Source organism: Sturnira hondurensis, unplaced genomic scaffold, assembly GCF_014824575.4.
Source record: "Sturnira hondurensis isolate 20B ecotype Veracruz unplaced genomic scaffold, ASM1482457v3 Scaffold0022566, whole genome shotgun sequence".
Taxonomy (NCBI): Eukaryota; Metazoa; Chordata; class Mammalia; order Chiroptera; family Phyllostomidae; genus Sturnira; species Sturnira hondurensis.
In genome coordinates this window covers 19327759-19399847 of record NW_028095197.1, presented here as the reverse complement: position 1 = coordinate 19399847, position 72089 = coordinate 19327759, and the positions used below count along the sequence as shown (strand labels likewise).

At 41.5% G+C, this 72089-nt stretch overlaps 1 protein-coding gene and 1 non-coding gene across 2 annotated transcripts; one reads left to right on the top strand and one right to left on the bottom strand.

Moving 5' to 3' along the window:
* Positions 1 to 11625: 11625 nt before the first annotated feature.
* On the bottom strand, positions 11626 to 46916 carry UGCG (UDP-glucose ceramide glucosyltransferase). The gene is made up of 9 exons (XM_037035720.1): positions 46413 to 46916; positions 25947 to 26088; positions 18197 to 18299; positions 17375 to 17476; positions 15748 to 15860; positions 14263 to 14441; positions 13084 to 13170; positions 12441 to 12630; positions 11626 to 11957 (listed from the first exon to the last, which is right to left on the bottom strand). Exons 1-9 carry the CDS (start codon positions 46508 to 46510, stop codon positions 11787 to 11789), a joined length of 1185 nt encoding a protein of 394 aa, XP_036891615.1. The 5' UTR covers positions 46511 to 46916; the 3' UTR covers positions 11626 to 11786.
* On the top strand, positions 13632 to 13747 carry LOC118979925 (small nucleolar RNA SNORA61). The gene has a single exon (XR_005065018.1). It is a non-coding gene; the product is annotated as a small nucleolar RNA SNORA61 (small nucleolar RNA).
* Positions 46917 to 72089: the final 25173 nt, after the last annotated feature.

Here is a 72089-nt window from a genome sequence, read left to right as displayed (position 1 = left end):
AAGCAATTTCAGGTGTTTGTCGCGCGCTGAGGGCTGGCACTGCGGCCCCTCCCTATGACTCACCAACCTCAACAAAGCCGGAAACCACCTTTATTTCCCCATTCCTGTCCCATCCCGGCTCCTAGGCGTTGAGATAACTTAGCCATTCTGTCAAGGCTATTAAAATTTCCCCCGCAATAAGTCTTATCGGATTCAAGAATTCTCTTTATTCCACCATCCATTTTGATCATGACTAACAAACGCAAGGTTCATCCTCTGCCACTGTTTTCTCATATTCTTCATCTTCTCCCATGCAGAAATTTTTGTTTGGGGTTGTTTTCGTGAGTACTTTCTTTATATTTCTCCAAGACTGCGTGGGTGGTATGCTTTATGAGGCTACATGCCCAACAATGCCTTCTTTTGGCCTTCATATAATACATGTTTTGACTGGATGTGAGATTTTGAGAGCATAATCCATTTTCTCCCCAGTCACCTAAAATATCACTCCTTAATCTCCCCAGAGGCTCCTAGTATTGCTGAGAGTCTTTTGATGGCCTGGTTTTCTTCCCTCTGTTGATACGTTGTTCCTTCTGAGCATTAAATTCATCCTGGAAGCTCAGCAATTTCACCAGGACACTGTTTGTGTGAGTGGGAGTCCTTTCATTATGTCCACCTGGGACAAGGGAGTCCTTTAGACCAGAATCATAGTCTCTCTCTCCCTGGGTTTCCCTCATTCTCCTTTCTCCTTCCGGAACTTTTAAGACTCCACCTAATTGGTTCACTATGTCTTGTATCTGTGCATTTTTCTTCATATTTAGTATGTTATGTTTTGTTTCGTTTTGCTCTGAGTTAGTAGGACTCCCCCTACAAACACTAATTTGTTTTCAGAAGTAATCATTCTCCGTAATTTCTACACCGAATTTCTAAATTTAGGAAGTCATGGTTTTTAGTTCCATAATTTCATTTTCTATGCTCGAATTTTGTCTTCTTAAAAGTTCTCATTATGTTTTTCCCCCTCCTTATATTTTAATGGAATTTCTCTTTTGTGCCTCCCATTAATTCTGCCTCACCTTGTCCACATCTTCTGGCCATTCGGTTGGGTCTCTTTCCTGAAAAGGACATGTTCCCTCTGTTCCTTCGTTCGTAATCTCTTCTGCCTGGTGATTGGGCATCAGCTGTTGGTGTCCCTCAAGCAGCAGTGGACTGACTGCTGCTGTCATATGGGCCAGCTGTAACTGGGACAGGCAGCAGGGGCTTTTCTGCTGAGGCTTTTGGGGGCAAGGTCTCTGTTCTCAGGCGCAAGAAAGCAAAACCTTCTTTCTGGTGCTGCTAGCCCCAGTGGAGTGGTGTCGGTTTCCCCGGAGACTGTCTCGGCAAAAAGTAAAGCAGCCAGATTTGAGCCCCGACCCTCTGTCTGGGCTCTTCCTTCAGTGGTTGAATTGTCCAAGCTGGGAGGGACTGAGATCTGAAGTGACTCTGCGGGTTGTGCTGTTCGCAGAATTCCCTGAGGCTGGGCAGTGCAGGTCCGCTGGCCTGAATCAGTGGGGAGGGAGACCGAGACTGCTCCCGACACTCCCTGGGCAGTTTGGGTTCAATCTCTTTAGACACAGCGATGTCCTTCTCTACCCATTTCCCCACTGGGCCTCTCTCATGAAAACAAAGTAAAAATTTTTGGTTCCAGTTCCCCTCCCTGGTGACAAAGTTCCATGTGGCAGTTTCTAAGAAAAAGAAATTGAAAAAGAAACTGTTAACTTTTCAACAGCTAATTCTCTGCTTCCATTTCCTCTGTGGCTGGAACTCCTGTGTGCCAACCAACATCTGTCGTTCCACGTGGCCTGCTCTGCAGATTCCTGTGTGTTGTCGCAACCTCCGGCGATGACACTTCTCTTGGAACACTATTTGGTTCCTGGTCAAAATTCCAGCATGTGAAAGAGGCTTCCCTTCATGCCACCAAGCAATGCTCAAGACACCTGCTGGGTGTCCAAGGATTCAACTCATTTCCGACACCATCTACCTGGAGACAGTGTCAGAACCTGCAAGTTCAAGGCTCAGTTCTGGAAGACTGGTCCCCTCCCCCACCTGCAGAAGTCAATCACAAGTCTAGGTTGTCTCCTGCACTTTTGACTGCCTGGTGACAGATTGGAGTTCCTCGTTTATTCTACACTAGCTCACAGAACTCAGAGAAACATTTTACTTATTAGATGATTGGCTTATTACAAACGGATGGAACTCAGGAACAGCCAGATGGAAGAAATGCATAGGGCAAAGTATAAGGAAAGGATTGCGGAGCTTCCACACCCTCTTCAGATGCACCATTCTTCCCAAACCTCCACGTGCTGACCAACCTGGAAGCTCTCTGAACCCATCCATTTAGGTTTTTGTGCAGGCTCATGAATTCAACATCCTGATGCCCTTCTCCTGCCCCCAGAGGTCAGGGGCTCCCCCTCTCTAACCACAGCCTACAGTTCTCCTTGCAATTAGCCTCTATCTTAGATGAAGCCCAAAGGTCAGCTCATTAACATAACAAAAGACATCTATGCAGCTCTCAGCATTGGGGAAATTCTAAGGGTTTTTGGAGCTCTGTGACAAAAAAGGACATGAAATATGGTTTTTTTTAAAATCATAAACCACATCATCACAGCCGTTGGCTCCCCCATCCTTGACTTGTGCCAAGTGTGGTTTCCTCAAGGAGTACTAGAAAGTATTTGCATCAGAATCTTAGGGAAGCTTATAAAGGGTTAGAATTCTTGGTCTGACCATAGTAGTGGGGCACTGCTGTGTTGGCATTGAAAATAAAAGCTACAAAGCCACACAGAAGAAAACTCCCTTTCAGGTGGCCAGTTCTAAAGACTTCAGCCCTGCCATGCTCACTACTGTCCATGCCCAGAGTCAGAGAACAGCTCAGGAACTATATTTGAATCGTGTAGAACCAGCTGTTCATTAAAAGAATAATAGTGGGACACATTCCAGACAGGTAGATTCTTTGAATGTTGCTCATGCCATGGGTGCATCTCATCCCACGTGTGTGTGCAATGCTTTGCTGTGACCCCAGGTTTGCTCAGCCTTCGGATTCTGTGGACTGTTCTTCCAGGAATGCAGGCCTGAACAATGAAGTCTTGCAACTCCCTGCTAGGCCTTGCAACTCAGTGCATTGGCTGTGACATTCTAGGCAGCATTATACAGGGGATAATAGCACCATGTATAATCAGATTGATTTTTCTCCTTGAAAACTAGAATATTTACTCTGAAGAACCAAGGGATGAGGATCAGTTGCCCTAGAAAAGATCATGCAACCCTCTCCACCAGACGAACAATTCTTTTCTTCAGGCCCTGAAGTAAGAAAGGTGACTTTGTCTAGGGAGTAACCAAGCTTTCATTTTCACTTAGGGGGCCACAGCCTAGTCCTTGAGATCCTTAGTAGTAGAACACAAAGCTTTTATTGAGAATGTGGCTTTTCATGTGAATTTGTTCCTTTAATTCTCACATCAAGCATCACAAGTAGGTAACACAGGTATCCACCGAGGCACAAGGAGGTACAGGAAGCAAATGTTGAGCAAATATTGATAAATGGCAAGCGCACCCAAGTGGTCTGGCTCTGCGGCCTGCACTCCTAACCATTACATGATTAGCTGTGGGTATAAGATTAGTGATAATGGAGGCCTATCTTTGTTCGTTCTTTGTTTCATTCAGGAGAATGGACTTTGTGCCAGGTCCTAAGCTACACGCTTGGGACACAAAGTCAAGTGCTACTGACCTCTCTGCCCTTGACATTCCCAATCTAATAATGAACAATGCAAGGGGAAATTAAAATAATTAGTGTTAAGTGCTAGGTCAGAAGTGAGGCAGGCCGTGGAGACAGACACGGGGGTACATAGCTCCTGGGAAGACAAGTCACAGAGGAGCTGACATTTGAGTGGTCTCAAGGGTGTCAAGGGGTTTGCAGTTTGGGGTGCTCTATTCAGAAAGAAGATGTGGTTGTTGTAAGGTAGTTTTATTTGCAATAGTTGCAGTAAACAAAGGAGACACGGGATTCACATCCAAAGCTCTGTCTCCTGGAAGGGAGGCTTAGCTATTGCTTAGGTACATTATTTGGTCAATTACATGTTGATTTCTTCCTGGCAGCTGGCTTCATTTATCAGACTGTGTTCCTCTTAGGCTCATTTTACTTGAGCTGGTCTGCAAAATACTGTGCTACATTTTAACACATTTGGCAACAGCAGCATTTAGTATCAGTGGCTCAGACCTTGAGACCCTTGTCCTATCTGACACAACTCTGCTCACAGATCAGAGGCCCAACCAAGTGTCGTTGGTGTCAGGGTTGCAAACCTCCTGCCCAACAATGTATGTGGCCAGGAAGTTTATAGAGTTAGGAAAATGCTATGTGCTTCTCTATGGTGTAAATGCCTAAAACTGAATTAAAAAGATGTGGAAAATATGTGATGATTATTACCAATGAAATAAATAAAAATGTTATCGAAATACCAGGCTGCTGAAGGTTTATGGATAAATTCTTTCAAACTTTCAAGAATCAGAAAATCCCTAGCTACATAAAATTTTTCTAGAGCATAGATCAAAAAGAAACAAAAAGAGCCCAGTTAGCATACCCTCACTCTAAAGCCTAAAAATTTTAAATAAAATACTAGCAAATAAAGTTCAGAAACATTGAAAACCAGTACCCAAAGGCCAACTTTTATTTCAGAAGGTAAATATATACAGACTCCGAAAATGTGTTACTTCAAAGCTGAAAATGGTTTTGTGCTAAGAGGAAGGGAAATAACACTTGGGAAAACAGACTTTTGATGTAGACACCCGTGTGGGCCATTTGTGCAAACAAATATCGATCGATTATTCTCATGCCTACCCTGTCTTGCCTTGGGGAAATATTATCCTAAATGCAAAGATATTAACAGTATTCTGTTTATCATGTAAATTGTTTTACTTGGTTAAAAAGTAAAGAGATGTACAATAAGTAATAAGAAAGCACCAACCCTCATTTAAAGAAGATTAAGAAATAGAAGACATTCCATTGGCTAAAAATCATAACTATACAAAATAAACACTCAATTTTATGAGTCATCACAAACAATTTACATGTTTAAGCAGTGAAGCACGATACTGTCATCTGTCAAATTTAGGAAGATCTGGAAGACAGCAATTCTGTGTCCCAGCAAAGATGCCAAGTCGAGAACAGTTACACACTCTCCCTGGAAAGCATCTTAGTAACGTGTGTTAGAGCCCTGGAAGGAAATGACACATTGCCAGTGATTTTTATTTTCCCTTTATTTAAAATTGAGATATAATTCACCTTTTAAAGTGTACAATTCAGTGGTTTTCAGGATGTCCATGAGGTTGAGCAACCGTTACTACTATTTCATTGCCAAACACTTTCACCACTCAAGAATAAATAAATAAATAAAACAAAACCCCACCGTGTGTCTGTTAGGAGTCCCCCCCCAGCCCCCGCCCCCGCCATCTTCAGCCACTGGCAACCGCCAGTCTCCCTCCGGGCCATGCGGCTGGGCCTATTCCAGACATTCTGTACAAACGCAACCCTCCACCGGCAATAAAAAAAAAGTCTATTGAGTCACTAATATGGGAAAGCACTGGAGGGCAGGGGAAGGGGGTGAAAAGAGAAAAGGACTGAAGAACGACTACGAAGACAGACCTTAAAAAGCTGGAAATAACTTGCAGACCCAGAGTAGAATGCCAGGCCAAACAAAGCAGATGATCCTTTAAGCACATGGTGCTCTGGAGAAATCCTGGACTGAATGTGAGCTGAGGGTTTAAGGACAGAGGATCCTACCAGGCAGAGGAAGTGACCACAGAGGGAGGGACAGGAACTGTCAGGCCAGGGAAAGCAAGCAAGGAAGGAGGCTCTGGTTCATTCTGGAGAACAGAGGTCTGGGGACAGTGAGGCACAGGGGTCAGCGTGGTGTGGAGGGACAAAGACCGAATGCAATGAGAAAGAGAGTACCTTTCACTGGGCTTTGAACAATGCTAAGGAACATGGGTCCAGAAAGAGAAGACCATCAGAGGTTAAGCTCCAGGTCAATACAGAGACAGCAGGAAGCAAAGTGAGTGAAGTATGCACACAACAAAAAGGTGCAGACTGCAGGCAGCGTTGGGGAGCCCCAGGCTCCATAAGGAATGCCGACTATCGTGTAGGGACATCAAGAGACCCAAGAGGAAGCTATCCTATCACAGGTACAAGGTTCATGAGCTCAAGGCATCAAAAAATATATATTAAAAAGGCCAATATTCAATAGTCAGTGGGTTTTTAAAAACTGAATTTATTGGGGCAACACTGGTTAACAACACTCCACAGGTTTCAGGTGCACAATTCTGCACCAAGTCATCTTCAACAGGCCCATTTTGGAGCAAGGAAGGTTTATCGACAGAGAAGACCTAGCCTGAGAAGATGGGAGAACAAATTCTCAAATCCTTCCCAACTTGAATTTCTGAGACGTTCTTTGTAGCCTAGAAGGACTGGGACGTTGGGTGGAAAACGCATCCTGTCGCAGTTTCTAAACATCTGTATCCGAAGCCTTCACGTCTTCTTCACGTGCCCCTTAAAACCCAGAGTCTGGTTTCTGCCCCTCCCCTCTACCGACCTGGCTTCCTAGGAGCAGCCATTCTGAAAACTTTTTCTTGGCACACGAGCCAGACGGCCACTCTCAGGGCCAGCAGCAGTTCCTGGCTCTACAGGCACGTCCCACTCCTTTCTCTTTCCCTGAAAATACAGTATAATGAAAAACAAGACAGATCATCCATAAAGGGGCTGCTTCACCTCTCACTGTGGGACAACTCACCATGGACTGAGGTCCAGCAACACCAAGGTCACCGTGGGGATCAGGTCTGCTCCTGAATCCACCCGGCTTTCTCACTCTTTATTGCCCCTGACAGCACTCTTGACCATTTCCTTCTTGATATTTCTTGCCAAAGCACCTGTGGAACTTTTTGCTCCTTCTTTCTGCTTTGAGAGGGGAAAGGAAGTACATAACCATCTCTATGATCTACATACATCACCTCCCCATTCCACATGGTAACTGGCAGGCTCAGAGGGTTAAGCAGGGAACCCGGAGTCCCAGAAGGCTGGCTGACCCCCCGTGTGGCAGGCTCTTTTTCTGGATGTTTTTCTCCCACTGTGATCTCTGCACAGGTCCCCCGGAATCTGTTCCTGGCCCTCATCAGTTTACGCTGCCTTTGGCGATCACGTTTACCTAATCACCTGTGTGGCAATTACTCCCAAGTCCTCACATCTGAACCTGCTCCTTTCTGTACTCCAGGGCTGCATGGACCTAGTCTGCTGGACTTCTCCAGCCTCCTGCCCGTGCTCCCTCGGCTGGCCTGGTGTTGGTCAGTCATGAGGGGAGAGGGAAGAAGTTCTCTGGCAGATGACAAGGGTAAGGAAATGAGGTAGACCCCCAATGACAATGGGGACCCAGATGACAATGGGGACCCAAATGACAACGGGAGGTTTGGAGGCAGCAGGGGAGGGCAGTAGATACTTGCAGTCCTAATGGGAAGAAACAATATCCTTCTATTGTTTCGATAATTTCAACTCCACTCTGAGCATGGAGGTCTTGATGACTAATAGTTTAAACAGCCTAATCCCCGAAACCACCCCAGACACACCTGCACCTCCAATCTCTCCCAGGGCTGGGGAGGGGCCACACACAGGGTTTAGCACATTTTGGTTCTCAGACAAGCAGCTGCTGAAGATACTGCTAAAGATATGTATTTTTATTTGTTTTAAAAATATGTGGTTTTAGTAATTTTAAATTGTCTTGCGGGTATTTTTTTAAGGCAAAGGACCCAATGAAAAGAATATTCGTGCAGCTCCGTAGAGATTACTCTTCGCCATTTCTTCTTTCCAACAAAATGAAATTGACCAACTAGAACGTGAAGGGGTAAACAATAACTCGAACAATCTACCCTCGTCAACTTCAGAAGGAAATGTGTGAACTACTTTCATCCATGTCTCGTGGCTCGTACTAACCTTCTCTATCAAACGGTGCATGTTAAGCATGTCGCCTTAAACTAGCTTTGTATAGTTTACATCCTTGTTCTGCAGGTTTGAATCTGGTTTCCTAGAACAATTTTGAAGAGGTGGGGCATAGGTGGTTATTAAAAATACAGATTTTAAAGCGTGTCAGGGTTTATAAAACAAGTGGCAAAGCTGCAGGAGGTGGAGCTTCACACGTGGTCCTGTGGTGTGACGCTGGACACCAGGACGGACGCACAGACAGGGGCCACTCCCAGCTCTGCAGGCAGCTGTGTACCTCCCCCTTGAGATCACAACTCTCACTGTGGTCCTCTCAGTTTCTTTGCTTTTAGGGGCGAGGGCTCCTACACTCAAGTTCCTGTTAATCATTTCTTAACTGTCAGGGTTAGAAGTATATTTTACAAACTAGAAGAATGAGCTCAATGACTGGGTCAAGGTGGTTGAGTGGAACCATGGCCAGACCTCTGTCAGAGTCTCCCCACAACCCTTCCATGAGACTGGTTCTCCAGTTAAGAGTATTCTCTTTATTAAAAAGAAAGAATATTTATTTATTTTTAGAGAAAGGGGAAAGGAAAAGAGAGGGAGAGAAACATCATTGTGAGAGATACATTAATCAGTTGCCTCTCTTGTGCCCCCAGTTGGGGACCTGCCCTGAACCCCAGGCATACGCCGACTGGGAATCAAATCGGCGACCTTTTGGTTTGCAGGCCAGCACTCGATCCACTGAGCTACACCAGCCAGGGCAAGGGTACTCTTCTTTCATGGGCTGCTGGTAAAGCAGGCCTGGGAGTGCCTCTGGCTCTGGAGGAGTCTGGTGCTGGTCAGCGTGTGGTGTGCAGCTCAGTCCATCCCACCTCTGGGTCTTCAGCAGGAACACTGTTCCGCTCTTCTCCTTGGGTCTCTGCCTTTCCCAGCTATTGGAGCTGAGTCCAGGACGTGACCCTGGTGAAGCGCAGCTGAAGGGACCAATGGGTCTTTTCCAAATGTCTTATGGGTTAGTGCTGCTCAGGTCTGTCTGCACAGCAAACAATGGGCGGAGCTCAGGCCCCAGCCCAGAGTAATTAAACCAGAATCTCCGTGGGCAGGCCTCCGGCACCTATCTTAAAAAAAAAAAGTTGTCTGGGTAATTCTAACATGCAAGCAACGTCAGAAAGCCCAACTTCGCCGTGAGTCTACCTGCGGCACAGGTAAAAGGGAAGATTTCAAAAATCAACACTTCACAGAATCGTTCTAATAATTCTGATGCACACAGTGGAACACATAAGATGATTTTTTAAAATGGAAAATAAAAGACAGGAGACAAAAATACATTATTGCTAATGTTTCGATTGTATTCAAATTTTTATTTTTTGAACAAAAAACTTAAGGACAATGATTTTAAATAATAAAACATGATATATTCGGATACTTTTTAAAAGACAGTTGACTAAATTTTGGACTTCTACAGTTCTGTTGTGATGCTTTCTTCAACATTTATATTATTCCTTGCCATTTTATCAGCATTCTAAACTTGCTAAACAAACAAACAAAAAAATCACTCTGTCTGCTTCAGTGAAGCTTCACTTTAAGGAAATACTCCACTACCACATAAACACACATACAGAACAGTCATTTTTTTTTACTCTAGTTACAAAACACGAGAAGTCTGTCCAGCCATTTCAGTCCTGTCGTTCCCTTGCCCGTACTGCGCTTAGCAAAAAGCTAAGAAATAAGCAAGATTCACTTCAGCAGTGCAAAGGATGGCATCAACCAAACTTCATGAAACAAACCAACACGTTACAAACACGGTCAGCAAAACACAACCGGTGTTGATAGTGATGTAAAAACGGAAACGCGGAGTGGGTCACAACTAGACTGGTTTTCACTGTGCAGCTCTCCTTGGGGAACAACACTACCCATTTCACACAGGAAGGACTACGCATCGAAGCCTTGTTCATGGAGAAGATGCCCTTCAAACAAATTCATCATAAGGCAAAGGAAAAAAAAAAAAAGAGAGAGTGAAGCAGTTTGGCCCAGAGAAAAGCTTATTGTATGATGTGTATACACCGTATATACACATTTATAGGTATATTACAATTTAACCCATGTAAATAGTCATTCAACAGTTCAATGAATTGGCTCGTTGGCTCAGTGCAGTGAAAAAGTGTTCGTTTTCTATAAATATGTAGTTATTGCTAATATGCTACACACCATGGTTGGACACGGACACGGTCAGAACTCAGAATGATTCAGCCCGCAGCAGGCGTTCATGTGGACAACATGCCAACCGATCCTAGAGGGAAAGCAAAGGTGCCACTACTACAGAAAGAGGAAAAAAAAAAAAAAACAAAAAAGAAAAAGAAAGGCTTACGCACTGTCCCTTACATATTTACCTACTTTTTTAAAAACAAAAAACAAGTCCAGTTCACCACAAGCTAAGCACATCCTGACGAGCAAGCCCAGCGGCCCGCGACGGGGAGAGAAAAACGAAACACAGCATGCATGTACAAGCAGCGCCGATCTAGTCTATTTTGTCATACAAACTGGAATACAAAACCCCAATTTAAATAAGACTAGACGAAACGTAATTGTAAAAAACAAAAACAAAAACACCAACCAAAAGGACAAACAAACAAAAAAAAAACCCCCACACAGTAGACTTAGGTTGATACCAATTATTTTTTAGGAGTAAAACTCCTCCCGTCCCCTCTTCATACCTGACTGCAATTTATTTGTTGGTGGCTAGAATATGTACTTACTTTAAAAAGATATTAAATACCTGTATCATGAAATTACATTCTTTTTAACAATAAGACATACTGTGTAAGAAAATAGCTCATGTGTGAAATGTGTCTGAAATGCATTTTTCTTCACAACTATCAAAACATCCACTCACACTAAAACAAAACCACCCCCCCCGCCCCCCTCAAAAAAAAAAAAGTTAAGGAAAGACGGGGTGGGTCAGGCGAGGAGCAGGGAAGGAAAGGTTTACCAGCACAGTGATTAACAATGGTTCAAGACAGAACCGACAAGAGTTGGTCAAGAAGATGCCTCTGATACATGGCTGTGATTAAAAACCAAACTCAACCCCTTTGGGTTTGTTGCAGCGAGACCAAAACAATCTCTCTCACAGATTCACAGAAACACTAGACTCCGGCTCTTTTGTTATTATTATTATTTTTAAAGTTTTTCTGTTTGTTTTTGCAAGGCTTAGATACCTTGTTACAATTTATATCTGCTCTGCAACAACTACGAGAGGTAGGCATAAAGCATGAAAAAGTTTCCCCGTTAGTACCTCACCAGGGATTGTCCACTGCGTACCACCGCTCACTTTAGATGGAACAGCGACTGCCGTCTAGTCTTTCCCGCACCCTCAGACGAAGCTGCCGCCATCCCATAAATGTCCTCAAAGAGTGTACTCACACATAAGAAACTTTCTCTACTGAAGGATACTGTCAGTGTTTGTTGCAGAGCGCGTATATACATATATATACAGATATATGTATATATGCATATACACATATACATATATTTATTTTAAAAAACAACAACAAAAACCAAACCCAGGTTCCTAGAACCAAGTCTTTTGATTCTCTACTTCCACAAAATAAAGTATACCATTTGGCCAAGACTACAGATGGGTGTTTCGGGTTTTTTCCCCCCTCTTTTCACAGATGCAAGCGCCATGCAAAATAAATTAAAGAACAGATGCCAACAACATACACGTGATAAAACTACCGAAGGCAGGTCTTTAAAAGCATTTCTATAAACGTGATTCCTAACACTTGTCCTGCTCCCTGTGTGCACAGTCACAAAGCTGTCGTCATACGTCCAGGATCTCCTCGGCTGTGCCTCCGCAGCGCAGCCTATAGCGCCCAGTTCTCCAGCTTATCGTGGGGTCCCATAATGCCGACAGAAAAATGTATATTGTCATGGATTCACGGATGAACCAAGCCACTGCATAATCAAGTTTTGAAAAACACAGTGTGCCACCCTAGGAATTAAAAAAAAAAGAAAAAAAAAGAAAAGAATTGATTTACTATTAGGCTGAAGACACAGTTGAGAAATAATTTTTTTATTCACTCTTTTAAGTACACTACATAAAATCAAGTCTGTTTCTTTAGATAATTTAAGTATCATGCTATATTATACTGGTAAAGAAAATGTTCATTATGAGTAGATAAAAAGCATTAAAAATTGCTAGCCTAATATATGCTGAGTTTGAATACTTGTGGATTTGCTTACCACCGTTTTTTTTTGGAGTCTTAATAAAAGTGACTGGATAACCAACTCAAAGTTGAAAATCAAGTTAGGTTTTGTGTCCACATTCCGCTAACCAAAGGAATGTTTAAACCTGATATTAACCTTCAATGGGAAGCTAAGGAATGGCTCCGATAGATTTTCTTTCGACCTTTGAGAAATTAAAAGTTTTAGTTCCACCAAATGACTGCCAACCTTTTCATGTCTAGCCACATACCTGGACACCCCTGAGTTGAATGTAGTCAAATATAAACCATGCCAGGCAATGACACATGAAAAACACCATAATATCCCATCTGAACACATGGTGGGCTGCCCATCCAATAATTAAACTGGCAACAAAGCATTCCGAAATTGGCTCACAAATGATTGTAGCAGGAAGCATGTTGATTCGTAATTTGGTCCACCTTAAAAAAAGAGTATTTTCTTTAAACAACAGCCTGGTTATAAGAACTAACCAATTGTTCCCCAAAATGAGCAGTTCTTTACCCTGTTATATAAAGACTCATCTCTTTAAAGAGTATTTAAAAGGCCTCTCTCTTTTATATTTATTCAGAATGTCAAGGAAAAAAGTCTAGAGATTTCATTTGTACGGTCGATGCGCTGATGAATAAAGACTATAAAATTCAAAGTGTAGAAGTGAGAAAACAGAGATGAGCATTTAAAAAAAAATCAAAGTCTCACCATCGCTTTTTTGAATGCTTTCACTGTTTATAAAGAAGCTAAACTTTCTTTCTGGGAACTGAACAACATCTGACTTTTCAGATTCTTTTTCTTAGGCCAAGTTATACCACATAAAAAGTACTTCCTTTCCCTTTTCTTTTTAACGAAGTATGGAAAGAAGCAAGCTGCTGACTCACCTGATCATTCTGGACTGAAACTGAGAAATTGAGTACGAGCCAGAGTTCTGCATGGCGACTTGCGTGGACATCGCAAACCTCCAACCTCTGAAAATGAAGACATGATAAAATGAGCTGCGGTGATGCACCCATGCAAGGGTGACCAGTTACGCAGTCACTCATCACTGTGAAGAGCAATCAGCGTGGGCCTCGTCCTCAGGGTGAGCAACCTACTTACGGTACATCATACTTATGGAGGCTTCAGCAACTACGGAGGCCGCTGACAGTGCCATTTAAGAGAGGTGGGAAGAAACCACAACCCCTCGGTTTACCATTTAAAGAACTTAAAATACAGGTGTTCTCAAAGACCTCAAGGGAATGGGTTCTGTATTTGGTTGTTTAGTTTCTGTCACTAACCAGAAAAAAGAGGCAGCGCAATATGCATGAGTATTCGACAAGAAATGTAGTAACAAACAGTGACATGATGTATATCTTGTCCCTGCAGAAACACTGTGAAACCATAAACTGCATGAACACCATTCACGAGAGTGTTTTAAAAACACACTTCAACCCCCCGGTTCCCTTTCCCATCGGATCTGAACACCGGTCTTGGGGGTCGTAAAAGGAAGGAAAGTAACAAGCTGGCTTCCCAGCTCTGTAGCCTGTGGGCTAGTTTCAAACAAGGTAAAAAAACAAAAAAAAACCCTTCAATTTTCAAGATCACATCTTTAGTAAATTATCACACAAGGCAAGCGAACACTATGATTTTGTGGTAGAGAAATGTTAAGTCAACAGTGTGAACCGTTAGGTGGCTTCCTAGCAATAATCTGAAGATTCCAAATAACCCCCAATAATCTGAAGATTCCAAAATTTGGAATTCTATACTTTAACTTTTCAGCTACTGGCTTATTTACACCCATAACAAACATTCACAATCACAGAGACACTGCCTTTTCATCACTTCAAACCACACTGATCTGATGAGTGTGGATGAAGCGACACATTTCTTTGCTTCATTAGCATAACGTGATCTATGGACAATTAATCGAAATTACTTTCTAAAAATAGGAACCTATCCTGTATTCACTGGCAAAAAAATAAAATGAGAAAGCCCTTAACTCATGGGTTTAACAAACAGAATAAACCAATCAAAGTTAGGTACTAGATACACGGTAGCCTAATGCAATTTAGTTTTCTTACCGGTCAGCTATCGCTTTGGCCATAAAGTAATCTTCAGCAATGTATTGAGCAAAAGCTATAAGCCCTCCTGCTTGATCTAACACATCCTTTCTCATTAAACAAGACATCCCTGTCACGCATTTGAAACCGGTTACATTGGCAGAGATATAGGATCTCGGATGAGAAGTTCCGAAATATACCTGCCAAAAAACAAAAAATAAAACCCCCAAACATATGTATTATACAGTGAGAATTTTAGGTCTGATCTATACAGCAAGAGTTCAGGTGTTTATAAACTCTTATTGCTAATGAATTTAAGAATGACTGAGTGGAAATCTTATTCATCTTACATAAACGGCCTGAATAAAAATTGCAACGCAATAGTGTTTACATGCACCAGGCGGTCAGTGATCCATTTGGTTGACTACTCTTATTATTCTATTATTACTTCCAGGGAAAAGAATATTTGATTTTTAAACAAATATTATCTTCCCTAAAACGGCAAGATTCAAAGATTTATCTAAATAAAACTTAACTTAGATATAAGACAGGTAAAATAGCACTCATTGTCACACAGAATATTAACAAATATTTAACATCCTGCTTTCATAATATTCCTGTGTATGTGTGTATACACATACGTGCATGCATACATATACAAACACCACCTACAGCTTTGTCAACCTAAAGTACAATCATATTTCTTAAGTCCTTTTCTTGCATCCTTTCATAGCTGGCTATTTCCTGGCCCTGATCACTGGGCTTTTTCTCAGTTGGCATTGCGTCTCCCATTTTACTGCCCTTCTGCTAGATATGCTTTGAAGTCACGAGACACGCAAGCTGCTACATTAATGGTAGAATAAGATGGTCCCTGCCCTAATTATTAGACATAAAACCCTACTTACTGTTTGCATCTTAGATATGCTGCCTTTTCCAATTAGCTTGAGATAGAACGCAGTGATCTTTCTCCACAGCAAGAGTTATACACACAGCGTGGAGTAGAGAATTATCAGGGAAATGAAGAAGGGGATTCTTGCTGCTGACCCCACGTCCGGACTATAATAAGCCCTTTCTAGTACTGAACTGAGCCACACTTCTAAGTCCAGAAACACACATCTTCCGCAGTTATTAAGTGAGGTCTGAGAAATGAGGTGGAACCAGCGACTTGCTGGAGGCCCCACAGACCTCTTCACAGACCAGAGTAATTCTTCTGGCCTATTTCCATTCATTCCGAGTCCGGAAGATTAAACTTAAACTATGGGGGTGGGTGCCATGCGGGAGATGCTTATCACTGACATACAGATCAATTTGAATATTTCTAAAACAAAAACCCAAGGTGGCATACCAGAATTAAAACTATTTTATTTTAAAGTAACTACCCAGAATTCCCTTTACTCAACAGTCTGACTAGCTGTCCACAATGCCACCCCAACCCTCAGAATGGTCAAGCTCCCCAGCAGCTGGGAATCTGCGAACAAGATGGCTGTTGACAACCACCGCACTCACCTGTTCCAACGTCGCGGCAAAGCCCTGTCTGTCTGCTACGTACGGCAGCCCGTGGACCAGGCCTACTTTCTCTGTCATTTGGTTCACCATGTCGGTGAGGGTGTCCGGGAGCACTATACAAAGACAACAAAAAGGTGGCCAGGGAGAGAAAGAAAAGAATTCTTTTTTGTGCAATGCCCACTCACGTACAACAGATTTGATGAGCTGTTCCTAAATCATTAAAAACATTTAATTCTTTTTTACATTGGGACCTAATTAAGTGAATCTCGATCACACCTCTCTGATCAGAATACACAACTTCAAAAAGGCATAGCTTATGATAAGCTAATTTACTCCATACATGTGGAGACCAGCTTGTACCTAATATGGAGCAGGGGCAAAGAATATTTGATTTTTAAATAAAAAATATACCCTGAAAACCTCACTGAGCCCCTTTCAGACTCTCCAAACTGGAGTAGCAGACAATGTGTCCCAGTCAAAGCTGCAGGGGACAAAGGACCTCAGCTCCTCAGCCATGTCCTCCACTCTCCACCATAGGACATAAGCCTGCATTTTCTTGGAGGGTATGCGAGATCCTATGTCATAAAACTGCTAACGGGAATCGAATAGGATTATATCTGACACAGATTTGTGCACTGAAAACGTAACAAATCCACAATAACATATAACTTTAGACAGCAAGTGTGATGAACGCAATCTCTGATGGAAAATAAGGATCTTGATTAATTAGGAGCACCACACTTCTGTCAATTTCCAAATCCATGTTCCGAGTCAATAAAAAAAAAGTAAATCACTGTCCGGCCTTCAAGAGCAAACATCCCATAGTTTACATGACTTCATTTTTATTTTCTTCAAGCCTTTAAGAAATAAAGCTCTTAGAGAAAAATGTGTTGGGACCTTATAGATGCATGTTCTGTTGAGTGGTTCTGAACTGCTACTGCTGCCCAGGGGGACGCCCAGCATCATCTAGAAATATTTCTGGCCGTCACACCGAGAGGGTGCACATGCCATCTCGCGGGCGCTAAGCACCTGGCAGGACCACCTCAACAACAAAGGATTATCCAGCCCAAAATGTCAACAGCACTGAGGCTGAGAAACTTGAGCTAATCAGAATATCATAGAATACTACAGAATACTGAAATAACTCTAAGTATAAACACTTAAAAACATCTACTAAAGTTTAAGCATACAAAAGGCTTCCTGTTAGAATCATCTAAGCAAAAAGCCATACGTGTGTTCTCGTAAAATGCCTGCCTACTAATTTCTGTTTCTTTCTGTGATATAGTATGTGTGCCACAAATAGATTAAAGTAAAAGATGAGTGTCACGTAAACAAGGAAAAATTTATAGCTCTGAGAAAGCTTACAGAATGTATAATGGACCACGATTATATAGTTTTTTAGTGGTTGGAATTTTCTCTTCAAAAGGAAAACATTTTCATAGATGTAACATCTAGGCTAGCACAAAAGTCAAAATCTTAGTATAACTTGACATATTACCATGAAATAATGAGGAAGTGAATCATTTCATTAGGCAAACAAAAAGGACTGATACATTTATTTTCATACTGCTCTTAGCATTTTATCATGAAATGAAGAGTTTTATAAAATAAATAAGAAAAACCTCACCTCTTATTCCACTATCACAAATCCAGATGAGATCATATTTTGCAACTTCATATCCTGGCATTAGATTATTAATTTTGGGATTAATGCCGACCTTTTTGCCACCTAAAATTTTAAAGGTACAGCAGTGAAAAATTTATGCAACACTGAAAATATTTTCTAGTATACAGATACATGGTAGAGATGTGAAATGTACTTGCATATTTTAATAACTGAAATAACCATACTTTAACATGATGGTTTATATTCCTTATTATTCACAAAGATACATTTAGGAAAAACAGCTCATTGTCAAAAGAGAATTATCTCATTTATCTCTAAAAATGTATTAGGTTCAGTTTTATAATTATTAAGTGTTTGTATTAAGAGTCAGCATAAATCAACATTTAATGGAAAACATACCTCTATACAAGTCTTTAGAATAAGCCTCCAAGCTTTTGGAGAAATACTCTTTTTGGAAGCAAAATAAAAGTGAATTCTACAGCTAACTACCAATTACAGTGAAGGAGATGCAGAAAAGACCACCCGGTGAAAATACTAAAGAAGCAGAAATAATAGAGTCATATCTGATTGATGAGTTACACAGAATTTGGGGTTATTTTTCTTTATTTTGTTAATCCCGGGTACAAAAAAATCCTTTTGTTTTCATAAATTAAGTATTCTTATAAGGATATAACACCTCTTGCTACTCCAACCAACATGCATGAAGCGAACATTCCAATAACTTCCATGGGTGGCTCACACCTTCATCTATAGTTTAAAGCAAAGATTACTGCCCCCTAACACTATTAAAGCAAAATAGTTACTGTAGAATTTGTAACTCACCTATAAACAATCTGGCATCAACATTGGGATATTTTCCAAGAAGCTTCTTACATACGTCAATGGCTGGATCGTCATGGTCTTGTACACAAAGGAGCACTTCATACTAGCCAAAGAACACATTACATGTAAATTAACCTCCTTTATGAAAAGAAGCACTTGTTAGTCTTCACTGACTGATCAAAAAGCATTGAGGTTCTGGCTGGTATGGCTCAATGGGCTGGAGTGTCATCCTATAAATTAGAAGGTTGCAGGTTCGATTCCCAGTCAGGGAACATGCCTGGGTTGCAGATTTGATACGCAGTCAGGGTGTGTGTGAGAAGCAACCGATTGCTTTTTCTCTCTCAAGTCGATGTTTCTCTCCCTCCTCCCATCAAAAACAAAACAAAACAAAACAAAACAAAACAAAAACCCCAAAACAACAGCATTAAGAAAAAGAAGCAATTGTGCACAAAAAGTTTAAAAGTTAAGGGAATATGAATAATGAATGCAAACACTCATGATAGCAAATGTCAGCTGCAAAGCGGAGCCACTTCTTCAGAACAGGCACCTCTTTGCAAGCTGAAGTGATACTGAGCAGCTGGGAGCACCCACAGTTGAAGCCCTGCCATTCCCTGACAGGCAAGGCCTAGTAATTCAATCGGATCTCAGGCTTCTTCGTGCCCTCCATCACTGCAGGTTTATTAAATGTACACACGGTGCCTAGCAGCGTAAAAAGCAACGTGGAAAGCAAAACAAATACATTCTCCATTCCCTAGAACCTTGTCACTGAACTTATTATTTCATGAAGGTGTAATAAATTGAATCCCACTATGATGAATTTAAAGGGCTTTGCTAAACTCTCCACGTGAAAAAGACAAAGTGAGATTAGATTTTTTTTCTGTTGTACAGTAATTTTGAGAAATAAAACAGAATTGGATTTGATTCAAAATGTGTCATCTGGAAAAGCACGCTTAGCCTTTTAACTATGAAAATACTCAGGATATAGGAAAACATCAGGATATATACATGTGTGTATGCACGCACACATGGGTTTATCTATGTACATATGTATACAAATACATACATACATGGGTGCATGTGTGTATGTTTTTTGCCCAGTGTTATGTTTACTTTTAGGTAGTAAATTAAAAATGTCATTTCTCAGCACTTAACTGGCTGTGCCCAAGTTACCCCGGCACATTTATTATATTTTAAAAAGAGCCTAGGACTGGACCCCAGGCTTATACTTTTGAATCAATCTCTGGGGTGGCTTTGACATGTAACCGGGTTTACACAAGGTTGAGCTCTAAGTTACATTTAGTAAACTAAATTGTAAAAAAAAGTTTGCTTTCACATACAAAGATGCCACTTTGGTATTCTGTGGATAAGTATTCTGAGTAGCAATTTTTATTTTTAAAAAGTGATAAATTCCTGCTGACTCAGTCAGTGACAAATTTCCTACTAACCCTCTTTCTAAAACAGGTTGGACATTTTCAAGCCAAAGAGGAAGGTTAATTATTTCAGTGAAAAAATAACACAGCTATCTGCTGTACAAAGTAAAGAGCTAAGGACACAACACTTAAAGGGTCTAACACGCAGGTGGGGGCTAACTTTGGTAAAGGGAAGGTCTACTTTATTTACTTCCATTAATAAGCATACACAAATAAAATGTAGGAATAAAATGTTGACAGTGCCCCTGAACACGATGGTCACCGTGTGTCTAATATATCACATCTCAGCAAAAATGGGCAGTTTAGAGATTAGTGATTCGAGCACAAAAAAGAAGACAAAGGTGCATGAAGATGATAATGAGTTAAGGTTTTTTCAAGCGAAGAAAAGGTTTTCTTGAATTCAACCCAATCTTCTACCTTTAACACCGACCACCCAAATTGCTACTCCAGAGGCATCGAGACCAATTTTACAGCTACCAAGTTTCCGGAGAGGAGATGAAAAATCTGAGAAGTGGAAGGGCCCCACTCCTGCCGCACCCCTGAAATTTCCCAGAGAGTTGACGCCGAGTCCTATAAAGTGTCAGCTCTCATCCCAACTTGACTTTCGAAACAATGTTTGTGCGAGCAGCCAAAAGGCATTGACCTTAACGATGAAGATTAGAAAGGTTAAGTGACTTTCTGAAGGGTAAGAGTAACAACTAGCTTTCCTACTACAGGGAGCTGCTCAGCCAGGCTCACTGCTCTGAAGAGTTCCTGGTTTTTCCAAACGTAGCAGTTTCTTTGATGTTTTTATAATTTATCCCGTTTTGCGGGTATGAGTGAATATAGTGAAAGAAAATGTTGATAGGCAATACAATTCCATAAAACAATTGAAAAGCTAATCTTAGCCTTTTCCCACAGCAGAAGAAAACTGTAAAATGTAGTACCAGAAATGCACTCAATGGAAAGGAAAAAAGTTATATGAGGTTATGGCTAAAATTTCTGAGAAGTATATTGTGTTGATAATATAAGTGAGGGAATATGTATAGTTTACCTTTATTCAAATTCAAGGTTTAAAGCTTTTATTTTTATTGATTACACCCCTTAAACTTAATTTCAAACAAAATATATTTCTGATTAGCCTCGGTGCAAACAAAACTCAATACACATTACCAAAAATATGTTCAGACTTGTATTACATGACACACAACTTTCATTTACTTGTTTGTGATATTGAAAATTATACCAAATAGTATACAGCATGTTAAGTGTTTTCTAAAGTATTAGATTGCAACCAGGAATCTTCATTTTTCAGCTTTGATAACCATCCCTGTGTCTTCTTCAGTTTGAGTAAACATTTTATTTGCTAGGACTCCTCTCTGTATTTGAATAGTTAAGTCACTCCAACCACCCTACAACTGGTGATATACAGATATTAAATTGGTTAAAGACTTCTTTAGCTAAAACAAAAATAAATTTTCAGATGTTTTATACTATCTAAAGGATTAGGTGCAAATACATATGTTCAAAAAGAGTGTCCATTAAAAATATTACACTTTATAAGTATCTCAAGAAAACATATACTTCCTAAACCTGAAAGGGATGTAAGGTGTAGTAAGTTCCACTGTAAATGGAGACAGCACACACACACAGGATCTACAGATGAACCTCACGGCTCTGAAGGTGAGAAGGTCAGCTTCCGTCAAATCTTTGGCCACACTGACCAATTTTCCCTTTATTTTCCACACAGTGAGATGACTAAAAGGCTGAGAACAAGAGAGGGGAGGCACAGAAAACCCACAAACTGTGATTCAGCCCTTTGATATTTAAGAATTGAATATCAGAAACTGAAATAATTATGAATGTTACTTTTGTGTTTTTGAATAAAAAATAATATGAATAAAAATATTAGGTTTAGATGTATGAATAATATCAGAAAAAAATTCCTTAGTGATTCGGTCCTATAGATGTTAGGAATATAAAGTTTTTACTATACTACACAACAAAATATCCTCTTAAAGTAGAAAAGTATTTTACTATATTAACCAATTACATTGCATGTTGAGTAGGAATATCTTTAATTATTTATAAATAACTAAGCATCATGTTTACAGAAAAACCTTAGGGTGACATTTGGGTCACAGCAGAATATAAATTCTATGACAAAATGGACCTAGACCCCGAATGCCTGCAACATTCTCTGGCCTAGAGGAGGCAATGAATATATTTGTTAAGTGGAGGTACTTGTCCTAGGGTAACTTTTGAGTGAAAGGGAGATGCCGGGCAGGAAATGTTTTGTAAGAAAACTGCTCTGAATTTAAAGTGTAAACAATATTAAATACTTACCTACTTTTAAGAATGAGGTAGTTTATATAGTTCTTGAAATTTATTTGAAAAACCCCTAATCTTTCCCAGTTTTTTTCTTCTTCAGATTTTATTTATTTATTTTTAGAGGGGAAGGGAAGGATGAGAGGAAGAGAAACATCAGTGTGTGGTTGCCTCTTGTGTGTCCCCCGCCGGGAACTGGCCTGCAACCCAGGCATGTGCCCTGACTGGGAATGGAACTGCAACTTTCTGGTTCACAGGCTCGTGCGCAATCCACTGAGCTACACCAGCCAGGGCTAGAAGTCTTATTACATGTATTAACTTCATCTTTTGATGATTAATTTTGTTCTTTAATTCTTCATTGGAAAATTATTTGGCTAAAAAAAAAATCATTTCCTCTTAAGGATAGCAACATCACTGGCAATAAAGAATTCAAACATTCACTGGACTTGTAATGTTTTAAACCAATTCAGTATTTGCAAACAAAAAATAAAAAATTAAAATTATCATAGCCTCACTCTGTTAATAACTCTATGATCATTAATTTAAAAATTCTTCATATGGCCAAAATTCGCTGAAGTGAAGCCATCAAGCCCTGTCAGATGCAGGTGCTGTATTTCCCTACCACTGCCGACTTTCTCCCAAGTGCATTCTAGGCTAATCCCAAAGGAGCGCTCAGTTTCATGAAAAATGAACTGTGTCACTTTTTCATTCCTATATTTTTTCCAAGGAATCATTTGTTCATCAAGGAATACGTATCAATAGTAGGTAGACTTGTAAGATATTTAAATCACAGAAATCTTTCAAGGCCATTAGTATAGTAATAATCTTGCTGAAATTTAAACCTAGAAATTCAAAACAAATACCAACAGTAGTAAAACTTGCTCATGTCCAAAATTAAATAAAATTTTAGAATTTTAACCTATGTTCTGTCTTTTTCCAAACGGCCTACAATGTTCTAAATCAAATAATGGAGGAAAAAAGTTATGTCCAGAATGAAAATGTTTCCATATGTTTGTAAAACAATGTTCACACGTGACAAAAATACAAATATTAAAAGTGCATTGGGCCTGCTGGCAACACACAAATGTTCACTTCATGGCTACGTGCCTTCTTGGTGACCGGGGGTCATCTGTTTACACTCAGATCTGTGATGTTTCTTCAGTGCTTTCACTTCAGTGTCTTGTGGGACATTTGCATTTGGCAACACATGCAAATGATTTGGGAAAATATAATGCTTTTTTTTTTTGAAAGCAAAGAAGCCCTGACTGGTGTGACTCAGTGCGTTGGGCACTATCCCACAAACCAAAAGGTCCCTGGTTCATTTCCTGGCCAGGGCACACGCCTGAGTTGTGGGACAGGACCCCAGTTAGGGGTGTGTGAGAGGCAACGGATTGATATTTCTCTCACATGGCTGTTTCTCTCCTTCTCTTTCTCCCTCCCTTCCCCTCTCTCTAAAAGTAAATAAATAAAATCTTAAAATAAGAAAAAAGCAAATAAAATACTGTGAGACCAAAATTTTCCTTTAGACTGCAAGTACTTTGTATTTTTCCTCTGCTTTCTGAATTTTCTATTTACACAGCTAACAATACTTTTACAATTAAGAAATAAAATTTGTAACCTAAAAAGGAATAAAAATAACCCCTTGCATATACTGTTACTCATTTTATAAAAGTATCAAAATAGCTTTTTCCTAAACCAAGTTAAATGCTCCCATGACACCATTTAAGTGGGAAAAGAACTATGAAAACCAGAGCTCGAGATAACCCTAAATTGCAATTAAAAGAAATTCAGAGCAAGAAAGCTATTATTGATTCATCCCATATGTTCATAATTAATGGTTACGTGTGTTCCTGGAGTTATTTTTAAAAACCCTTTCTACAATTAAAACCCACACTAGCTTCTGCAACCATTTAAATTCCACGGCTATCATCTCAAAAGAGTTGCAACATAAAAACTCTATAATTAGATTTTAAAAGTGGTTTAGTGGGAAAAGGGGAAATAGTAAGATGATGGTTAAAAACTGAAAGTTGAAATGTGAGTTTAAGTTTCACAAGGATAAATTCCTATGATTTTTAGCTATTCTCTGAGATTTATTCATAATCAGTGAAAACACTCTTCCATTCATAAAAATAAATTCTCCTTTGCATTTGCTTACAAGAATGTGGGGCTTGGAAGACTTCATTCATCTCACTGTAAAAAACTTATGTGACAATTAATTTTATTTTTAGAATTCTTCCTGACTTATAAAAGGCCCATTTTTTTACATTTTTGGTCTGAAACAAGATCAAGTACAACTCAGCCATAAAAAAAAAAAAGATAAATTGCTGTCATTGGCAGAAACACGGATGGACCTTGAGAGCATTACGTGATCTGGAATAGGTCGGACGGAAAAGGACAAGAACATATGATTTCACCCATTTGCGGGATATAAAACAAAAAGCAACAAAGGGACAAACAAACTCACAGACACAGTCATTAATATGGCGGTTACCAGAGGGGAAGACTGTTGGGGAGAGAACGAAGAGGGAAAGGAGGGTCAAATGCACGGCGGCAGAAGAAAACCGGACTTTAGGTGGTGAGCACAAGTGGGACATATGGATGATGGCATTGGGAGCCACACCCCTGAAACCTACATACTATTATTAACAACGTTACCCCCCCCCCAAATTTAATGAAAAAAAACAAACAAACAAGAATTCAATCAAGGACATATCTTCTTTTTTTAAAATGACACATTTAATTTATTGAATAGATAAATATATATGCATATAATTCAGGCCACTAAAATTATTTACTACATATGAGCACACACAAACTAGAAGACATTTTTTTTCTTCAAATTAGCTTAAATACCTAGACCCCAAACTCTGAAAGTGGTAACAACTAAAAAAACAACTAAATGACACTCATGTTTACATACTTGATAAGAGCTGCGTTAACGGCTATCACATGTGTGTCTTTTCTATTCTTTGCATTAGTGCTACCAAAAAAAACAAGGGTTAGAGGAGAAAGAAAGGGCATGACAACCAGCCACCATGAGAAGTGTGGTCTATATATACCTCCTTCCTTCTCCCTAGGCGGGCTCCACTACCCTAAAGAAATAAAAGGAGCAGAGCCCCCAAGTGGCAAAAACTATGGAAAAACTGAGGCAATAAGGTAAAAATTAAAGCAAGGGAACAGAGTCCACAAAGAGAAAATTAGACTAAGAATCGAGCAAGTCGAAACCTAAAGAAACATCCTTCTCATAAGTAATTTGCCACCCTGAGAAAGCGCTTTAAAAATCAACGTCTCAAACAGGCAATTTAAAAAGCTGCAAAAAAAAAAAAACCCTAACTAAAAAAATCAAAGACTATTAATTTCTCCTAAGAAACTAAAGGGAAGAAATTAAAAGAATGCTCCCACCTCCAGGAAGTTCCCTAATGAAGGGAGCACACTGAGTGTACAGATACATAGATCATACAGATAAATGATATGAGCAATGCAATTAGGTATTAAAACCAGACAAAAAATAAATTGAGAACTAGGTATAATGAAGCTCCCCCCTTACCACTAACTGTAACCTATTCTCGGCTCAAAGCCAGGTTTTCCAGCGGATTTTCATTGAGTTCAAACTGTACCCCATTTCACACCAAAGAACCCTGCTTTTCCACTCTCACCTCCTCCTCTCCCTACTGGCCCCACGGGGCTCTCACGGGACAAGACTTGATGTTCAAACCACGGTGTCCCTAACCCTGAGTCCCAGGAGGTTTTCTCAGGGATTTCTCATTCAGAGGGACACACAGGAGGTTAGAAAAGAAATCACACCCCTCCCACATCCCATTTCTGTCCTGTGACAACTGCTACTACAGCATAACTTTTGGGGTTGACACCATCGTGAATTCTTCATACTTTCAGGTTATACAGTGTCAAAGTGCCTCTTTAAGTATTTGCCATGACAGAGAGTGAGAGAGAGCGTGTGCGCACACACCAGGCATGGTCTAGCCCGTTTCTAATGAGGACAACACTGGACTTACTTTGGGGTAATCCAATTCAAAGAATGTTTCCAGGTTGTTGATGAGGTTGGGATCCACTCCTTTCAGTGGTTTCAGAAGAGACACCCCTGGGAGCTTGCTGTACGGCTGTTTGTCTGTTGCCTTCTTATTGAGGTGCAATCGCCTAAAAGCAAAAGTCACACATATTATTTCTGGAGCCTATCTTGGTGGCAAATCTACATCATATGCACCAAGTTGTCAAGAACTGCTAAATTTTAAGTGAAATTATTTTTCACGGGCATTCTCCTATAAGAATATCTGAAAATGAAAGCAAGTAGAACCAGGGAAGCTTTGAGTTTAAGAAAAGCAGAACTAAGTGGAAGGAAGAGTCCAGTGAAGGTGGGAACTGAAGACTGTTGTCCACTGCTGTCCTCTTAGTGCCTAGATCTATGCCAGGCATAGACATTCGATAAATACATGGTGAGAGACGAACAACAGTGTGGGCCCACCCACACATGAACTGCTCTTCCCCCCACACTGCCATCAAACTGGCCAAAGAACATAAAAATTGTGTGTGTGTGTGTGTGTGTGTGTGTGTGTAGCGGGGGGGGGGGATCCCTATCTACACCATGAAAATATGAAAGGGTAACCAGGAAAAAACTAGAAAATTTGTACAACAAACAGTCCAGATAACACGACTGAAGGAAGCACCAAGCTGCCCACAAGGCAAGCAAGAAAACGGGACAACTAGCAGAACTCCCAACAGTCACAAGCTCCAAATGGCAGGGGTGGATGGGGAGAGGTTGAAGTAAGAAAAAAAATCTCAGGGATGAGAAAATCGGGCACTCGTGACACTAGAAAACACACCAGTGCCACCAGTTCACAGAGATGTCAGTCCATCCCAAGGGCCTTCATTGTTCCTAAGAAGGGCAGTCGTGCCTTTAGCAAAGAGGATGTGCCCCAGGGAACGCCAGGCTGTCACATAAAGAAACAAGATGCCACTCAGCAGAGTGGTGGGGTGTCTAAAGGAAGTCACCAAAGGCCGCCTCCTTCCTTCCCATAAGCAAGTCTCCAAGCCCTCCACAGAGGCTGGACAAACCACGGGCCACCCGAAAGCCCTCTCAAGACACACATTCTTTCACATTTTAATATCTCTGCAATCAACGGCATTTTTACAATCGCTGGCAGCCAGATGGCAGTCCTAACTTAACAGCATGAAAACAAACCAGTGAGACCTCCTAGACAGTCAAGAAAACACCAGCATGAATATATCTCAGGTTCAATGAAATGCACTATTCATCCACGAATAAACCCTGGAAGTGCACCAGTACTATCAGCCAGAGCCGCCAGCCACTGGCAAAGACATACCACAGTAAACACCTAATCTTTCAGGTGAGGCCAGACAAACAAGCATCTTTACAGAAAGAAAACAGGTTCCCACCCATGAAAAAAACTTGAAACCAACGAGAAATTTAAAAGACGCTGTGTGTCAATTTCATATCCACGACACCGAATGCCAACAATGGAGCCCCGCCCACGGCAGGGCTGCTCAGTGAGGGCCCATCCTGGTCTGTGGGGAGAAGAGAGACAGAAAGCAGTTAGGAACCTTCACAGCAATCTGACATTGCCAGGCCATCCAGGCGCGTAATCAGTAATTTATTTTTACTGTGGTTTACCAAAGTATCAGTCCATGACAGACTGGAAAAGTTTAGAGAAGTGACCCTTTGTCACAGACAAGTTGGAAAATGCTGATCTACAGAGTTGATTGAGAAGGCGGGACAGAGGTTAATCCATGATCTAAAATTTATATAGCCACACGAATGACCACTATTCCATGTCCAACAAAACAGTGGACTAGATGTTAGAGAAACCAGCCTGGTACAGAACATCTAGGTGGCTGGGGGAGGAAAGTTATACTATATACTTAACTGATTGAACTGGTAGTATAGCCATCACTTGGTTCCAATCACAAACAAATACTAAGAAATTTGTGAGTCTTCCTGACCTTCTCGTTCTCCACCTGCCTTGTTCCTCTTACCACCTCTGCAGCATTATTAGTGTCTTGTTTAATCTCCCAGAGGTTTTCTTAATACATATACAGGCCAACACACACACAAATGTACAAATCCTTATACAATATTTATAGTTTCCTCTTTTTAAATACAAGTGCACTAAAAGCATTTTTTAAACACAGGACTGAACTGTTAGGAAAAGAAAGGATAGCCTCCAAGGGCAGAAGGGAGAAACCTCTAAGTCAGTGAGGGCTGCCACTTTTGCTTGCCCAGGGCCATCTGTGGGTGCTTGATGACCTAGAGACGGTGACAGGCCTGAAACAAGAATCACAGGAAATCTATTCGAACAGCCCTGTGTAGAGATGGAATCCCCGCAAGGCAAAGTATGGCTCTGGAGCCCCAGAGGCAAACTGACTGTGTTGCCTGGACAAACCCAACACACGGAATGAGAGAGACCATCACATGTGACCCCAAAGAGATGAAAAGAACCATGTGATGTCGAGTAGTGAGAATTATGACCCCCTGACATTTGAAAGTCAATAGATAGGTGAAACAGAAGACTGCCAATTTAAAAAGAGAACTGGAATCTAGATTTGAAGAAATTATCCAGAATGCCGCCCGGAGAGAATGAGATGTAAAAATAGTGAAATCATCAAAGAGTTTGAGATTTTTACCCCTTGGTCCCACTGTATGATCCCTAAGTGCTGCTAAATTGCATCAGAACGCGCCTGTGCAGTGAGGACCAATTGCAGAGAAACCTTGCCCACTGACTGACACATTGCACTGGGCAATGTTTTAGATTAAGACCAGGATAATTTAAACAGTGCTGCGCAGTCAAGTGCTGATCCTATTGCTCCTTTCTTCGCCTTCTTCATGAAGACATTTTACTTGAAATGCTCATACAGACAGATCTCCTATCCCTCAAAGAGCTTTCCATATCAAGCGTGCAGTATTTTATCAAAGACGCGTTCTGACTCGCCATCAACAAGGAAGCCCTCTCCAGGTTCACGGTGAGCGACTGACGACAGTCCCATTTGCCTGGTAGCTCAAAAGGGGCCTGAGTGGTACTATCCTCCATGTGGGCCAGTTTAACGAGTGACTCTGGCAGGGCCCTACAGGGCTCACGGCTTTTCCTGCAAACTTTGACTTCAGTATCTCAGGTCATGGTTTCTGCATCCCCTACACAGTGTGAACTTGAGCTTACAGCAATGCACCCACACGTTGCACAGGGTTTCTCGTGGGTGCCCATTTCTGCCTTTAGCCTGGACGGGTGTGCTTGCTTTCTTCTAGGATGCTGGGTACTTTCTCGGTTTGGGGTTCTATACTGGGAGTCCAGGTCTACCTTCCTATCATTCAAGTGGCTTACACCCTTGACCTTTTGGGGGTGGGGGGACACTTTTAACTGATGCATAACATATATACAGTAAAATCGCAAAAAGCATGCGGCTCAATGAATTTTCTCCAAGTGAAACATCACGCAACCAGTATCCAGATCAGAAACAGAGCATTATTACCAGAACCCCAGGAGTCCCTGCATGTCCCCTTCTACTTATTCCCCTGTGGGGTAACCACTGTCTTGAATTCCAACACCATAGACTAACTTTGCTGGTTTTAAAATTTAATCTAAACAGAATCCCATAGGATATGCTCATTTATGAGATTCATCTTTGTGGTTACATTCACTCTCATTTCAGCACAGCATTCCTTGTATTAATATAACCACGATTTACTTATCTACTTCTGTAGACGGACATGTAGGTTATTTCCAGTGTTCAGCCATTATATTGGCCATTATTAATAGTCTGCAGTCTTACAGTCTTGTCTCTGTCATGTAAGTATCAAAATCCTGGCCTCCCCACTCTCACCACCCAGAATTTCAACTTTTGGACTAGGCGAAGAGACAGAGACTGTTCATTCTCACACCTGAAACAATTTTTTAAAAATCAGACAAAATAGAGGAAACAACAGTTTTTAAGATATTGGCGATCAGGTAAAAAAGGACCGTGATTCCTAAAACTCGGAAAACAAATAAGCCAGCCCTCCAAGAACCCCAGCGTTCTGCTGTGAGGGCTTGTTCAGGCCATAGCAAAGGGGAGGGAAGGCCAGGCAGGACCCAGCAGGTCGCCCAAACTGAAGAGACGGAGTTGAAAGTCCAGGAATACACAAGCGTCTAGCAGCCGGCAAAGTTTAGTGCAGAATGCCTGACATCTAATAANATACAGTAAAATCACAAAAAGCATGAGGACCGTGATTCCTAAGACTCGGAAAACAAATAAGCCAGCCCTCCAAGAACCCCAGCGTTCTGCTGTGAGGGCTTGTTCAGGCCATAGCAAAGGGGAGGGAAGGCCAGGCAGGACCCAGCAGGTCGCCCAAACTGAAGAGACGGAGTTGAAAGTCCAGGAATACACAAGCGTCTAGCAGCCGGCAAAGTTTAGTGCAGAATGCCTGACATCTAATAAAGAACTACCAGGCATGCAAAGAACCAGCAAAACACAACCAATACTAAGGAGACAAATCAGTAATTAGAAACCAACGCTCAGAATCTGTCACTGGGATTAAAATGAGCAGACAAGTCCAACTCACTGCTTTGCTTTCTCTCTTCATTTCTGGGGCCTGGAGACTCTCCTTTCATATCTGCAGGCTGTGTGTGTGTGTGTGTGTGTGTGAGAGAGAGAGAGAGAGAGAGAGTAACTATCACAGCATTTTCATGTGTTCAGACCAGAAGTGGTTCTCATATGTGAGACTTCCTATCTGACGCTTCTGGTTCAGAAGCACTTCTTTACAAGCTCCCATCGAGGCAGTGTGAACCAGACGCTAAAGAAACTAGGTTTACCTGGCTGGTGTAGCTCAGTGGATTGAGAACGGGCCTGCGAACCAGACAATCGCGGTTCGATTCCCAGTCAGGGCACATGCTTGGGTTGCAGGCCAGTTTCCGGCAGGGGCCAGTTCCCTGCAGGGGATGCACGAGAAGCAACCATACATTGATGTTTCCTTCCTCTCTCCTTCCTTTCCCCTCTAAAGATAAATAAATAAAATAAAATAAAATAAAACTTAAAAAAAAAAAGAAACTAGGTTTAGACCACTTTTGAGAGTGGACAGAAGGAAGCGCCTGACTTTTCCTGGGTGATGGCCCTTGAAGACCTCCAATCCCCAAGGTGGTCCACCAACCAGCAGCACAGACGTCACCTGGAAGCTCGCTAGCAATTCAGACTCTCAGGCCCCGCCCCAGAACTACCGAAACTGAACCTGCCTTTTAACAAGGCTTCCAGGTGACTCACAGGCACATGCAGCCTTGAGCAGCACGGCTTTGAGACTGATCTTTGCTAATATAAACTCTTGCTTGAGTTTACTGACAAGGCTGAAAGGCCTGCAGCCCATCCCATAGGCAAGAAATAACCATAAAAGACTACCAGAAGGAGACAAGGGTTATTTTTGTATTTTCAGAATAAAGAAGAGAATACACTAAGAGCATAAGTAGAGGGAGGGGGGCTGGAAAGTGAGGCGAAATAGAGGGTCCAGCAGAAGAAAGGCCTGCCTGAGTGTGGTTGGTTGGGCAGAAACACGGGGGTAATAATTTACAGTTTTAATTTCAACATTTTTACCTGAAATGACATATGGTGTGCTTGAGTGTGACACTGTTATGTGACAGATTTACAGGCTTATGATTTTGTAATAAAGATTTTGTAATTAAAAAGGGGTGATATTTTTGCCAGACCCTGTGCATAAAGGTCCAAAGGAAAAACATAGGTGCACATACTATGGAGATAACAGAAGGTAGCAAAGGAAATGAAGAGAACATAAGAATTCAGAATTCACAGGGCTTGGCCCGTGGGCAATGACGGGGTGGACAGCAAGGAGTGTACGTGGATGAGTCTCCAGTTCAGGTTTAGGTGACGAGCGGTGTCCTTCCTAAAATCTGGGCACGACATGAGATGGGAGACAGCGATACGCATCATTCCTAACACAGTAACCAAAGTTATCATTAAGACATCAAGTGGCAATGTTTCTTATCTAGGAGACTACTGTTTTCGACAGTACACAGAGCGCCCGTGGGTAGAAATCATAACTTAAGGCGCCAGCTGCAGAGCCTACGACTATGTATTTTTATGAACTTCCACGATAATTCTGAAGCAGGCCAGCAGGGAACCACACTTGAAGACCCACTACAGTAACTACAAATTCTCCAGTCTCCAGCGACACAAAGATACACAGTTAGACACACGGATATTTAGAGTTCAGGAAGCATGGCTAGTCTACAAATAAAAATATGGGAGTCAGCTACCATTGGGCGAGTGCGTAAGCTCTCCCAGGTAACATGCCATTAGCAGGCAGCCACAAATCGATGTAACTAATATTGCAGAACCAGTGACACATGAAGGAGACTAAGAGGAGTGAGTGACAAGAAAAGTAGAAAGACAATCAGAAACCAAGTCAAGTCACGGAAGGGTTTGTTCAGCTAGGTGTTTTCTTTCTGAAAGGATTCAACCAAGAACAACAGCGAATGTCAAGACAAGCACTGAAATGGCCACTAGCCTGTGACCTTGGGGACCTCAGAGCACTCTGAGCAGGGGTACCTATAAGAGCACGTGAAGAAGCACAGGAATGGGAGGTGAGCTGTGCTGACAGGGAAGAGACACCGGCTTCTCTTGAGACCTGAGAGTGAGAAGAAGGGCCAAAAAAGCAGATGGGGAAGGGGTTTTCAGTTTAATCCTTAATCATCTTTAACTGTTAATACTGTTAATGGCATCAGAACGCGCCTGTGCAGTGAGGACCAATTGCAGAGAAACCTTGCCTCGTTCTGAGTATGTATGGTAAGGGGAAGGAGCTAGTCAAAGTGTAAAGAATCAGACGCCACAGGATAATTAATGCCATGCTAGCATCCCCGGTGAGAAGTAGGAGTGACGGCAATCCGACAAGCGTGAGGGCGGAATGATGAAAGCTGGAAGAACTTCTGCCAGTGACGGGTGACGGAGCTAAAAACGGAAACGAAGCACTGCCAGACGACACCGTGGGCTTAGCCGAGATCTGAGACCGAGAAGGCGCAGCAGTCCTCATCTGCAGGGCCACGGCACTGCCCTCGGTGGGGTTCTGAGAGTTAAGAAGCTATGCATTAGGAGATGGGTTCAAGATAAGGGGGCAGGCTGATAGGAGGTGGGGCAAGAAATGAAGTGATGAATGGTGCGTTCTGGGCTAGATGGAGAATTAAATGAAGCCAAGAGGTAGAGGCCACGACGCTGGGTAAATAGCCTAGGGCTGCTGTGCTCATCTTGGACAGCACGAAGGAAAGTCACCTGGGGAGTTTTTAAAAAAATGTGTGATGCCCAGACCAATGAAATCAGACTCTCTAGGGTGGAGACCCAGGCAGCAATGACCCCCACCCCGTGACCTAGGAAGACTAGATTCCTGCAGAACTGCTGAAGACTGAGGTGGAAACTCAGAAAGATCAGCAGTTAGGAAATGGATTGAAAATCGGGAGCCTGTGAAGAAACAATACGAGAGGTATGAGAATGGAGAAGAACCTACAAGAGAATGAGGAGGGGCTCCCTTCATAGTTATCTTAATGTTGCCAATAGTCAGAAACTTAAGATTCAGAGCAACTGTACCAAGTCCCACTCAGAGACCCTGACCCTCCAGATTACTTCCAGGATTATTTTTCAGTTGGCACTGGCAGTATATGATGTCTGTCCAGAAGGCATCCAGCCATGTAATATGAACAACAGAGAGATATATTGAAGAAGATACAAGAACCATTGTACAAAGGACGAGGACGCCTCGGTCCCCTTCAAACCTCACACAGTTCTCCCAATTGCCATCCGCTGCCCTGTCGTAATTTTCCGAATCACGTTGATTGTCTGAAATCTCTTCCCTTTTAAAGGTGATTTTAGTTTGGGGAAAAGCCAGATGTCGCAGGGTGCCAAATCTGGGCTGTAGGGGGCCTGAGTCACCTGGGTGATTTGATGTTTCACCAAAAAATTCTGCACGAGACCTGATGCATGAGCTGGCACACTGCTGTGATGGAGCTGCCGGGCACCGCGTGCCCCCAGCTGCGGCTTCTGAGTCACCCCAGTGGTTTCTGTGCAGGGCTGTTCCAGCTTCCCACAAAAGGCGGTACAGAGTCGTTGATCTACTTGTTCGGTCATTTGGAATGCAACGGCCACACAGTGCACATGCTCACTCAAGGGCGTCGACGACCCCCACTGACTGACTAGCACAGTGAAGCTATCACTGTTCACGCATGTGCATTCCAGTCCACACTCTCCTGGGCTGCCAAGTTACATCAGGTCCCGCAAACGGTTCTCGTTATACTATCAATGGCTGGACTTTTTCCAGACAGGCCTTGCAGTCCACATTGGTTTAAGAGCTGGGCTGGAGGCACACTGCCTGGACTTCTATCCCAGCCTCACGGCTGTGTTATCCTTGGGGAAGTGATTCCTTTACCCTGGGGATTTTTTGGTTTGTTTTTGAGTGTGGATAACAGTACCTACCTCGTAAAATTGTGAGAAATAAATGAGTTCAGCCACCAAGTAAATATTTAATGATGGCGATTTCTGGGGATTTTTAAAAACTCTGCTCATTTTAGGGACATTTTCCACCTAATGTAACTCGTCTGAATTATCCTAGTGTTGATAAGAGATTTAGAGATGCTGAACATTCACGAGACTTACATGAAAACAGAACTAGAAATTCATATATTTAAAGATTTATATATATTTAAACATAGGCCATTATGTTGATTTAAAAAAAAAAAACAACAGAAAATCCTTGTGTGTTAAGAAAGATTAAGTGGGGAAGGGAATCATCAAAAGCCCCAAATCATGTCAAAACATGGCATGAGACACATTTAACTCAAAGTTCAAATTACACCCAATATTTAGGATAAAATTATATTAAAAGCTAAAATTATACCTAATGTTTAGGAATCAATTGACAGTCCTATAAGGCATCATCCAAAATGTAAAAACAATGCAAGTATGAGAGTGAAGGACATAAATATCATAAATTATTATCCACTGAAAATGACCTGTTAGTTTTTTTTTCCTTTAGCTGAGGTCTCCTTGTAAACTACGAGATGGATTCTCGGTGGGACGGAGGCCACAGTCCCGGCTTCTCTAAATTCCTCTGTCTTCAGAATTACAACAACCGCCCTTCACTCGGCTGCATTAGAGGGAGAGGTTGTCACTGCCCCCACCAGAGCTGAGAGGCAAAAGTAATACAGTTCCCCTGGGTACAATGTATAAGGTACAGAACACTGTACAAAGTAACAGGTACAATGTACAAAGTAATTACTGACAATTTGAAGGCTTCCAGAAGAGACTCTGTTCTGTTTTGTTGACCCCCAAATCACCACACCTACCAGGCACAAAGCCCCAGAGCAAAGATGACAAGGCAGCCTTCTCACCTGGCGCCCCAGGGAGGGCCCCGCCCCGTAACTTGGAAAGCTCTGGATCGGTGGCAGCCCGCGCGCCAGGCACCTCAACCAGCAGAAACGTAATTTGGAGTTTTCATATTCTTAGTGCTCTCGAAACAGACTCTCCATACCTAGCATGTACTTCCACTTGATTTTCACAAACTGGATTTTGTTAAGTTTTCAGGAACATGCTGGATAGAAAAAGAATAGACCTCCTCTACGGCCAGTCAACTGTTTGGATTTGTTTCCTTTTAAAGAGTAAAATGATCCTGAAATGCAAGTGAGCAATTTTCAGGAGCTAGAAGCCCTGTTAAAAAAAAATCCCATTTATGTAATTACGGCACATCACCCTCCAGGACAAGGAGGGAGAGGTGTGCACAGCAAGTGGCTGCAGGGCTGTCTGGCACTGCCAGCTTCGGGAAGGGAGTGTGGGGACCCCTGGGCTGCTATCTCAGAGTAACTTAAGTCGAAGGTCACGAGGGATGAGTCACAGACAAAGGAGCGAGGCCTCCAGGGTCCAGCTTTTTACTGTGAGCTAGAAGGACAGCTATTCAGGGAACACTTCAAAGAACTATCCAGGGGTGGGTTCTGTTAGACTTGAGATGCTCTGGCTTAATGAATCCTAACTGCCTCTCTGTATAAGGGTTTGTACCTTTTGAACTGATGGGATGGTCTTATTTTTCTCAATTCATGTCTATCTCCTAACATCTCAGTCTCTACCGTTGTTACTGGCTTTTTTCACCATTTTAGCTTCTTGTTTTACCCTTCTCATCTTTTAGCACACCTCCTCACTCACTCATTCACTCACTCACTTGACAGTTTATTTAATCGTTTGGACCATTTTCAAATGCTTCGTTTTACCGTTTCGTATTCTAACTGAATTTCTGAGCAGGAGGGAGGCCTGGTAGGAAGGAAAACCCCTTAGAGAAGGTGGGCTGTGCTCCACCCTGTCAGGAGCAGCAGCCTTTGCAGCAACCTTAACCCAGCGCCGCACCTCCCCAAGGGGAGGCACAGGAGCCTGGGTGTAGCTGCCAAGAATACAGATTCCTTGAGGGCAAAGTCCACCTTGCTTCATAGCCCTAGACTGTGCTGTCTTTTATAGTTCTGCCGTGTGATTCGGTTGAACCAACCGATCTGACTCTGGGAATTTATCTCCGCTGCGTGCTACCAAGCTTGTTAATATTTCATAGAAAATTAGGCTGACTGCTCTATCAGCAGGTCCCCAGCTTCACAAAGTCATGCCAACAATTTCCAATGATTAAAGGTCTCTGTTGTTACTTATGATTGTGCCTTGGAAGGCTGTTACTGTGCATTTATTACCAGTATGTGTCGTGTCTAACGTGACTTCCACATAGCACTTAATCTTTTCCAAAAGTGGTACTGCAGGCGGAGGGGGTTCTTTCTTTCTTTCTTCCTTTTTTTTTTAAATTTCCTCAGTTCTTTCATAGGAAGGGTTTCATCAGCAACACAAAGCACACCTTCCAGTGCGACCTAAATTCTGCACATACAAGATTCCCTGGAGAACACAAAATAACCAATTGTGAGGCCAGTCCACAGCAAAACACAAACTACTTCCACCAGATAACAGATTTACACTCCAGAATACAAAGGACTCCATCGCCACAGAAAACAAATAGATCTTTATAATTTTGCTCTTTCCCCCCACCCCAATTCCTCCCCAATTAACCAACCCTTTGGTGACAATAGTTACCCCTGATGTATGGAATAGAGCATGGCATTTTGCTAACAGCAACTAAATAAGAAAGGCACCCAACAGAAGATGTGGCCCCAGCAGGTCCTGCCCAGAAACACAGAAGACCCTCAAACACACTGTAACATGGTGCAAAGCAGGGGTCCCCTGACTACAGGGAGAAATTCCCCACAGCCCATGGTTGGGGGAAAGGGGAAGGGATGGTATGGTGGTTAAGATACTTCTTACTACAATGGCAAGTTGACGGCCGTGTCCTGCCTGAGGGGACGTGGACTGCCCAGGGCAAAAGGACGACTCGACTTTCAGGGCTGATAGTGACCCGTGATGCAGCGGGGGAGCTCATGCAGCACCTGCACAAAAGGTAGGGATGCAGGGGCCCCTCTGTCATGGGCACTCTTGCCCTGACTAAAGACAGCAGCTGAAAGAAGGTAAAAGATACAGGGAACTGGCAAAAGTAGCTCATTGTAGGAGGGGCAGGATATGAGCTTGCATAGGAAGTTCCAGGTCAGCATTTCAAATAAGGGTGGCTGAGAGAGCAGAGGGTGGCAGCCATGTGGTTCGAAAGGGGATTTTCAGACCATGAGGTCTGAAAGGGGAAGCGACAAGCAGCTATGCAGTTTGCCGTCAGGATTCGGACCTGAGAGCTGGTGTGTGAAGTAGAAGCCGGGCTGGCTGGGAGTCAGGATTCTGCGGAGCTGCCGGGTGTAGTAAGAAAGAGGCAGCCACGAGGAAACGGCACAGCCATGCGGGCTGTAGCAGAAGCAGCAGCCATGTGGGCTGAGGAAACGGTGCTAAGGAGAGAGCTGTGGGGCTGTGTGGGAACCTGCCTAGTCACCCAGATTCATGGGAGATGCCTGAGCTCGACTATGACCGGGAATGGTGAAACGGCAGACTTCAGCTTCTCTGAAGGTCATACTGAAACGCCATTCTCTTGGGACGTGGGCGCCCCCCCGGACTCCGCCGCGATCCAGTCTAACATGGCACATGCTTCCCTGAACTGTTACACGGAGGTTGAGGACTACGTTCCCCAGATCCTGAAGGAGAGTGCTGCTCTGAGTGGATGGCGACTCTAAAACCCATGAGTGTGCCTTCCAGAGGGGATGGAGACCCGTTTGCACAGCTGGCTTCAGAACAAATAGGGATATGGGGAACTTTAGGGCACGGTTTTGCCTTATAGCCTGGTGGGCAGCAACAAAAGTGCTAGGTCTCGTGGGAGAGGAGGGCGCCAAGCGGGAGTGCCTCGGGCCCCCAAGCCCCCCAAGGCTGGATTCCTACAAATAAAAACCTGTTTCCTTCAACACTAATACTTGGTTCGTGCATCAAGGTGACAGGGGACAATGTGGGCAAGGTGAAAACATGGATGGGGACCCATTTGCTCGGTTGCAATACCATAAACTCAAAATCTCCTTTTAAGTCAAAAGGAAATTAATGGGGCTGTCCTGATCCTCTTCTACACAACTCATTGATCTTTTAATGCTGAATGTAATGTTTAAACTTAACTATTTTGTGTAGGAAGTAAATGTCTGTGGACGGAGGAAAAGTGGGAGGCACTTGTTGTGATTTGCATGTCAACTAACTGGATAGCACTGGGCGTGCATTCCCCAAAGCACAGATCTAAGTGTAAAGGTTACTGCTGGCAAGGCAGGCATTCCCTTCGGAAATCTTTGGGGGGAAATTCAGATCTGTAAGTGAACATGTTATTGGTAGTGCCCTGTTTTCATTTGCCTGGCAATTAACGAGATACAGTGAGATAAAAACTTCCTCTGGTCCAACAAAGTCCACGAGCACTGAAAGCATCCCAAATTCTGACCACCTACCTCAAGTCACAGTGGTCAAGTGACACTGAAGTAATGAATGGGCAGAAAACTCATCCTCACTACTAGAAAAAAATTCAAAGATCATTCATTCAACAAGCAAGAATCGAGTGCCTAGTTGACACTGGAGATACAACAGTGAATAAGACACTATCGCTACCCTCAAAAGCTTACAATCTAATTGGGCGAAGAAACAACTGAATACACATTTACAATTTAGATAGATGGGTACATGCAAGGTATTTCAGGTACTACCCATGTATAATGTGCATCCTTATTTTCCCCTGAAAAATCTGGGCAAAGGTGTGCATTATACACGGCAAAATACAGTCGTTCTAAATAATCTAGAGTAGAGAGAAAGTGTACTGACCCAATGATGTAGGAAAATGTAGGAAAAGGGAGCAATGATGAATCAACAGAACCATGACTGAATATTCACAATGAATTCCAATGTTCATTTTGGTTTTTAGAGGTGTCAAAATCTAGCCCAAGTCAATGTCTTCCCAGCCTCAAGTGAAAGGGGCTCAACTGTTTTATTCATTCCCTAAAAAGTGGTCCTGGCAGCCATGACCTTGACCAGTGATTTTCAGCTGATGTGCTGCAAGAATTTCTAAAACATACAATACCTGACTATTGAATCAGGGGCACCAACCTCTTTTCCCTTAGACTGTCAAATTAAAAACAGTGACAACAGTCAATACAACAATACCTGTCCGATATGAATGAATCAAAATTATATATATATTACATATTTTTTTAGCTCAGGCTGCGAACCAAAGGGTCACAGGTTCAATTCCCAGTCCAGGTACACGCCTGGGTTGTGGGGCCAGGTTCCCACGGGGGGCCATGTGAGAGGCAACCACACATTGATGTTTCTCTCCCTCTCTTTCTCCTTCCCTTCCCCTCTCTAAAAATAAATAAATAAAATCTTAAATAAAATTAAAATTTAAAAAAGCTGCTGTAGATATTGAGAAAAATAAAAATTTTATGTTAAAAAATATAATATATTTTTGGTGTGCTGCACAATTTTAGCAATTTATGTGTGCCATGACATTTTATCACAGTTATCCTGATATTATGAGGGTTTTTTTTTATTTTTTTTTATTCATTTATTTATCTTTAGAGGGGAAGGAGAGGGAGAGAAACATCAATGTATGGTTGCCTTTCGTGCATCCCCTGCTGGGAGTTGGCCTGCAAGGAACCAGCCTGCAACCCAGGCATGTGCCCTGACTGGGAATCGAACCGCGATCGTCTGGTTCGCAGGCCCGCACTCAATCCACTGANTAAAAATAAATAAATAAAATCTTAAATAAAATTAAAACTTAAAAAAGCTGCTGTAGATATTGAGAAAAATAAAAATTTTATGTTAAAAAATATATTTTTGGTGTGCTGCACAATTTTAGCAATTTATGTGTGCCATGACATTTTATCACAGTTATCCTGATATTATGAGTTTTTAAATTCCACTCAAAAGCTAAGCAGCAGGAATAGAAGTTGCAATACTAGAGAAGTTAGAAAAGGCAGAATTAATCTGGAGAAAAGAATCTCCAGGAAAAGAAACTTTGGTTTACTAGAGGGTAGTTAATCATTACGGATACAAGATATATTTCCCCACAGGCCTGGCACCTCCAGTCAATTAAAAGATAAATTTTAATAGAAAAGATAGAGCCTACCACCAAACATTAGGGCATTACGGCTGGGGTGGGGGAGGTGATCATCTGAGCAAGGGGAGGAATGGGGTAGAGAGAGAGCAGAAAAAGGATGGAGATGGAGGGGGGGGAAAGGCAAGTACCCTTATCACCCAGCAATATGGCTCCTTATGGGCTAAAACGGGGAAACGACCGTCTCTTATGCGACAGAAACGGCTTTTATGCGATTTCACTGCAGCCCCCAAATGATCAAACCACACTGGCTCTCAAAAAAGAGAAAAAACTCATAAAGATCACTTAATCAACTCTGCCTACTGAGGCTATAATCATCAGTTATGTTAGGAAGTAAGAAATCTTGGGAATAAGGGCCTTGAATCTCACTTTCTCTAATTTGAATATTATCTTTAACATTATAGGCAGAATCCCACAAACATGTGCCATCTAAAATGTTATGAAATTAGTCAGCTGCAGTCTAATATTAAAATTGGAAAGGAACAAAGCAGTAGGTAGAGATACCAGTGAATACAGTCTGAAAATATTAAAAATGATTTTCTGGTTTATAAATTACCTCATTTTTTAAAATTGCAGGCTTATAGGAAGTCTAAAGACATTTGTGAAATCTGAACAATTAATTTATTTGAATAAGGACTGTTCATTGTATTAATCACATTCAGTTCCCCCTTTTTAAATACAGACCAATATTTAGCTCTCTATCTCATTTTAAGAAGATACAATATAGCTCTGGCTGGTGTAGCTCAGTGGATTGAGCACGGGCCTGTGAACCAAAGGATCGATTCCCAGTCAGGGCACATGCCTGGGTTGCAGGCCAGTTCCCAGCAGGGGACGCACGAGAGGGGATGCTCCAACCACACATTGATATTTCTCTCCCTCTCTCCTTCCCTTCCCCTCTAAAGATAAATAAATAAAATCTGAAAAAAAGAAGATACGCTATAATAAAACATCAAATCTCAGTTAACTAGATACCATTATATACCTCATTTAATTAAAAAAATAACCAATTGGCTTTTAGTTTTTTTATTTTTTAAAATATTTATTGTTTATACTATTACAGTTGTTCCATTTTCCTCCCTTCCCTCCCTCAGCCAGCCCACCCCCACTTCCATAATCAGTCCACTCACCATCGTCCATGTCCATGGGTCCTTCATATGTGTTCTCTGACTAATCCCTCCCCTCCCCTTTTTAAAGAAACATACTAAGTGGCTTTTTGTAATTTAAAGACTATTTATTTTTAGAGAGAGAGGAAGGAAGAGAGGAGAAACATTGATGTGTGAGAGAAACATAGACTGGTTGCCTCTCCCATGCCCCAACTGAGGACCTAGCCTGTAACCCAGGCATGTGCCCTAGCTGGGAATCGAACCGGTGATCCTCCAGTTCACTGGCTGGTGCTCAATCCACTGAGTCACACCAGCCAGGGCCCTCCCCTTCTTTCAGTCAGTCCCTACCTCCCCTTATCCCTTTTTACGGCTGTCAGTCTGGTCCATAATTTCTATGCCTCTGGTCTATTTTGCTCAATAGTTTATTTTCTTCATTAGATTCCTCTTATAGAGGAGAACACATAGTATTTGTTTTTTTAAAGTGTGTTTTGGTTTTTCTCAACAATTTTACTACAATATTTGCAGTACCTAAACATTTTTTAAAACAATTAGGAGCCCACAGATTATGCACCTTAATCTGAAAAGCAGATAAGCAACCATATAAATTTTTAAAAATAAGCTCAAGTTCCACCAGTTGCATATACAAGGTTTTAGAAGAGTACTGATAAATGCTTATTTCGGTTTACTTTTATTTTAACTTATTTCAAAAGGACTTGAGAGGACATAGAACATGTGCTTAGAAAATATTTTTAGATAAAATACAGAATGTTTCGCACAATATTTTAAGCACAATTGCCTAATTTTGAGAAAGGAAATTTGTAAGTTTGCTAAATACATTAAAGAGAGGGTGAGAAAAAAACCTTAGTTTTCTGCTTCAGCACAACTCAAATTAAACTAAGAAGTATCTTTACTTCAATAAGAAAGGAATCAACTCAAACATGCAAATAATTGTGAAGGAGAAACAGAAGGAACTTATCAAAAAGAAAAAGGTTAATATTTAATTTACACATATGTAAATTAAGCTCTTGATTATTTACTCTTTGTTCATTTATCTATTTCAGAAAGGTACTTACATAATTCTTTTAATTAGCTAATCATTATGATCTGTTATAAATGAATTGCATTTTTTATTCTGTTTTCAGAGAATTTTTCGGAATCTTGTTACTGTCAATAAAAGAGGTAACTCTGTAAGGTATCAGAAAATAAATACAGCTCTGGCTGGTGTGGCTCAGTGGATTCAGTGCTGGCCTGCGAACCAAAGGGTTGCTGGTTTGATCCCAGTCAGGGCATAAAAATAAATAAATAAAATTGTTTAAAAAACAGATTTAGGGTTGCTGGTTGGATTCATGTACCCTGACTGGATTGCAGGCCAGGTTCTCAGTAAGGGGCATGAGAGAGGCAGCCACACATTGATGTTTCTCTCCCTCTTTCTGCCTCTGCCTAAAAAAAAAAATAAGAAATCGTAAAAAAAAAAAAAAAGAAAATAAATACAATGCCTCTATAAATACAGTATCCCAACTAAGTTAAATGTTTGCACTATTCTCAAAAACTTGAAGTGTTTTAAGAAAACTTTGACGTTTATCATTAAGTACAAAATAAATAACTTAAAACAATTCTGGAGCTGTCTCAAGTCTAAACACTCCAGATGGTTACTAGGGACACTAGGCCATATCCCTTGTGTTAACTTCAAATAAAGAAGTGTGACTACCATTATGTGCATATGAAATAGGGGGTGGGGGATACCTAGGATGGTGCTTTGCTGAAAAGAGTCAATTTCCTCCAAAACTGAGCTGTAAATTTAACAATTCCAATCAAAAAACAAGATCACTTATTCTGAATAGAAATATTCTAAAGTTCATTTTTTAAAAAATGTGTAAAAAGCAAAAGAAAAGTTTGCAAAAGTATAAGATGGAGCTTGCTTTCATCTATTAGAAGAATGGATACTGATATAAGAACTAATAGATCAATGAAGCAGCAGTGGGGAGCACTGAAACATACAAGTATCCAGAAGAATTTATAATAAATATAATATTTCAAAACTGTGGATTAGTTAAATAATCATTTCACAAATGATTCTGGGGAAAGTGGCTAAATATTTAGGTAAACCTAAAACTATGTCTCTAGATCTCATATGACAAAATATTTTTAAAAACCTGAAAAAGTTCAAAATACTAAAAAAATACTAAATAAATAGTGATGGGGGGATAGTAAAGATATAAAAATTGTGCCTGAGTCGGAAAACATTAGAAGACTCAACTACCTAAAACACACAGGCATACACACTTTCTCCAGGTTAAATATGTGTACAAAGTTGAAAAACCAAAAAAAAAAAAAGTATTGGGAAAAGTTAACAAAAACAACATTCATGTCAGAAAGATCACCCAGCAATAGACCATAGCACAGGATTATGAGCATGAAACTTACAATTGAATATAACTAACATAAATATATGAAAAGCATTCAATGGAACTAGTAATTAAAGCAATGAAAAAAAATAACAGAAAGTAGTCAAAAAGCCTGATACTTAGTAAAGGGAAATGGGGGCCATCATACAATGTTACCAGGACTATGAATAAATACAGCCTTCCTGCAGACCAGCGATTTTCAATCTTTTTCATCTCACGGCACACATAAACTAGTTACTCAATCTGCGGCATGCCAAAAATGTATTGTATATATATATATTTGCCAATCTGACAAATAAATTGGTATAATTTTGATGCGTTCAAACTAGCTGGCAATTGTTGTGTTGGCTGTGGTTGCTTTTTCATTTGACCATCTAAGCGAACAGAAGGCAGTGCCCCTGACCAGTCAGGTATTGCACGTTTTAAAAATTCCTGCGGGACGACAGTCAAAAAACGCTCGCTGTTCATCTGGCAATATGCATCACTGGGGCAGAGCAGTGTGTATGGAAGTTTCAAACGTGCACCTCTTCCAGCCCCATAATATCTCTTTCAGAAATATAAACTAAAACAGGTATCTCTCAAACATGGACACATGTGAATTCATCAGGGTTTGTTAATCTTGGTAAATTAAACGGCCTAAATGCCCACCAATAACAACAAATACATATTTGCACATCAGAAATGAAAATGCCACTCACTGATGTAAAAATGATGCAGAGATCACACATTAACATGCAAAAATATTCATGACATTCTACGCAGGAGCTCCATGGGAGCAGCCGTCTGTCTTGTTCTTCAATCTTATTTCTAGCACCTAGAACAGTGCCTTGTCTGAAAGAGCTTCCCCCAAATCATATATTAAATACTTGAATTTTAAAAGCAGGTTCCAGAACAATAATCATAATAAAGTCCCTTTCTCTTTCCTTCATGCCCCCTCTTCTCTTCCTTCCCCCAAACAGAAACATAATGGGAAGGACAGTCACAAAAGGTTGACAAAGTCACGGAGTTTTAGTTGTGTTTGACTTTCTTCTTTATTCCTGTCCATGTTGTGTGAATGCCTTATACAGAAAGCATTTTTTATTTTTATGATTGGAAAAGGTCACAAATTTTTAAAAAAATCTCATGTATTTAACATGAACTCCAGAATGTGTTCCTTGACTACAGATAACAAACTCCTAAAACAGCATCCAAGGGGCACGCTTCCTTTCGTCTTCAAAGAAATGCCCGCTGTGCCCTGTACAGTGTAGCATCTTCCTCCAGCACCAGAAGGTGCCACACTGCGCTAACAAAATGCAGCACTTCCCAACAACAAAAATTAAAAAATACCTTTTATGTAGTAAAAAGTGGAAACAATCTAAAATTATTTCATTTCTTGAGGTCCTCCCCATCTCTCATATGCCCTAGTCTAGTTGGTGGTAAAGATAACCACGTAGAGTCACGTTTGGTGAAGCTAAAAACCCAGTGAATCTGGATCACTAATATGACCTATGTGATTCTCACTACTTTGCGAAGGTCGACGTCAGTTTAAAGACACTTAAGTAGCTGAAATATCAAAACGACCCACCTACCCCGGGGCCATTTCTCATCACCCTGTTTTGTTCATAGACTTTATCACTACCGGAAATAAGTTTATTCGGACTTTTATGTCTCTTACTTCTGGACTGTAAGCTCTATGAGGACAGGAACTCTGTCCGGCTCATCACTGTGCCCACAGTAAGCAGCATCTGGTAGGCCTCAAGAAGCGTTATGTCAAAATAACAATGAAAAGGTGTATGGGGGGGGGGCAAATCTAAACAAGGTAATAAACAAGAAATCGGAAAAAAAAGGAGAGAAAACCACACTGAAATGTACACGCTGACAGGACTCAAGGCCGGAACGCCAGCTCGGGGGTTTGGTTTGGTGGATATTTTCAAGGTGGACAGGTGCTTCACACCTATTCGAGGGCGTAGAGCTCTTCCAGGAGGAACATAATCCTCAGGGAGGTTCCAGGTGGTTGTGTGTGCCTTCCCAGAGGAGTGGACACGATCATCACCAAATTAGAAATGTAGCCCAGGTCAAGAGGAAAAAAATACACCACACATCTTGGCCCAGATGAAAAATCAAACACAACCCACAAACCAAGCAGGCAACCTTCAGCGCGACACGTAAGACGAGCGTAGTCTCCTTTTCCATGGCTGTGCAGTCGCCTGCAACCCAGCAACCCCCTCATTCGCCACTTTTCCCTCCAAGGACCCTCAGCCCCAGCTGGTCCAGGGCGAGAGGGAATGAAGGAAACATCTGAGAATTAGCTCTCTGTTCCCCAACCTGAGCCTAATACCTTCCAAAGCGCAATCCCTCCCACTATCGCCTGTCCCCAAACCCCGCCAAGGGCTCCTCCAGCTGCCCCTCACTCACGTGTAGATGATGGCCATGAAATGCATCAGCCACAGCACCAAGAAGAGGATGAACCCGAAGACGGCCATTCCCTGCAGGGCCAGGTCCAGCAGCGCCATCCCCCGGCCCGGCCCGGCCTGCTCCGGCCGCCGCCGCGGACAGCGCTCCCGCAGGAGGAGGACAGGGTAGGCGCCCGGAGCGGGGGCGCAGGAGGGGAGAAGATGGGGAGAGGAAGGGGCGGAGTGGGGTGGGGACGGAAGGGGCGGGCAGGGCCTGCGCGCCCCCGCCCGCGCGCACTCGCCAGCGCGCTGCGCCGGGCGCGCTCACGACTGCAGGCGCTGCGGTGGTCGGGCTGGGTGGTCAAGGGGGCCGTGGCTCGCCGCGGCTCTGCTCTGCGGCTTGACTCTCTACACTCTCCCCGCCGCCGATCGGACCCTGCGCGCCGGAACCCCAGCCGCTGCCGCCCTGCCGCCTCGCCCCGGACTCCGTGGCGCGCACCTCCTGCCCTGCTCTGCCGCGGCAGCTCCGTGAACTAATCGAAACCACCAGCTTGCGCCCCGACTCCCCGGCGCGCCCCGCCCCTCCCCTCCGGGTCCCCGCCCCCACCCCCGCAACCGCGGCGCCCGCCCCTCCGAGGGGCGGTGCGCGCCTCTCCTCTCCCTCCGCCCACCCTGCCACCTTCGCGCGGGCTGCGTCACGGTCGCTAGCGAGTCCTTGGGAGGCTTCTTCTGTTGGATGCCGGCCGGGCTTTTCCCCCAGGCTCCTGTCTCCGACCACTGTCCGCCTGAGGTCTGGGCGCCCAGGGCGGCCGGCGTTGGAGCGGAGGCGCATTGTGACCCTGTGTCCAATTTGGATGCCGCTCTCCCTCTGTCCGGCTGTGCTATTCCACGACTCTCCAGAAAAAGACACGGGGCTCCAGTCAGAGGCCTGGGTTGTCTCACAGTCCAGCGTCCAGCGCTGCTGCATCCGCAGCCTCTCCGCCGGGCATTGCTTGGAGCGGCTTAGGCCTTTCCCCAGGCTCCGTTCGTGGGAGCAAGTGTTTCCCATCGCCTCCCCTGCCCGCCCCCTGGCTTTAAGCGCCTTGGAGTCTTGGATCCCAAAGAACCTGGGAGTAAAATAATCTTGTGTCTCTTGGGTCTCTAAGAAACTTACAGACCGCATGTAATTTAAAAGAAATTCTCTAACTCAAAATGTAAGAATCAGTTGCTATTGAACTCCTCTAAACCTACGGTTTAGTTGGGCAGCCATATGTGGCTATTGAGCGCTTGAAATGGGCTAGTACCGAGTTGAGATGTGCCCTGAGTGTAAACCATGCCCTAGAGGTCTTAAGACCACTGGTAAATTTTATATTGATTATCTGTTGAAACGACGATATCTTTTATGTTAGTTTAAATTAAGTAATTGATTTCACTGTTCTTGTTTTCCTAACTAAATATGGCTTGCTACTAGAAAATTTAATAACGCAGGTGGATCTTAAACACGGCCATACTTTATAGTACGGCTCTGTAAAGCAAAGAAGTGGCACTATGGCGAGTAAGGTAAATTAGTGTACCTTAATTTCAAACCAGTCCAAGAAGATGTTTTAATCTCCTAGTAAACGTTTCTGTTTGTTTCTTTATCCTAGAGGAGTTTATATTGCTTCTCGATTGTTTCGTGTTTAGACGATGTTTATTATTTCAAGAGATTTCCTTTTAAATAATCATGACCTCCTTTAAAGGTTTCAGAATTGAAGTCAACTTTGTAAAGAAGTTTATTTTATAATCGCACTTATAATCGTTAATATTGATTAAATGAGCTACCTCAATGTACAGTTAAATGATAAACTACAATCAGGAAAGAGTTTAAATTAATATCTGTATTGAGAACCAATCCTGGATTCGATGTGCTCTTTGGTTTATCAGCGTTAACGTCAGTGAGAAAAGACAGTTTAGAAACCAAACTTCCATTGTTGATTGTTACTGGTTGATACCTTAATAGCAGGGCAGTGTATTAACGTCGAAATAACACTACAAATGGAAATTTGAAACCTCGCTGTTGCAGTTAATTCAAACACATTTTTAGAAAAACAACTTTTTTTTTTAACATTTCTGAAATGGAAATGCATCTTGCAGTCAATGACATCTTACAATTACATGGTAGGTGCTTTTTCTTAACCGTATATAAAATAATAGTGCATCTTACAATGAATACCCTCATGGTTTTGATGAACTACTGTATTTTTCGGACTATAAGATGCACCCCCTCCAATTTGGGAGAAATAATGGTTGTTAATGCTGCTGATGAGTTCTGTTTACATTTACATTAGTGAAAATATTATGTTATTTATGTTGTTAAATATTTTACCACATTTTTTGCTCCAAAATTTTTTCCCCTCTAAAACCTAGGTGTGTCTTATGGTCTGGAAAATACGGTACATCAGTTGGTCAATTTAAGCATTTTGTTATATTTTGCATTTTTCCAAAATGTTTATTGGAACCTTCCAACCAAGGATTTTATGCACGATGATCAATTACATGGGAAATGAGGCCAAAGAAAGGTGAAGAAGCAGATATTAAGAGTTAACAGATTTGCTATAATTGAGCATAATGAGCTGATTAAAGATCTGCTATGTTGTCCTTGAGCATAGCTAAACTTGGTCTATCCAAACCTGGTTGCTGATTTGAAAGCAGCAACTTTAGAATATGCAATCCTAACTTTCTAAAGATACTGTAAAAGTGTAAATTTCTCCCATGTAGTGGGTGCAGCAGCATAAGAGTATATAGCAAAGACTTACTCATCACACTTTTGGTAGTTAACATTGTTTTAGGTTCGTGTCTAAAGGGCCTTGCTCTTAGCAGACTGATTCTACCAAGTTCAGGGCTTCTGACTTTTTCTAATGGCAATCCAGTAACATCATTATATATTAGAGTTCATACAATTTAAGGAGCAATGTTTTTAGGGGCAAACAAAATCCAAATTTGACTGTCATGTAATGGTCCTAGATATGTTAGTTTATAAAACCTAAACAAGAAAATAATCCAAAATGTATGGTTCAGACCAACTAGTTGGAACACACTTTGGGCTTGAACCAAACCCAAACCAAAGTAATTTAATTGTAGCTGATTTCAAACCAAAACTGAAATGAAATTGTATGTTTTAGTCCCATGTCCCAGAAAAGAGGAGTGGAAAGAAGGCTGTAAGAACACAGGTCCAAAAGTTACTTCAGAGAAACAAAGCAAACTTGGGAAAACTGATACCCTTAGTTACATTGTATCTGGAATGCCTACACTATATTTAAAAGTTCCTGTTACATTTTTAAAAGTTATACTTTCAATAGTCAAGACTCTTGATTTGGGTTATCTCTTTGCTGAGATTTCTACATAAATCAAGTTTAAAATGTGACATTGAAAAGCCATACACAGACCTGGTTGGTGTGGCTTAGTGGATTGAGCATCGGCCTGTGACCCAAAGTGTGCAGTTTGATTCCCAGTCAGGGCACATGCCTGGGTTGCAGGCCAGTTCCCTAGTAGGGGGCATGTGAGAGGCAACCACACACTGAAGCTTCTCTCCCTCTCTTTCTCCCTCTCTTCCCCATTGTCTAAAATAAATAAATAAGCAAAGTCATTTTTAAAAAAGAAAAGAAAAGCTGTGCACAGAAAAAAGACTGAAAGAAATATCAAAAGATTATGATTATTTGTCTCTGAAGAATAAAATTCAATTTTTAAAATCTGCCTTTTTATATTGTTTTTATGATGAAAAGTGACTTTCCCCCTATTTTATGAAAGAGTTACTCTGTGAAAACCATATAGATATTTTGCATATTTAAAAAAATTATGAGAGCTACATGTGTTGGCCAGGTAGCTCAGTTGTTCAGAGTGTTAAGTGTTGTCTCGATACACCAAGGTTGGGGGTTCTATCCCTGGTAAGGGCATGTAGAAGAAGCAACTAATGAATACATAAATAAGCGGAACAACAAATTGATGTTTCACTCCCTCTTTCTCTTTCCTTTATTCTCTCTCTCTCTCTAAAATCAATAAAAAAGCTTAAGGAAAAGTAAAAAAAAAAGACACTGACAATTACAAATCTAAACCTACTCTTACCATATAATCCAGCAATAATACTCCCTGGTATTTCCCCAAATGAGTTGAAAACTTTATTCACACAAAAACCGGCACAAGGGTGTTTACAGCAGCTTTATTCATAATTGCCAACCTTGGAAGCAACCAAGATGTCCTTCAGTAGATGAATCAATACATAAACTCTGGTATGTCCAGATGATAAGAGTAGTCAGCACTAATAAAAAAGTGAGATATCAAGCCATGAACAGACACGGAGGCAGCTTAAATGCATATTATTAGATGGGAAAAAAAAGCCAATCTGAAAAGCCCACATATTGTATGACTCCAACTACATGACATTCTGGAAAAGTCCAAACTATGGAGATCATAGAAAGACCTGTGGTTTCCAGAGGGGGAGGGAAGGTGAACTGGTAGGTCACAGAGGACTGTTAGAGCAGTGGAATTGCTCTGTGCCATACTATACAGGTGGATCCTGGAAACCTACAGCAGGTACAACACCCAACATAAATATGGACTTTGGATGGTGGGAGCTGCCAATGTAGGGTTATCAACAGCAACCCATGGGCCGCTCTGGCACAGAACCTTGACAGCGGGAGAAGCTGTGCGTGCGTTGGGGCAGGGAGTGCATGGTAACCCTACTTTCTGCTCAGTTTTACTGTGAACCTACATTTGCTGTAAAAAATAAAGTCTATTTGTAAAAAGTTACTGAGCGCTGTGCTGAAAGAAAATTATTGGAAATGTTATATGTCCAAATAAGTGAGCTAAGCTAGTTTGTCATTAGAGCCCAGGGCTTTGCACCTGCTAGGCCAGCGACTTTCAACCTGTTTCATCTCATGGCACACAGAAAGTGATTACTAAAATTCTGTGGCACACCAAAAAATAGTTTTGGCCAATCCAACAGAGAAAAAGGTAGGCATAATTTTGATTCATTCACACTGGATGGCTATTGTTGTATTGGCTATTGTCATTGTTTTACTTGACAGTCTAAGGGAAAAGAGGTCAGTGCCCCCGACTGATTAGTCAGGTATTGCGTGTTTTAAAAATCTGTGTGGCGCACAAGTGTACCTGCTGTGGCTCATGGGTTGAAAATTGCTGTTCTAGGCACTCAAATAGTTGTTGAACAAGTGAATAAATTATACTGAGAAAAGTCACTGGAAAAATCGCCAACTTTCTCATTTGTTTGTGAATATTTTTCAAATTTTTTTCTTGTTGAAAAAACACACACTACTGTACCCCTTCTTCTGTGTTACAAAATGAGATCTCAGAGTGAGAGTAACCACACTTCAGCTCACCTGACCGCAACCCGGAGACCTGCTGTAAAGCCTGTGGGCCAATGGCATTGTTTAAAGTCAATGTTGGATGTAGTTTCCGTGTCTATCACTCTTACGAAGGCTCACATATAAACACTTCAAAGATCACGATACAGCTCCCTATGGTTAATGTGTTGTTATTTTTAAAAGACAGATATAATGTAAAATTTCAGCCCTACAAAAGCTTGTTTAAAAACAAAGTAAAAAAAAGGAGATTCTCCAGAAATGGGGTGAATTTGAAATTTCAAAAACAAAGTTAGAAGTGATCTGAAATTTGTAGTGCTAATACCAAAAGAAACTATTTTTGTCATTTTCACCCCACTAAGCAGTTTGAAATTAGGAAAATGTCTTATCTATTTACCAGCTCAGGTGCTTAGCTTACATTAATTTTATTACCCAAGAAATGGTGACTTTGTAAAAAGCCTTCAGGTCCTCAGATACGATGTTACTGTGACCTTTGAATGCACAAAGGCCCTAGGCCAATCCTCAGTTCGGGGCCTCATCTTGATAAACCGCTGTTACACTGTGTGGGTATGTGTGGGTGTGGTCCATGGGAGTGCCTGGAGTTCACTAGAGTTCATTTCGTTCCCAGCTGTTTTGCTTACTCACACCAAATGACTAATTGAAATGTTTTACCTCACACTCATTTGTCCCTTCGAAGTTCCTATTTGATTTTGTTTGAATCCATAGTGTGCCAGGCTGAAGCACTAGTGTTCATTCTTAAAGCAAGCCAAATTATTTAACATATTTCCAAACATGTGTGGTATAAATATCACCTATTTTCTTTTTCAAAATGTTTTTATTTTTAAAATATATTTTATTGATTATACCATTACAGTTGTTCTATTCCCCCCCTTCATTCCCCTCCACCCTCACCCTCCCTCCCCCACCATTCTCCCCCCCTTACTTTATAACCACGTGTCTCAAGTTCTTTAGATTCTATATTTCCCCTACTATTCTCGCCCTCCCCCCTATCTATTTTCTACCTACTGTCTATGCTATTTTCTGTGCCTTCTCCCCCCTTCTCCTCCTCCTCCCCCCCCTGTTGCTAACCCTCCATGTGTTCTTCATTTCTATGGTTCCACTCCTGATCTAGCTGTCCTCTTGGTTTGCTTTTGTTTTAGGTGTGGTTGTTAATAACTGTGTGTTTGCTGTCCTTTCACTGTTCATATTTTTCATCTTCTTTTTCTTATATAAGTCCCTTTAGCATTTCATATAATAAGGGCTTGGTGATGATGAACTCCTTGAACTTGACCTTATCTGAGAAGCACTTTATCTGTCCTTCCATTCTAAATGAAAGTTTTGCTGGATAAAGCAATCTTGGCTGTAGGTCTTTGGATTTCATGACTTGGAATACTTCTTTCCAGCCCCTTCTTGCCTGTAAGGTCTCTTTTGAGAAATCTGCTGACAGTCTGATGGGTACTCCTTTGTAGGTGACTGTCCCCTTATCTCTTGCTGCTTCTAGGATTCTCTCCTTCATTTTAATCTTGGCTAATGTAATTATGATGTGCCTTGGTGTGTTCCTTCTTGGGTCCAACTTCTTTGGGACTCTCTGAGCTTCCTGGGTTTCCTGGAAGTCTATTTCCTTTGGCAGACTGGGGAAGTTCTCCTTTATTATTTGTTCAAATAAGTGTTCCACTTGTGGCTGTTTCTTTCCCCCTTCTGGTACCCCTATAATTCAGATGTTGGAACATTTAAAGATGTCCTGGAGGTTCCTAAGCATCTCCTCATTTTTTTGAATTCTCATTTCTTCATTCCTTTCTGGTTGGATGTTTCGTTCTTCCTTCTGGTCCATTCCATTGATTTGAGTCCCAGTTTCCTTTCCATCGCTATTGGTTTCCTGGACATCTCCCTTCATTTCAATTAGTTTAGCCTTCATACGTTCCTCTAATTTGTGACTATAATCAACCAGTTCTGTGAGCATCCTGATAAACAGTGTCTTGAATTGTACCTCTGAGAGGCTGGCAATTTCTCGGTCACTGAGAGTTATCGGCTCTGGGACTTTGAGTTCTTCTTGCGCCATCTTTTGGGCTGTTCGTGTCTGTTATGTATCAGGATCGGAGCCCTAGGTGTTCACCAGAGCAGGGAAACTCAGTCGCTGGAACAGGGGACAGGGGACATGGGTCAAAGAGGAACAATGGCCTCCCGTCTGCTGCAGCCACAGGTACCGCAGCTGCCACTGTCACTGGGCCCACGCGTTTCGTCCCACTGCACACCAGTGTCCCACCGCTGTCAGCCCTCGCCCCCTGGGGCCTGTGTGGTCCGTCTCACTGTGTGCGAATGTGCGACCGAGGTCAGTCTGCCCCACACCCTGACTGGGTCCGGGCCACTTGCACGCCTAGGTCCGGGAATCTGTCCTGCCCGACCCTGCTCTGCTGCTGGCTCCGCCCCTCTTACCATCCCCATTGAACGGTTCGTCATTGTCGGACTTCCATATAATTCAATTTTCTGTCCTTTGGCTGTTCTCCAAACCTTTGCTCTATTCAAACTTGGTTGTGGGGGAAGGCACAGTGTTTCCACCTGTGCCTCCATCTTGGCGGAAGTCTCTAAATGTTTTTTTAAATTGCTTTATTTTTAGATAGGTATTTATGACCCAATTCAATGGATTAAAATTTATATCATTAAAACAGTCGCCTAGCTGCTGAGTGTGTGTAAACATACTTGACAAGTTTATTGGAAAGAGAGGCTTTAGTATTTATTGAACACAAGGGCAGAAGTTAGGTGCCAGGCAAATTTTTAAAATATTGAGTTGATTTTTGAAAAAGTTCTGAAATGTATCATTGGAAGCCAAAAAAGGTTAACGTTAACTACCCAGATTACAGTCCTGAAGAGTGAGGAAGCCAGAGAGTTTGGTCCCAGTTCTGTCTGACTCCAGAGTCAATGCTCTTGGTATAAGCGAGCACAGCATCAAGTTAATTTAAATGGTATACAGTAGACGATCAATCCTCAGAGTTCGGATTGCAAAGTTGATTTGGGTTACTGTTATTTAGTTTGGTAACCAATAGTCTCTGTAAATCAATTTCACCACCTGAGACTCAGGAAAATATATTAAGAATAAATTGTATATTTTATGTTAAGATGCACTGGTAATTTAAACACTTTGCTCTCCTTTTACCATGTTTTTTGTTTCCTTTAAGAGGAATTTCATGAAATATACTGCCAGAACACTTCATTTAAGAGAGAAAACAATAAATAGAATTTTAAAAGAAAAGAGAATGCCAATAAAAGCTGTTTCCTAGTGTATTCCATAGTGTTAATGACACTATAATTAAAGTGTGATTAAACTTTTACTACGGAACAAAGGCTGTTGGGAGAACCCGGATCTCCTGAGTTTAGGGTCTTTACAAAACACCTATCTTAAGAATGTTTTGTTTGAAGACACCGTGTGGACTGTTGGGTAAGCCATACACTGTGTGCTTCAAACTGGCTAGGTTTGAATGCCAGTTCTACCACTTCTTGTCTATATGACCTGTGTTGTGAGGACTCAGGTTGACATGCAAAATATTTAGAATGGTTCTAGGAAAATGTCAATTCTATGAAAGTTTTATTATTAATCTTAGCAGAGTTCATTCACTCTAATTTCATGTAGATCACAAACTTTTCCCACTTCTATTTCTCCCTTTAGTGTTTCTACCTATAAAAAATAAAATTAACTATGCTTAAAAGGATTTTTAAAGCAAATCAGTCTCTGTAACAAAAGCATACAACACTCTATGATTTTTGTTTATTACACAAACCAGAATATTCTATAGGAACCATCTTCTAGCTAATATAACTAGTATAGTCAATCAGAAACAAACACAATTAGGTGGTGACAATTGTATGGAACAGAAAAACATAAATAGTAAAGAGCAAACAAAGATACTTTTATTCCAGGAGAAAAATAAGTTTTAGGCCTTGAAATAAAATATTCTACCCAAGCAAGCAATACGATTAAAAAAGGTATTTACATACACTAGGAGCCTCTGATGCAATAAACAAATACTAGCATTTATTGAATAAGTGCTCATATTATTTTTGGTAAAAAATACCTTAAGATACTCAGAATAAAAGAAATGCATCAAGATACTGAAATTAACAGAAGGCAAAGTTATCAGAATCCAGTTTACATGACATTATATTTTTAGGTCAGAATTGATTTAAAAAAAGTAACATTTGCACGACTGAGTACCAAACTAATGATGAATTTGTGAAGATGAGACCTCCACCCCATCTAATAATTTTATGACTCAAAAATCATATCAGATTATTTTTAAGCCTTAACTTCATTGTGGGTGTAAATTTGAAACATTATCTCAAATGAGAGGAAGCATGAAACAGGACACTGTGCAATTCAAGGAAACAAAAACAACTCTTGGGGCCTCTTCTGTACCAAGCTCTTCTCTAAATTTGATAGCCCATTTTAATTATTTGGAGATCATTTGGTTTCAGGTACCACCATTAGCAGTTAATCACTATACAATGGAAAACACTGAGCAAAATTATTTGAACAGATTGTTAAGATGACAAAGTAAACAAAGTAACAAATCCCAGTTATTTCTTTTCTTTCTTTCTTTCTTTATTCCTCAACAAATGTCAAAAGCAACACTGTTTCGGGTGCACACTGTCCTCATAGCTTGGATACAAAGTTAAAAATGACAACCCTTTTGTTTCAGGAGGATTTCACGGTTGGCTATTGAAAATAAAGACAAAAAGAGGTCGCTCTGATGCAATGCCCTGTTCAAGAGGCAGAAGGAAAACGGTCCCGGAGTTGGGAATGGTTACTTTTCCCTAGGAAAAGTCTAGAAAGATCGCATGGAAAAGTACTGGGTCCTGACCAAAAAGTAAGAGATTATCAGGTAAAGAGTGAGAGGAAAGCAGGATGTCCTCTGTAGTTATTTTTTGAATCTAAGTATTTTAAACAACTGGCCAATGTCGAGGAGCATGCTGGGAGACAACCAGAAAACAGCCTGAATGGATACAGTTGGAGAAACAGTGTCTTTGGTTCACTGCTAAGTTAATTGATATGTAATTGAACATTCAGTTATAGGGAGTCTGACCCTATACATGATTGTCTAAATCGGGACACTTTTGAGAAAGAGAAGGGGCACTATTAACAATCAGGCTAGGAGAACGGTGTGAATGCACACTGTCCTAGGCAAGTTGGTCAGCTGGTGGGACAGTATTCAAAGGGCACAAGAGTGAGGCAAGGCTCAGTCAGGGCTCTCGCCCCTTTTTTCTGAGGTAGTTTTGGCTCTCTCCTTCTCTCTGTATTAGCTTTATCTCTCATGCTGACTTCTCTCATGGTTGTAAGATGGCTGGTAACAGTTCTCTGTACCTAATAGTTTCCCCTTCACAAGCAGGAGGAGAAAATTCTTTTTAGTTGTTCACCCCCCCCCCCCAACATATATCTTAAGCTCTTTTTCCCCCTTACCGAAATAGCCTTGATGCCACTTGCTAACTGGCTTAGGGTATGGCAAGGAAGGTCAGAGTGGGCAAATCATGACCCAGTGAGGTAGAAGCTGGCAGTAAGGAAAATCACACCCAAGCCACGTGGTTTACGTATTGCTGGATTCAGTTTGCGAGTATCGTGTTGATGTTTTTTTTTTCCTTAAAGGATTTTGAATGTATTTATTTAATTATTTTTCAAGTACAGTTTTCTGTCTATTACTCCCATCCCATCCCACCCCTGTGCTCCCCCCTCCCTCCCATTTCCACCCTTCTCAGTTGTTGTCCATGTGTCCTTTATATTTGTTCCTCTAAATCCCTCCCCTATTTCCCCTGAAATTCCCTCCCCTCTCCCTTCTGGTCTCTGTCAGTCTGTTCTCTATTTCAGTGTCTTTGGTTATATTTTGCTTGCTTGTTTGTTTTGTTGTTTAGCTTCCTGTTAAAGGTGAGACATGTTGAAGTTTTTATGCCTATATTCATAAGGGATATTGGTCTATAGTTTTCTTTCAATGTCTTTGGTTTTGGTATTGGTAATACTGACATCATAGAATATCTGGAAATTTCCCTCTTCTAAGTTATGGAGAGTTTTTGAGGGACTTTTGTCCATTTTTCTTTAAATATTTGCTAGAATTCACCAGTGAAACCATCGGGGCTCGGGCTTTTCTTTTGGGTAAGGGTGGATTTTTATTTAAATTACGATTTTGCTGTCTTGTTATAGGTCTGTTCACCTATATTATTTCTTCTTGAATCATTTTCAGTAGTTTTATAGTTGTATCTCTATAGGAAAATGTCCATTTCATCTAGGTTATCTAATTTGTTGACAGTTATTCATATCATTCCCTTATAACCTTTTCTGTTCCTGTAAACTTGGTAGTGATGTCCCCTCTCAGCTATGGCTGATTTTAGTATTTTGAGTTTTCTCTTGGTCAGTATAGCTAAATATTGTTAATTTTGTTGATCTTTTCAAAGTACTAGCTTCTGATTTCATTGGTTCTTCTCTTTTTAAATTCTCTCATTTATTTCCACTTTAATTTTTATTTTTTCCTACTTCTGCATACATTAAGCTTAGTTTGCTCTTTCTTTTTCTAGTTTCTTATGGTAGAAGTTTAGATTATAGATTTGAGATTCCCTCCCTCCCTCCCTCCCTCCCCCCTCCCTCCCTCCTTCCCTTCCTTCCTTCCTTCCTTCCTTTCACCGATTTCAGAGAGAGGGAAGAGAGTAAGAGAAACATGACACAAGAGAGAAGAATCAGTTGGCTGCGTCCTGCGTACACCCTGACTGGGGACCAAACCTGCAACCCAGGATGAGCCCCGACAGGGATTGAACCGTCGACTCTCCGGTTTTCAGGAGGATGCCCAACCAACTGAGTCACCCTGGTCAGGGATATTCTTTTTTAATACAGGTGTTTGCAGCTATAAATCTTTCCAGACATACCATAAATTGTGGTACATTGTAGTTTTGTTCCCATGCACCTCAAGATATGCAAACAGGGCTAATGAAAATGTCCCTAAGCTAACGGTTCTTACCAAGATTCAGCTGTTTTCCTTAAGCAGTCTCTTTAGACAGTAGGTCCTTGGTTAATTTCCAGAGTTCTAAAAAAGTTAATTTCGAAAATTTTTGCTAGTGTTCATATTGCTTTTAGTGTTTCAAAAAGATAGAATTTAACATTTTTATGTTAACTTGGAATATGTTACTAGAGGGCTTAGAAGCCAAATAATGAAAGAGATAAAGGGGAAGAACATGATTAATTATATCAATTTTTGCAGAGAGGCACAGTAAAATAAGTCCTGAGAAATGAGTGTTAGACTTGGCAATAAGAAGGCCTTTTGGGACCTGGACAGGTGGTTTCACCTTTTCTGGAGTGGATTTGGATGATATTTTGAGTGTTAGAAGGGAAAGCAGAAAAACAGGGGACTACACGAAGGAAGCACACTGTCAAGGAAGATCTTGCTTTCCTTTAGGAAATGAGATATCACAGTCAGTTTTTAGACCGATGCCAGTGACCGAGTAGAGAGTAGCGGTGGTACAGGAAAATACTAAAGTGGAGGTGAACGTATGGGACCCAGGTGGCAAATGGCAGTGTGGACCCTAATCAAGGTATAGGGCTCCAGAAAAATAGGACACTAAAAAATAAGAACAATGAATTTTTTGAAATATTTTTATGTTTAATATTTCTTTAAAGACTCGATGTGGTCATCATGAGGAAAATCTAAAATGTGCTGAAATTCTTTGAATTCACGGTTTGGTATTGTTCCTTATTTTGGACTTTGTTTGATAAGGAGAGGGGAACTGCCTTTCTGATGTTAAGGGCTTCCAAAATTCTTAATCAAATCCTGGGTGCTCCCCAAATACGGGACGAGGTATGTTGCCCACCAGAAATTCCTAGAAGACCTGCGATGTGGAAGGCCCAGCCACACAGGGAGAATGGTGAAGCGTGGGTGTTAGGAAGCCAAAGTCAAACAAGCATCTCTCAGCTTCATGGCCATCTTGTGAAAATGAAAATAAAGCAGAACTTTATTTTACTCCCCAGGGAGGACCTTTCTCCTGTTTAACTTTCCAACTAAACCTTGCCTGACCCGTATCGAAGAAACATGAAATAGAAAATTTGTCATCTTGTCTCTTAGTTTGGAGGGGGCTTTTGGTAGATAGTAATAAAAAGTTAAGCTTATAAATGTCTAGGGAATTGAGTTCAAAGACAGAAAGTTTCCAAAGCTTACCATAATTTCATGTTTAAAATTGTTGGGCAAGTAAGGAGGGCTCGAGATATTTGTTTATATTTTGAAATAACGGATTTGGATTTTTTAAAAGATTTTATTTATTTATCTTTAGAGGGGAAGGGAAGGAGAAAAGGAGAGGAATATCAATGTATGGTTGCCTCTCGTGAGTCCCCTGTCAGGAACTGGCCTGCAACCCAGGCATGTGCCCTGACTGGGAATCGTGAACCACGATTGTGTGGTTCACAGGCCCGAGCTCAATCCACTGAGCTACACCAGCCAGGGCTGATTTGGATTTTTTTCCTTCTGTAGATCCACATATGAAATTATGCCAGACTAAATGTGCAAACCTCTGTTTCTTATATGCATCACCAAAAACACCTGACAGCGTCTGGAAGTCACTCTGAAGCATATAACCTTTTTAAAGGGCCACCCCGTGTAGTTATGCTGGAAGTGATTCAGAATTAATGTCACTCGTATTAATGTTCCATGGACAGTGAAAATGAAGAGAGATTTTTAACACGTGCTCCCACTCAATTGTACAAAAGAATTTTTGTGGTGGTTCGATGTTAGCTTCGTGGATACCTTGGAGCCCTGACATGGAAACACCTAAAGAAAGGAGCGATTTCAAATCAGAGCCTCAATTACCAAGTCCCCGCCAGCACGGTGTTTTCGTGGTGTAAGCAGTGTTCAGAATCCGCACTAAAAATAGTAAGCATTTTAATAATAATTACAATCTGAAGGCCCTGAACAGTGTGCTTACTAGGACTGCAGTAAAGGGAAAATCTCTGGAATATTGCAGATTGTCTTGTACTAGCTCCTTTTTTAAATCAACATTCCAAGCAAACTTTTGTTTAGTTTTGACAGTGTGTAGGTAACAATAAGCTCCAAAATCGTAAGTAACAATTTCGCTCTTCAGTGAGTGGCCCGAGGTGACCTCTGAAAATGGTTCGCTATTCACTTGACCAAAACCGCACAAAATCATGCAAATCAAGATATTCAATTCTTCATGCTCACTCAAAGAACCATCAGGCCATCAAGGGTATGCTTATCTGAAAAGCCACCAAGTATCTAAAGGATGTCACTTTGCAGAAGCAAGGTGTCCCATTCTGTTGTTACAGTGATGGAGTTGGTAGGTGTGACCAGGCCAAACAGTGGGGCCAGTGGCCCAAAAAGTGAGCTGAATTTTTTTTGCTGGAAATGCTTAAAAATTCAGAGAGGAATGCTGAACTAAAGGGTTTCGATGCAAGTCCTCTGGTCTTAGAGCACACCCAGGTGAGCCAAGCCCCCAAGATGCTGCACCGAGCTTGCAGGTGCCTTAACCCTGTACGAGGGTTGGCCCTGCCACACTGAGGGGATTCTCGCTGGAAAAGAGCAAACTGTCCCTAACCCAGGAGAGGAGGTTGCACAGAAGAAAAGGATATCCTGGGAGAAACTAAAGAAACAAAAACCTGGGTGTAAATTCAACAAAAATAAATGCTAATTAAAGTAAAAAAAAGAGAAGAATAAGTGGAGAACTGAAATTAAGCGGCTTCTCACTAGAGCGAGTCAATCTGGGCTACCCCAGTGGCAGGGCACACTCTGGGGAGGGGCTCATTTTCATGGAAGGAGGATGTTCTCCTCTGAGAGGGGCATACTAGACAGTTACCACCCAGCTCACATGTGCGAAATCTGCTGAGGCGTGTGCTTATGTCATTTGGGTTCCACTTACAGCTAAAAAAGAAATACGTAAGGTATGTTGCTCAGACACTGAGTGAACTGACGAAAACCAGAACTTACTGCGCTGATCCTGAGAAGGGTCAGTTGTGCGCCAGTGAGGAGTTTACTTTCAATATGAGGAAAAACGTGCATCATATAATCATTCCAAAAATACGTGATTTTTAAGTCGGTGAAGTTATTTTTCTCATGATAGCGGTGGCGTGACTCACAGTTACACATTTCCCTTTTTGCTTGATGGCTCACACTGTCAAGTCCAAAGTCACTTGGCTTCCTTTTTCTGCCAAACATTTATTACATCTGATTTTCAAAATTGATTTTGAGAGAGAGAGAGGAAGGTAGAGAGAGAGTGAGAGAGAAATGTCAGTTTGTTGTCCTGTTTATTTACGTATTCATTGGTTGATCCTTACAGGCGACCTGACTGTGGATCCAAACCGCAACCTTGAGCTACCAGGGGGACACTCTAACCAACTGAGCCACCTGGCCACAGCCTTACACCTGATCTTTTTAACTTATAGTTTTATGTCTGTGTTTCTGGTCTCCCCCACTTCAGAATGACTGCTCTGTTCCATGAATGTAGAAAACGTGCCTGTCCTGTTTACTCCTGTAGCCTCAGAACCTAAAATTTTGCCCAACGTGACAAAAATATTTATTGACTGAGTAAGTGAATGAATTGATGAATGAACATTGGAAAGAACAAGTAAATTTTCCTGTTTATTATATAAACTTCACGTAATCCTCAGACCAAAGCCAGAGTTAGCACATACAAAAAGAATACTGGCCAGACCAAATTTATCATAGATATGAAAATTCTAAATAAAACACTGCAATAACACATACAACCACAAATTAATAGGATTACCCACCATGACCAAGTTATGCTTCTCTCAAAGTTTTAGTACCTTTTTTCTTTACCTTTAAAAACATTATCAGAGTAATACAGAGCTTTGATTTTAAAATTTTCAAAAAGAACAGAAACACAAAAATTAAAAATGAACATATTTTATAAATTCTTACTCCTACATTCTGTCCCACTCTCTGTATTTGTTCCGTTTCCCTTACACTTACACTTCCCAGCTTTGGACAGATACCCTGACATTGCCAAGGTGAATAACATTTTATCTCCTTCACTTATCATGAATAACAATTCTATGCTCTGCGGCAGAAAGGAAGATTGGTACAATATAAAACCAGAATGACAGGCAACAGTCAGGTCATCTAGGGCATAAGTAATTCTGAGTTAAAGTTCTAGTCAGTGTTCAAGGTGCAAAAGAGAGATAAAAAATATAACTTGGGAAAAGGGTCAATTTTAATTTATTTATTCAAAGTACCTGTTAGGTGGTTATAGACAAACAAAACAGAAATAGACTAATAAACAGACTGATGGGGGAAGAAAGGGGAAGGGGATTTAAGGTGAACAAGGCGAAGGGACTGAGAAGTATAGATCAGTGGTTAGAAAATAGTCATGGGGCCCCGACCAGAGTGGCTCAGCTGGGTGGGCACTGGCCCACAAAGAAAAGCCCACTGGTGTGATTCCTGGTCAGGGCACATGCCTGGGTTGTGGGCCACCTATGAAAGGCAACCAATGGATGTTTCTTGTGTTTTCCTCTCTTTCTCCTTCCCTTTCCCTCTCTCTAAAAATAAATAGTGAATAAAACCTTTAAAAAAAGAAAATAGTCATGGGGGTGTAAAGTATAGCAAAGGAAATATAGTCAATAGTATCATTCACACCTATGTGCGGTGATGAGTGGTAGGGGAGTAGAAGTAAACCGAGTTAGCAAGAGCAGAGAGAGATCCCCCGGTTGTGGCCCAGGTGCACAAGAACTGCTGAAAGCTGAGCATGGAACAAGAAAACGAAGATAAATTTTCCAGGACCCCATGTTCTACTATAATCATAAGGTAACAGCAGCCAACTGCTGGAGAAATAGGAAGCCTATGCGACACAGCTAATGAAATCAACAACAACACCCAAACCCAGATCAGTTCTTGACTAGATCAACTTGGTCCCTCAGGATACTAGTGTGACAGAAAAAGAGGTACGCTCGTCTCTGGGCACCGATGCTATTAATTCAGTGTCTTCTGTATTTCTACGCACACTATCTAGCATCCAATCAAACAGTGAGAAGGCTTCCAAAAATCGAGACAGAAACACCCTATTGCCCAGAAGGAAAACACTCAACAGTAACAGGGACACTAACACAATTATGATCAAATCGCTAAAGGATCCAGTGGACAGCGGATCCTTTAAAAAAGGATCCGCGGACAGCATGTCTGAACAAATGGGGCATTTTATTACAGAGACAGAAACTATTAAAAAACAATCAAATGGATATGCTAAGAAAAAACACAAGAGAAATATTTTCTTCCATTGTCTCAGAAGCAGACTCGATACAGCTAAAGACAAAAAAATTCAATGAATTAAAGGTAGGTTAGGAGATGTTGTCCAAACTGAAACATTATGAGAAAAAAAAAAAGAATATCCAAGAGGTACGGTATATGTGCAGTTAGAATACCAGAGACTAGAGAACAAGGCAGAATAAATACTTGAAGAACTAATGGCCATGAATTTTTCAAAATTAGTGAAAAACAAGATATTTAAGAAGCTTAGGAAAAAGTACAAGTAGGATTTTTCTTTTCCTAGGCACCTCCTCATCAAACTTCTAAGAGTAAACGTTGAGGAGGAAACCCTGAAGGTAGCCAGAGGAGGGGGAAAATTATATAGAGAGTCAAAAAATGACAACAAAAATCTTTTTGAATGAAAAAAGTATTTTAGCATATTTATCATTAAAAACTAATGTAAGTCAGAAGACAATGGAATGGTATCTTCAGAAAGTAGAAGGGGGGAAAAACCTGTCACAAAAATTTTATTCTTAGTGAAAATATCATTAAAAAATACAGGCAAATTAGAGATTTTTATCAAACAAAAACTGAAAGAATTTATTGTCAGAAGTCCTACACATTAAGGCAGGATGAAGAAAGTTCTTCAGGCAGCAACAAGATGACACCCGATGGAAATTTGGGTCTGCGTAAAAAAAGAATGACCATCAGAAATGAGAAAAGTATGGCAAATACAAATGAAATATAGAAAAATTAAGTTTTTCTTAATTCTAATCTTTTAAATGAAGCCGTAAGACCGAAACCGCTGTTTGGTTTCACCAGAGAAACCTGAAAAATAGTCAACGGGTGAGAGGGGAAATGAGCGTGTAACGGCAGCATTCAAATCCTTCATTCCAGTGACTCCTAAAATAGATGTCATTCCTGCTTTTCCCATGATTCTATAACCTGCTTGAGGCAGCGTGAGTTGGATTATCTAACTTGCCATCCTCTTTGATCTGTATTTGTAGCAAGGTACCCTGGGTGAGATTGGATCTGCCCAGTTTTTGAATGTTCAATAAAAAGAAAGAAAAAAGCAACTAAGCTAAGGTTTACATAGACTAGAGATGCCCCAGGTGTTGAAACTATCAGACTACCAGCCTTAATAATCGAAACTGGACCTTGTTTTTCCAAATACGATATTTTTAAGATTTAGAAAATTGGATTAAAGACATTGCCCACTTATGTCTTGCTGATTCCATAGAACTAGACCATATGCTTATTGGTTAGTTTCCCTGAAGGTAATATACATCCCACTAACAATTATCTTAGAAAAAGTGCATTTTTGAGGCATAAAGAAAAATAGAGGACATGAAGGACATAGGTGGATTTTAGAATGAAGTAGGAGTGAAAATAAGCCTTCCTTTTGAGGCTAGATGGCCGGTTCGGCTTACACTCTGAGGTGTGGAGGCGCCAGCAGTGACTTCAGTGGTAGTTCAGTGTGAACTAGCCTTCCAGCCGCGGATACATTACATGAGCAAAGCAAGAAGTTGGCCTTGTTAAGAAGAACCTTAGGGATGAATTTGGGCTTGTGTGACGGGTATAAGTTGTTACTATTGCACTGCCCTTCCCCAGTCCCGTTAAAAGTTACAGACCCATCTCCTCTGACGGTGGCAAATCACACATAGGGTGCTCTATACTTCGACAAAGTGGCTCTGACTTTGAGCACCTGTTGGTGGTAGCACATTATGATCCTCGAGAAAGAATTCAGTAGCCACGGGTTCAGCTATCTTAAGAGTTACAGGGAGCAGTCTGCAGTGCAGGAAGTTCAGGAGCAGCCTGTTCCTGAATGCACATAAGGCAATACCTTGGACAAAGTCCAGAAGTTGAGGAGGACTGTGCTTCCCTCCACTGAGTGCCCCTGGAAGCAGGGACTTGGATTCAGGTAATTCCTCTGGGAGCAGATCCCAGGGAGAAGAGGGACGGAACAGATGGAGTGAGACAGAGCAGGCTTATGTGTAAAGCAGGGTAAATGTGGGCTTTTGTTTTCTTTTCCTTTTGTCCAGATCATCCCCCCACCCAATTATTCAAGGAGCAGGAGGACACACACACACACACACACCCCCACACACACACAAACAAACACAGAGAGTTAAATTATTTGGATTTTGAGCTCTTGAGTTGACTTTAATAAATCTACAGCAGAGGCAATGATTTTGATACGTGGTTTTCAACTCCGTGAGCCTGATGCTTAAAAGAAAAGGAGTAAAATTGGGGCTTTTAAAAATAAGGGCCAGGCTGGAGGAGTCTGAGTGTGGAATTTCACCATAGAAGTTTTGAGTCAGTTTGGGATCAGAGTGGGTTACCATAAGAGGTGTTCTCTTATCCAAAGGGTACAGAAAGGAGGAGCTGTGTCTGTGTACCTTAGCATCTGCCTGGGTCCTTGGGATGGTTCCTAAAGCAAACCCTGCTGGTGGTGGGCTAAGGTGAGGCCCAGGGAAAGACACCCCCGGCAGGGTTAGGCCACTCCAGGACTCAGAAGACACAAGCTTCAAAATGAAGCTCACAGTCTAGTGCGGGGCCTAAGAGGAAGGGTGATCTCAGGCCCCTCACTCAGAGTGGGCAGGTGGGCCTGAGGGAAGTCAGCTTCATCCTGACCTTACCCTCCCCAGCGTAAACTTGGGAGACTGAGTGAGAGGTCCTGAATACTCAGGGGTGTGGCACAAGGAAGTGCTAAGTTTCAGTCGCTGTTCTAAAGAAGGCTTGGAGTTAGGGTAAGAGGATGTGTGTGTGGATGGCCTCATCTGAGGTCATGTCCCCTTCCCAGGGCAGCCCACATCCAATGGCTGATCAATATGGGGATAAAACACCCAGCTCTCTCACTCCAACTTGCGATGGGCCACCCCAGCCGCTTCTTACGGGGACGTATTGGCCGCTGAGGCCTCCATCGAGACTACAGTCGAACTCCTTCCTCCATTTCATCTTCCTTCCTTTCCCTTTCATAGATGCGCCACCAAAAGGGCTCCCCAATAAACCTCCCGCATCGTCATCTCCATCCGAGTCTGCTTCCGGGGGAACGCAACCTGCAACAAGCTCTGAGCTTGCTTTGGGAATGAAAAGACCTTGCAAATCAGGTTAAGAGTGTGCGCGTTTTTCTGAGGACAAGGTGGAGTCACCGAGGGTTTTCAGTCAATGGAGAGTGGCACGCTCAGCTGTGGGTATTAGACGCCCTGGGCACAGTGTGGAGAGTGGACCCAGAGGGCTTGATTGGAGGCAGGGACGCCGTGTATGTGGCCATTGAATGGTACAGGCAAAAGGCGACAATGCCATGAATTTGGAGATATGATAATAGAGTTGGAGATGAGCTGACAAATCCTAGAGATACTTAGGAGGTTTAATCAAAAGGACTAACTGATCACATGTGGGAGTAAAAGAGTGGGAAGAGTTAGAAATGATGTCTAGATTTCTGGATTGAGCAACGGATGATACCATCGCTGACCCCAATTCAAATTATAGCTCTTGAAAAAGAGGACACTTTCTACTTCCTAGATCACCTGAGCAGCACTGTGAGTTGTAAGGATCTTAACAATTTCCTTGGTTCTGTACATGGTGACTCTCTCCCACTTATTACTGAGAGAATACACGGCTGACCATCGCCCTTTCCGCGGCCCCTCTGCCACTAACAAAAAAGCAGGAAAAATTGGGCCCAACTATCTGTGTCTCCAAAACACATGGGCATTTATTTCTGCCCAGAAGGGAGCCCAAATTAAACATGAAAAATATTGAGGAGAAGCAATATTGGACAGAGGTTTAAAGCATGTGTTTTGGAGTTAGACAGTCATGTCAGTCAGTCTAACTGACATGATGTATCAATATGGTCAGGTTATCAAATTCTCTGTGCTTCAGTTTCTTCTATCAACAAAACGTGGAAAATGATGATGCCTACTCCCAAGAATTGTTGTGAATATCAGATAAATTAACGTAAGGAAAATGCCTAAAACCGTGCCTTGCATATAGTAATCATTTAACAAATGTTATCAATCATTATTCCACTAGAATGTAAATTCTATGAAGATAGAAATTTGTCTTTTTTCCCCTGATGAACCCCCTAGTCTCTGAAATAGAGCCTGATACCGAATACATAGAGTGATTCAATAAATATTTGTTGGATGAATGAAATCCCTGAGAAGAGGATACTAGTTACTATTTCAACGTGCATTTTCCCCTTCCTTAGTAACAGAATCTGGGTTTTTGTCTGGGTATATTACCACCCAGAATTATGTTTCCCAGCTTCCCTTGCTGGTCAATGCAATGCAAACTGACCTGTTTTGTAGAACTTCCATGAAGGTCACCTAAAGAAAACGGCCCCATTGGAAGTGGTCCTTTCTTGCCCTTATGCCTCTTTTCTGCCTTCTGGGCCACAACTAAAACAAGGTGCCTGAAACTGCAGCTGCCATCCTGAACCACGAGGTACCTTGAGGATGGAAGCCATGGGCTAAGATGGTAAATGGAAATACAGTAAGTAGTCTGAGGTCCTTGTATTATCAGGGCATTGCCAAGCCAGCTTCCAGAATTTTTTTTTTACATGGAAAATAGATTTCTGTATGTTTAGACCATCATTGTTTTAGGGCTTTTGGTTAAATGCTAATCCTAATGAATACATTTGTCAAATTAATGATTTTATACTGTAGTAATAGGGCCAAGTATTCAACCTCTGAGTTTTGGACAACAATCTTTAATGGAATTATAGTAAAAAGAAGATGGGAGATCAGAGATGGAATGGACAAGAATAAAGACACTTCTCATAGCCTTTAATGGTTACTTATTTTTAGAGCACACATTACAGGGAGAAGATGGTTACTTCACCCAGCTAGGAAAGGTTGCAGAGTAGGGTTTTGAAAACCACTTTGCAGAAGGTACACTGGTGTTTGGCCAAGTGGTTTGAGGAGGCCACTTTATGCTTTAGGGTTTTTTTACATTACTTTAACAGGAAATACGCTTTGTCCATAGTAAGAGAAAAAGCAAGCCCATATAAAGTATACTGAATACCCATCATGAATTAACTTCTTTCCCATACATGGAATTTATTTAAACATTACACCTGGGATGGTGCATATTACTTGTTACATTTTCAAATTAAAAAAAAATAACTGAGGCTATAGGGGCTGAATTGGCTTGCCCTCAGTCATAAAGGAAGTAGTGGAGATGGGACTTGGACCTGTGTCTTTGTGACCCCAGAACCCTTGCCCCTGCCCTCACCCCTTAATCCACACAACCAACCATGTAAAGCCCCCAACACCCCAGACCTGTGTTCCGCATCACTTGTCTGAGGATGGTCATTGTCTGTTTCCTTTGCTGTAATCTGCCTTCACTTTTTCATTTTCTGGCACTTTGGAAACTTGAGGCCCAGTGCTTTAAATCCACCCTTATTTTTCACAGGCCTTGTTTTAAAAATACAGATTCTTGTTCACCAGGTGACGGTGGCTCCTTAATATCTCCCTCCACCCGTCGGAATAGCTAGAACCTGTCCTTCCTGTGCCAACAAAATGCAGGTTATTCAGCCGAGATCAGCAGCCTCTTGCCAGACCAGCTGGAGGGAGCAGAGGGCCTGGCGTGGCCACACCCACCTCTCCTCCTCCTGAGGTTTTCTCAGTTACTAAATGTTACCTCAAGTCTGTTCCACTTCTGCACTCCCTGTCTCAGGGGCTGTCGTCACCATCCCTCCTGTTGCCTAAGTTAGACTCCTCTGAATCATTCGGAACACTTCCCTCTTCCTCATTACCACAGACAGGAAACACCAGGGCCCCTTTTCCTCACCTTTTGTGTGTAAAATGAACCCACCTCCTATTTCAGGCTACCACTCTCCAAAATGTGAATCTTGTCATACCGCTCTTCTCTTTATTTTAATTTTTATTGAGGTGTAACTTATTAAAGGTATTCACTGGGCTGAAGTACCCAAAGTGAAGTATAACTTTGTAAAGCACCCAATTCTTTTTTTGCTTGTTTTTACGTACTTTCTTATCGTGTGTTTTCTGTTCCCACTGATCCCTCTGAGGCCCCCTTCCACCTCTTCTCCCCATCCCTCCCAAACACTACCCTTATGTGACTCGATATATAGGGTGGGGCAACAGTTGGCTTACAATTGTTCGTATGGAAAATACCACAATGATAAATAATAATGCAGGAATCAACTCTGGGTTTTGCATACTCACAACTGTAAACCTACTTCTGCCCCACCCTGTTTTTTTAAAATATGCTTCCCAGATCAAGCTGCAGAACACTCTGGCACCCAGAAGACTCCACCCTCAAGGAAACTCTGACTCCGACTTTTATCACCAGATTAGTTTTGCCACTTTAAAAATTCACGTAAGTGGAAACACATAATAGGTTTGTGTGTGTGTGTGTGTGTGTGTGTGTGTATAACCTTTTCACTCAGTGTCTGTAATATTCATTCAGTGTTTGGGCTTTTGAGAATGACTTTATGTGGTTAGTTGGATAAAATGAGGGGTTAGGGAAGGGGCAAGGGTTCTGGGGCCACAGAGACACAAGTTCAATCCCATGTCCACTGCTTACATTACGACCAAGGACAAGCCAAGGAAACATCTATAACCTCAGTTTCTTTTAAATTTGAAAGTGTAGCAAATAATATGCACTATCCTCGCCCTGGCTGGTGTAGCTCAGTGGATTGAGCACGGGCCTGCAAACCAGATGATCGTGGTTTGATTCCCAGTCAGGGCACATGTCTGGGTTGCAGGCCAGTTCCCTGCAGGGGACTCACGAGAGGCAACCATACATTGATATTTCTCTCCTTCTCTCCTTCCCTTCCTCTCTAAAGATAAATAAATAAAATCTTTGAAAAAATGTGCACCATCCTCAGTGCGATATTTAAATAAACTCATGTATGTGGAAGAAGTTAATTCATTACGGGTGTTCAATATACTTTATATGGTTTTCTTTTTCTCTTATTATGGACAAAGCATGTCTCCTGTTAAATTCATATACCAAGTCCTAAAGCGTAAAGTGGCCCACTCATACCACTTGACCAAACACCAGTGTACCTTCTGCAAAGTGGTTTTCAAAATCCTGTTCTGCAACTTTTCCTAACTGTGTGAAGTAACCATCTTCTCCCCGTAATGTGCGCTATAACAAAAAGTAACCGTTAAGTGGTATGGGAAGTATCTTTATTCTTGTCCATTCCATCGCTAATCTCCCATCTTTCTTCTACTATAATTCTGTATACAATGGAACACTACTCAGGCATAGAAAAGATGAAATGCAGTTATTTGCAATGACATGGATAGATCTTGAGAATATTATGGTAAGTGAAATAAGTCAGACAGAAAAAACCAAGAACCATGTGGTTTCACTCGTATGTGGGAATGAAAAACACTGAAAACAATAAATGATTGACTAAAACAAAAAACAAAAATTCATAGACACAGACAACCGTATGCTGGTTACCAGAGGGAAAGGGGAGTGGGAGGGAGGTAAAGAAGGGGGGAGGGGGTGAAATAGATGGAGCCAAAGAGATTTGACTTTGGGTGGTGAATACACACCTCAATATACAAATGATGTATTATAGAGTTAACCAATGTCACCCCAATAAATCAAATTTAAAAAAGAACAAGCCCTCAAAGAAAGTCAGTGCTTGTGGCCTAGGAAAGAAAAATCCAAACGGTAATGCCAAAAGGAGACACAAAGTGCCTTTCTCTGCTTTGTCCCATGTGACCCCCTTTTTGTTCCTTATCAGGCCTTTCTCCAAGCAGCATTTGTGTCCCTGAAATCCGGAATCTCGTGCCTTGGGTTTGGGCAGGACCTGGTCTAATCCTTACTTTGAAATTTTTGATGTTTTGTTTATTGTGGGGGTTTGTATCAATTTTTAAATAACAGCTTTATTGAGGCATCATTCATATATCATACAACTCGCCTGTTATGTGGTTTTTCAGTATATTTACAGAGTTGTGCAACCATCACCACTATCTAATTTTAGAACATGCTCATCATCCAAAGTATCCGTTTTTATTTTAAAAATTATTACTTTAAAGTTTATCTTAATTACTAAGTTTTTAAAATCTCTCCTTAAATTCTGCACCCAAGAAAATCAGCTCACTTATCTTACCCCAGTCAGGGCCTTGCTGGGCTCCACTGGCACAGGAAGCT

What these genes read in the sequence shown, in the direction of transcription:
- UGCG (XM_037035720.1), bottom strand. Translation starts at nt 46,510, where the DNA reads ATGGCGCTGCTGGACCTGGCCCTGCAGGGAATGGCCGTCTTCGGGTTC. An exon ending in TTCATGGCCATCATCTACAC is followed by an intron (nt 26,089 to 46,412) that starts GTGAGTGAGGGG and finishes TTTTGCTTTTAG; the next exon opens with GCGATTGCACCTCAATAAGA. An exon ending in TTGTGATAGTGGAATAAGAG is followed by an intron (nt 15,861 to 17,374) that starts GTGAGGTTTTTC and finishes GTCTTTGTATAG; the next exon opens with TGCTCCCGGACACCCTCACC.